Raw genomic sequence first — 72089 nt, 5'->3', positions numbered from 1 at the left:
GGACTCCATAGAGAAGAGCAGGGACTCCTTACAGTGTCCTAGCTGGCCCCTCAAGCCCCATACCAACTGTGTGATCTGCATCCATTGATGACATGCCACTGGTTTGGCAAACCCTCTATGCACTTGAATGTGCATATGTACATAACTGCTTATTGGCAAATCGAATAAAAGTAATTTTTCCATTCCGCAAAATTGCCATTCATTTCAATTGGGCCGTACTTCTGTTCTATGGTCCCACAAAAAAGATAGAGTAGAAATGCCTATTAGGACATGCTGTATCATAGGGCTGGCAAAATGTGCAACGCACATGGCCGGTATCCATGTTTTGTGGTCCGCAAACTGTGGACCACAAAACATACGGTCGCCTGAATGAGCCCTTACTGTGGGACAGGAAGAACATTTTCCTCTACTTTGCGTGTGTGCAGTGGATAGCAGCTGGTCTCTGAGGAAAGCACAGAGGAAAACTGCTAAAAAAAAAAAAATTGCAGATACAGCTGATATACTGGCAATGGCCACACACTCTATTATTGATTAATGCAAAGTTTGTTGAAAGCTCAGCACCGCCAAATCTGAATGCTTTGAAGGAGACCCTTGCAGGACCAATATCTAACCAAATTTTCAATATAGACTTTAAAGGGCATTGATTACATTGGACAATCACTTTTGATTTTGTAACATGACAGAGTGTCCTCGATCCTGAAGATCATCCGTACTCAGGAAACTTAGCAGTGAATGTTTAATTCCCCTCTAGTGCCCCCACGGGGGAAATAAAGTATTACAACTGCTTCTGAAATCACCAGCCTTTCCATATGGGCAAGAATGGTCCTCCAGACTGAGAGACATTTTATGTAGCCTGTTTTCTCCCTGGCTAACAGATAAGGATCCTGACCAGACCTCTGTGATTTAACTCCCAATTCCATAATTCAGTATTTGAAAATGGGGTTTCTATGTACTTGAAGCGCAATCATTTTTGTGATTTTGCCTCTTTGAGAATCTTTGCGTGTCAATTTGCTCTTGTCTGAGGGAACATCCATAAATCCAACCTGACCTTTGATCTTTGTGGTTGGTGACACTTCCCAGTGACACAGATCAGAAGAGACAAGATCTGTGCACGCAGTATATAACCAGAGGTGCATATCCTCAAGCGTTAACCTGAGATCACAATCTTTGCTGTATAGTACCTTCCAGCCGGTTCTGCTGAGTGATTTTGAGATGATTTCTGCACTGTTAAATTAATTCTGCAGCTGTTGCACTGACTACTGAGCCTGTCACTAACTAATGTTGTCAGATACAGTCTGGTTATTGTACACTGAGCAGCTGGTATATGCAAAGTATCCACTCATTTCAGCACTGAAAGCAAATGATACGAAAACTCAAGGAAAAAAAGAATTCTTCCTTATTCTACTTCTTCCCACACTTTGCTAAATTCTTATATTGTATGTTTGCAATTAGCCTTAATTCACAACTAGAGATGAGCAAATTGATTTTTAAATGAATTGAATTTGCTATGAATTTCCTGAAAAATTTTGGACCAGTTTTCCATTTGAAAAATACATAAGGACATGTTAAAAAAAATAGGCAGTTTCTTACCACCATCTCCCACTTGTTTACTCAAAGCCATATATGTCGCTGTCACTTTGATGTCGTCTTAACGTTAATGTTAGCTTGAAAGGGGTTGGATACAGTCCTAAGAGACACCAGAGTGTCATTCATGAGTTTTCAGGTAATCCCATCACATTTGATTCAGGTCGAATTCATACCCAGATTAAATCAGCTGACCAATTTGTTCTGCCCCAAAGTGAATTTCAGGAAATTTGCTCATCTCTAGTCCCCACTCACCTTGTCCCTCCAAGTTGATGTAGCTTTAAAATCATTATACCCCATAATTACATGATTTCACGAGGATGTTACATCACTGCTGGCCATGGATAAGGTCCTTTGTTTTGTTTTCCCATTTTAGGCATAGTAGTCTGTCCCTCTAATTGAATACTTTAACTAAACTTAAAACCTGAGGTGGAGAGATGCAGGTATAATGCATAACTGTACAGCACCAAATAATCTTGTGAATTCTATCAATTCAGGGGCAGATTGGCCATAGAACCTACAGGGAAATTTCCCGGTGGGCCGATGCCCCAGGGGCCACCTAAGGCCTCTTTCACACTTGCGTTGTCCGGATCCGGCATGTACTCCACTTGCCGGAATTACACGCCGGATCCGGAAAAACGCAAGTGTACTGAAAGCATTTGAAGACGGATCAGTCTTCAAAATGCTTTCAGTGTTACTATGGCACCCAGGACGCTATTAAAGTCCTGGTTGCCATAGTAGGAGCGGGAAGCGGGGGAGCGGTATACTTACCAGTCCGTGCGGCTCCCGGGGTGCTCCAGAATTACATCAGAGCGCCCCATGCGTATGGATGACGTGCCATGCGATCACGTGATCCATGCGCTTGGGGCGCCCTGACATCACTCCCCCGCTCCCCACTACACTTTACCATGGCTGCCAGGACTTTAGCGTCCCGGCAGCCATGGTAACCATTCAGAAAAAGCTAAACGTCGTATCCGGCAATGCGCCGAAACAACGTTTAGCTTAAGGCCGGATCCGGATCAATGCCTTTCAGTGGGCATTAATTCCGGATCCGGCCTTGCGGCAAGTCTTCAGGATTTTTGGCCGTAGCAAAAAACGTTCCGTTCCGGAACTGAAGACATCCTGATGCATCCTGAACGGATTTCACTCCATTCAGAATGCATTAGGATAAAACTGATCAGGATTCTTCCGGCATAGAGCCCCGACGACGGAACTCTATGCCGGAAGAAAAGAACGCAGGTGTGAAAGAGCCCTAAGTCCTCCTCTCTGCCGCTGACTGGGTACATAATGAGCTCTCAACGGTAATTAATGCTGTGAGAATTAGGTGCTCATGTACCCACCCAGCGACCACACATGCCCTCCTGAATTAAACTGCTGTGGCCCGCACCTCACCTCCTAAGCCCCTGCTCCATAGATAACTGAAGGAGGAGAACAGACGATTGTAGCTATTAATGGCCACCACAGAGGGCCAGCTTTTGGGGCAGTATATTGTGCTACATTGTGCTATTTGGTTCTGCTGCAAGGGCGGATTGGTCATAGACCTTACAAGGAAATTTCCCGGTGGGCCAATGCCCAGGGGGCCGGTCAGTGGATGTTTTTGAGGATGTATTTTGTGCTGCTGGCGGTATATTATGATGGACTGTGGTATTTGGCTCTGTTGGGGTGGTATAATGTGTCACAATATGTTGCTAGTCTGAAATAAATCTAGCAAAGCATTTGGAGCAATGAATGAGGAGATCTCTGGATCCATGTGAGGTACATGGCTGATTTCCATTTTGTACATTAATCATGGGATAACCCCTTTATGTCAGTGTAGGGGAAAACAGGACAAGTTTACACTGCAGATTTTGCAAAAGCCAAATACGCTGTGTATTTTGTGGTAGAAACTGACATGTTTTCTGCTGTAATTTTTGTCATTGAATGGAACTAACCTGTGAGTGGACATCCGCCGCAGTTTCTAGAATTTTTTATATATGATGAACTGAGTGTACCTTTATGAGAACTAATAATACGTAACTTTTATTATTCCCGTTAAAATAAATGATACAAAGTTAGTAAAATTTCTTCTGAACGCACTGCTGTGCATTTTGCTTTTGAAAGGAGAAGGGAATTAAATGGTCTATTGCCCTACTAGGATATTGATGGTTTACGGTGGGGGTAGCTTCTCCAGGCAAGTATTGGGTAGTGTGCTCCCTACTTACTTCTCAGCTAAGCCTAATTGTTTCTGACCCTCATCCTCTAGTCTAGAATGGGGAAATTGGCTAACTGGCTGTAGTCGGAGCACAGCTCTCGCCTTAAAAAGAGCGACCCCCAGCCGCAGGAACCTCAGGCCTGACCTAGTCGTCCCTCTCCTTCAGCTGTCTACAAGCACCATCCGACGCGTTACACCATAATACAATGGCCTTATCAGGGAGCGATCTGTGCCTTGCAGAGTGTAACAACCCCAGAGTTGTGTTACTAAACTCTTTTACCCCGCTACAATCTGTTAACCTCTTCAGGACACATGACGTACTGGTACGGCATGTTGTCCTGGTAATTAAGGACACATGACGTACCAGTACGTCATGTGTATTTCCAATAACTGCCGCCCGGCGGTCGGTGATCGGAACAAGATGCCTGCTCAAATCATTGAGCAGGCACCTTGGCTAAATGCGCGGGTGGGTCCTGTGACCCCCCCCCCCCCCCCGTGTCGGTTTGCGGCTTTTATGTGCGGTTGCGGAGGCGGCGGGCGGTGCCATCGGGTCCCCATGCGGCTGTAGGGGGGAACCGATGGCATGGAAGTCAGTATTACTCATACAGCCAATGCATTCAGTATTGGAATGCATTGTAAAGGGATTAGACCCCCAAAAGTTCAAGTCCCAAAGTGGTACAAAAACATTTCCCCCCCCCCCAAAAAAAATTAAAAGTTTCAAGTAAAAATAAACAAAAACGTCATTTTCCCAAAATAAAGTTAAAAAATATTGGAAAAAAATAGGGGGGAAAAAAAAAAGTATACATATTATGTATTTTCGCATCCGTATCGACCGGCTCTATAACGTTAACACATAACCTAACCACTCAGATGAACACCATAAAAAATAAATAAATAAAAACGGTGCTAAATAAACCATTTTTTTGTCACCTTACATCACAAAAAGGCAAGTGATCAAAAAGGCGTTTGCCCACAAAAATAGTACCAATCTAACCGTCACCTCATCCCGCAAAAAACGAGCCCCTACCTGATGCAATCGCCCAAAAATAAAAAATAAATATGGCTCAGAATATGGAGACACTAAAACATTATTTTTTTTTGTTTTAAAAAAGCTGTTATGGTGTAAAACTTACATAAATAAATAAAGTAAACATACTAGGTATTGCCGTGTCCGTATTGACCGGCTCTATAAAAATATCACATGACCTAACCTCTCAGATGAACACCGTAAAAAATAAAAAATAAAAACTGTGCTAAATAAACCATTTTTTGTCACCTTACATCACAAAAAGTTTAATAGCAAGCGATAAAAAAGTCATATGCACCCTAAAATAGTGCCAATCAAAAAATGAGACCCTACCTAAGATAATAGCCCAAAAAATTAAAACGCTATGATCTAACCTGTCATAAGAATGTTGTAAATAGCAAAAAATAAAAACTGTGCCAAAACAGCTTTTTCTTGTTACCTTGCCGCACAAAAAGTGTAATATAGATCAACCAAAAATCATATGTACCCTAAACTAGTACCAACAAAACTGCCATATAAGAGCTTGTTTTTGTTGGACAAGTTTTTTTAACAGCACCAGGTAATGTACTATATCTTATATTGAAAAATGAGAAAGCATTCTTTATGGAGTGAAATTAAAAAATGTATGCAATGCTTTTTGCCATTGTTTTTGAGGTTAGTTTATATGATGTTCACTGTCAGACAAAAATTAAATGACAACCTTATTCTGTGGGTCAGTACGATTATGGCGATATCAAATTCATTTATTTTTTAATGTTTTACTAGTTTTACAATAAGAACACTTACAAAAAAAAATTTGTGTAGCCATATTGTGAGATGCATAACCTTTTTATTTTTTCATCAATGAAGTTGTACTGTCTGAGGGCTTATTTGTTTCCATTGGGCCTATGAATGCAACTGCAAATAGGGTCTATATGGGTGTAACCAGTTGGGGGGGGGGGGTGTCCCTGCACAGTCTGCCACTGGCAGCACTGATTGGGTAATGTGAGACTATGCAGGGACACACACCCCAACTGGTAACATACAAATGGACCTTTTTTTGCAGACTGCTGGCAAATCATAAACATTTCGAAGGAATGATAATAAATAGCACATTAGAGTGTAGAGTTAGATTTAAAAAATGCTCAGATTGATATATATAGTTTTGTAAGAAAAGAATCAGTTTAACTGGTATTTTAGTCATTAAAAGTCCTGCTCCTTTGGGGCTTTGAGGTCCAGGAGGCAGTCCTATCAGTGATTGACAGCTGCCTGTGTATACACAGTTATAGAGGGCACGCTGTCAATTACTGATAGCACCGCCTCCTAGGCTTCAAAGCAATGGATGAGCAGAAATTTAAATGAATAAAACACATTTTCCTACAAAACTATATATCAATCTGATCAGCTCCTCCTGCTCTATGACATGGTGCCTGTAGCCTACATTGCATATTCTTGGTGACGGGTTCCCTTTAAAACATGAGCTGGCTATACAGCCTGAGATAAAACAGGTTGAAGTAGCCGCCTTTGAACAGGCTATGCTATTAGGAATCCTAGAGGAGGGAGATCAGTGAGGGAGGTACTGACAAGCTGCAGAAAGAGATGGAGAGGCTCGCCTGAGCATGTTGTATTGAGGCACAACAGCCTGCTGAGACTTGTGAGAAGGTGCCGCTCCCAATCCCCACCAGACACAACGCTGGATAGTTGCAGAGGTTCGGAAGAGTAGAACGGAGACTTCAGTTTGCGGTGCTACTTCCAAGATACAGTTAGGATACAATGCAGATGCAGAGCATACTTTTATTGGTTAATTTGCAACAGACCCTTTGTCTGGCATTAACATGCTCACGGGGGTCCGGCTAACTGCTAGAGCTGCTGTGTCTTAGCTCAACAGCCTTGTTGAAACCACCTGGGGCTGGGCTAATATGTTAGGAAAAAATAAAATAATGTTATTATAATGTATGACCTTATGGGGGGCAGAAAGTATAAAATAAAGACATGTTAAAAGACAAAATGAAAAATAAATGAATTAAAATAATAATAATATTTAATAATAAAAAGATTCCACAATTACCCCACACTGCAGCTTCTAGCCCTGCACCCATCAACTGTAACCCAAACAAGCCCACTTCTTCCCAAAAGGGGGGAGAATGGAATAGTAAGTTCCATTCTATCTAAAGATCTCTCTCTGCCGGAAACACTGCCATCTGCTTGACAACTTGGCACACTACATGTAATACAATACATAAGTTACATAGCAATGTTATTAAGGCACATTATAAGAGGACCTGGAATAAATACACAGATGATATTATTGGTTAGCCATTAGAGACAGTAGGTGTAGGAATGGTAGTGCCCACTCTGGGGTACTACACATTCACGCCTGAATTTCAGCAGTGAATTTCGGCAGTTTGTTTCCCCAACGGAATAGACTGCTGGTATTAAGGATGCAAATGCGAACACAGCCTCACTCCTGGTTTTGCCTTCCAAAACTGAATCATGAAAGCTGACTGTCTGGCCGTACCCTTACACAGTAGCAGTGCACAAGGACTGGGCAGCACAAAGCTATATAATTGGCTTTCTAAGAAGCCACTCAGCAATCAGGCTGTAAACACTTTGCCTGTGTGCTGATAATGATGACGATTATAAAGGCTGCCCAGGGATTATGTCTCTGGAAAGTGCATAACCTCTTAAGAATCCTGCTGCTGGGTCCAGTGCCTCTGCTTCGTCCTGCAATCGCTCCGAGTCCTCTCTCTTGCTGTTTTGGATGGGGAAAGAAGAGAAGTAGATAAAAAGGGAAGGTGTGTGGGAGGGGGGTTTAAAGGAAGAGGGTTGTAGTGTAACTTGTATGTGTCAATGAATAAGGCTAGTGTATGTGTGTACTGTATGCCTGTGTGTGCCACAAGTACAGTGTATATACATACGTGTGTTAACATGTGCTATCAGTACACAATACAACAGATTTATCAACACTAAATACATTGGCGAAATTAGTTTTTTTAAATTATTTTTTGCACCCGACATAGAATCTTTTTCCCCTTGTTCAGTGTAAGATAGAGTGAACTAAATGGTGATTGTGCTGCAAAAAAGAAGCCGGCATAAAGCTGTGTGAAAGCAAAAAAGTTATGGGTATTGAAAGGCTGGGGGGGGGAATGATAAAAGTGGAAATTGGCCATCAAGTCAAATAGGAGGAGTTCCCACCTCTGAGACCCACACATATCTCTAAAACAGGCCTCCAAAAGTGAAGGAGAGTGGACCGAGCATGTGCGGCGTGCTCTCCATTCATTTCTATGGGAGTTCTGAAAAGTGCAGAGCGAGCCCCAGCACAGCCTTTGTTCTCAACCATCAATAAATGGACAGTACTCTTTTCCTCATTGAGTACTCTTTGAGTACAGTTGCAATAAAAATTTCACTACAAAAATTTGCATTACGAAAATTTGCAAACAACACTACTCCTAAAGTCAAATATACTGCAGCCTTCTCATTGGCCCACAAGCTAGAAGCAGGGAGGGATCATGTGTACTGATAAAAAAAAAAAAATCGAATATTCGAAATTACGAATATATATCACTATATTCGAAATATTCGCGAATTTTCAAAGTACCTATATTCGCTATAAAAATTCGAATATTCGTGATCAACACTGTATACAACCATTGGGGAGACAAAGTGCATAAGGAAAGAATACTTTAACCATGATAAACATTTTAAAAGTGATTTACCGCCATATTGCCCATTTAGCAGTGATCGGCTGGGTCACTACATGTAGTATCATCAAATTCTGTAGCACTTTATATAGCTCCGTATTATTGTAATTGCAGTACAGGCAAATTAAACAGTGTTTCCTAGAAAAGTCCTTTCTGTACGATCCTACACTGTATAAGGAATAAGGAAAGGAGTAAGTAGCTCTAACCATGTCAGGTTGATGCAGTACTGGAACTGTTCAAACACTCTATGGGCCAGGTTATATGCTTGGCGGAGGACCTAAAGCCTTGTTCACATCTGTGCTGGTCTCTCAGATTCCATCCAAAAAGGTGAACAAAATAATGCAGACACTATGGGATAACCATAATAATGATCCAACATTACAGATAGGGCTTATGCACACGGACCCCGGGCGTGTGCTTTCCGCATTTTGCCGTACGGAACGGCCAGCCTATAATAGAACAGTCCTATTCTTGTCCACATTAGTATATAATAGGACATGTTTTATTTATCTGTGAAACAGACATGCAGACATTGTTCTAGTTGTTCTGCCCCTACTGTATGATGCAGTTGTGAACCCAATGATTGTAGAAAAGTTTTAAAGGTTTAAGAGTGTTGGATAGAATGCAGGAGGGGATGGGGAGAATAGCACCTGTGAATTAGAGAAGTAGATTGGATGGCACGTTGTAAAGTAAAGCGAAGATTTTGACTTTCAGGACAGTTTTTTTTTTTAATGGCACCATGTTGGAGTACATAGAACTATTGATGAACTTTTATTAACTCTATATGGGATAATGGATAAAACAACAATAATGGCATGGTTTTTATGTTTCAAATTTTGCACCAGGGCAAACTGGGACAAAAAATCAGCCCTGGTACAAAAATCCAAATAGCCCACAAATATTCCCCCCTTCCTCCTCTATTACAGAAACATAGCAGCACACTATGTACACTGTGGAGAATATTTACTTGGTTATAACCGTTGAAAACACATATTTACTGTTCAGTTCAATACAGTACTGTACACATTCCTTATCACTTCCCCTACACATCAGAAAAAAATATATATGTTTAGGCATACAGTTGCTAAAGAGGCAAAAAAAGAGCACACCATAGGGTAGTATGTTCCAGTATAGTGGAGCTGGTTGATAGAACAAAAAATGGAGGCTTACATTAGGGAGTTGTGCTATGAATAGGCACAACTCTACTCTAGACTTGTAGGAATTATATGTCCAATTGTCGGGTGTGCAGCCATGGCATCCAGAACTTCAGGAGATGAAGCCTAATCTTCTCCAAAGGTACTGTAGTAGGAATGTAGCAGGATCGCAATGTGGCGCAAAAAACACCAGCCAGGAAACTTGTGTAGAGGATGAGAATCTTCTTCTTCGTTGAGTAATTTTATATCAAGTAAAACTACACGTTTAAGGGATACTTAAGTCCTCTTCATCAGGTTAAAAAACTAAATGTTTAGATGAGAAGGCTTCAGACGAGGGGTTAGATGTGAGGTTAAAGAAGGGGTTAGATGAGAAGTTAGAGGAGGGGTTAGATGAGAGGTTAGATAAGGAGTTAGATGTGAGGTTGGAGAAGGGGATAGATGTGAGGTTGGAGAAGGGGTTAGATGCGAGGTTAGAGGAGGGGTTAGATATGAGGTTAGTGGAGGGTTAGATGTGAGGTTAGAGGAGGGGTTAGATGTGAGGTTAGAGGAGGGATTAGAGGAGGGGTTAGATGTGAGGTTAGAGGAGGGGTTACATGTAAGTTTAGAGGAGGGGTAAGATGTAAGTTTAGAGGATGGGTACGATGTAAGTTTAGAGGATGGGTAAGATGTAAGTTTAGAGGATGGGTAAGATGTAAGTTTAGAGGATGGGTAAGAGTAAGATGTGATGTTGGAAAAAGGGTTAGATGTGAGGTTGGAGAAGGGGTTAGATGTGAGGTTGGAGAAGGGGTTAGATGAGAGGTTGGAGAAGAGGTTAGATGAGAGGTTGGAGAAGGGGTTAGATGAGAGGTTGGAGAAGGGGTTGGATACATTACATGAGAGGTTGGAGAAGGGATTAGATGAGAGGTTAGATGGGGAGTTGGATGAGATGTTAGAGGAGGGGTTAGATCAGGGGTCAGCAACCTTCAGCACTTCAGCTGTTGTGAAACAACAATTCCCAGCATGCTCCATTTATTCATTTCTATGGTAGTCCTGAGAAGAGCAGAGCAAGTATGCATACTGGAAATTGTAGTTTCACGACTGGAGTGCCAAAGATTGCCTACCCCTGTGTTATATGTACATTTAGAGGAGGGTTTAGATGAAAGGTTAGAGGAGGGTTGTCATGGAACCATGAACCAGACGTACAACAAGAGATAAGTGGAAATAAGAAGGCTTTATTGAAAATCAAGCTGTGAGGCAAAAGTCCAAACGGATGGCTAAACCGAAGCAGGGTCTTGCGAAGCCAGAGGTCAGGAACCAGAAGGGTAGTCAGACGAAGCCTGGATCAGGAACCAGCAGGGTAGTCAGACGAAGCCTGGATCAGGAACCAGCAGGGTAGTCAGACGAAGCCAGGATCAGGAACCAGAAGCAGCAGCAGTCTTAGAAGCATGTGAACACAGGAGGACCAAGCAAGGAACTGAAGCCACAGACCTCCTATATATATGAGCTGGGCATCCAGCTCCTCCCAGTGGGAAGGAGAAGCCGCAGGGTGGGAGGCTACAAGAAACCCAGAAACCAAGATGGCCGCTAGCACATGTCAAACGAAGGAGAACAGCAAGAAGGTAAGACCATGACAGTACCTCCCCCTCAAGGGCCCCTCCTCCGCGGAGTAAAGAACGGTTTCTGAGGGAAGCGTGCGTGGAAAGCTCGGAGCAAGGCAGGAGCATGGACATCTGCGGAGGGAACCCAGGAACGCTCCTCTGGACCATAACCACGCCAATGGACCAAAAACTGCACCCGACCGCGGACCAGGCGTGAGTCCAGGATATTGCTCACCTCATACTCCTCACGATTGCCCACTTGGACCGGACGAGGCCAAGGAACCGAGGAAGTGAAACGATTACACACCAGTGGCTTCAACAAGGAGACATGAAACACGTTGGAGATCCGCATGCCAGGAGGAAGCGCAAGGGCATAGGCTACCGGGTTTACCCTGCGAAGCACTCGGAAGGGACCAACAAAGCGAGGCGCCGGTTGGGAGTGGGCACTCGAAGGTTGAGGTTGCGGGTGGACAACCATACGCGGTCTCCGACCTGGTAGGAAGGAGCGGGCGCTCATCTGCGATCAGCCTGGAGTCTCTGGCGCTGCGCAGAGACCTCAAGGGACCTCTGGATCTGTACCCAAGAAGCACGTAGGACGGAAAGGTGATCCTCCACAGCCGGAATATCCTGGGGAGAGAATACCTCCGGTAACACGGCAGGTTGGAACCCATAATTGGCCTTGAAGGGAGACGTCCCAGAGGAAGAGTTCACCGCCGTGTTCCTGGCAAACTCAGCCCAAGGCAGGAGGTCAACCCAATTGTCTTGGTGATCGGAGACATAGCAACGAAGGAATTGCTCCAAGGCCTGATTGGATCGTTCTGCGGCCCCATTGGACTGAGGGTGGTAGGCCGAGGAGAAAGAGAGATGAATCCCCAACTGGGAGCAAAAGGCGCGCCAGAACCTGGACACAAACTGACTCCCCCGATCCGACACAATCTCCTTGGGCAAACCGTGCAACCGGAAGACCTCCCTGGCAAAAATCGAGGCCAACTCTTGTGCAGAGGGTAACTTCTTGAGAGGAACACAGTGGCACATTTTGGAAAACCGATCCACAATCATGAGAATGACCGTATGGCCTCGGGATGCAGGGAGGTCCACAATGAAATCCATCCCCAGGTGTGACCATGGACGCTCCCCGGTGGCTATGGGTTGCAAAAGGCCCAACGGAAGGTGCCGAGGGGACTTACTCTGGGCACAAACGGAGCATGCCGCTACATATGCGGCGATGTCGGAACGTAGAGAAGGCCACCAGAACAGACGTGAAACAGCCCAGGACAGCTGATTCTTTCCAGGATGCCCCGCGGCCTTGGAGTTATGGTAGGTTCGCAAAAACCGAGTGCGCAACTCCTCAGGCACAAAACATCTGCCGTTGGGTCTCCCAGAGGGAGCACCAGATTGAGCCGCCAAAATCTGCTCACCCAGGGGAGAGGTCAGGCTGGTGCGAATGGCGGCCAGGATCTGATTCGGAGGTATGACCGAAGTCGGAATCGACTCCTCCCCGGACAGCTCGGAGTACTGCCGTGATAAGGCATCCGCTCTGATGTTCTTGGAACCGGGTAGGTAGGAGACCACGTAATTAAAACGTGACAAGAACAGAGCCCATCTGGCCTGACGTGGTGTCAATCTCTTGGCCTCAGAGAGGTAGGTCAGATTCTTGTGGTCCGTCAGGATGAGAACCGGAACCACCGAGCCCTCGAGCAAGTGCCTCCATTCTTTAAGGGCCTGCACGATGGCCAATAACTCCCTGTCACCAATCTGATAGTTGCACTCCGCGGAAGACAGTTTCCGGGAGTAAAACCCACAAGGAAGCAGAGGACCCTCTGGTGTTCTACGCTGAGACAGAAGGGCGCCTACTCCCGTCTCAGACGTGTCCACCTCGAGGACAAAAGGCAACCCAGGGTTGGGATGCGACAGAATCGGAGCCGACACAAAGGCGGATTTTAGAGCCTCAAAAGCTCGGATGGCCTCGGGCGGCCAGACCTGGGGATTACTGCCCTTCCTGGTCAGATCCGTGAGAGGCTTGGCTAGCATGGAAAAGTCCCTGATGAACTTCCGATAATAATTGGCGAAGCCCAAAAAGCGCTGCAGGGCACGAAGACCACTGGGCTGGGGCCACTGTAAGACAGCCGAAACCTTCTCAGGATCCACGGAGAACCCCTCAGCGGAAATGATGTAACCTAAGAAGGTTACCTGGGGTCGGTGAAATTCGCATTTCTCAAGCTTACCGAACAGCTTGTTCTCTCGTAACCGTTGCAACACTCGTCTGACATCCAGAATGTGGGCCTCCATGGATTCAGAATATACCAAGATGTCATCCAAATAGACCACCACACACTGCTGCAACAGGTCACGGAAAACATCGTTGATGAATTCCTGGAAGACTGCGGGCGCATTGCACAACCCAAAGGGCATAACCAAGGATTCATAATGACCGGTCCTGGTGTTAAACGCGGTCTTCCACTCATCGCCCGCCTTGATCCTTACCAGGTTATATGCCGCCCTCAGGTCGAGTTTGGTAAAGACCGTGGCCCCTTTGAGGCGATCGAACAGCTCGGAAATCAAGGGTATCGGGTAAGCGTTCTTGATCGTGATGCGATTGAGACCCCTGTAATCGATGCAAGGCCTCAACTCACCGCCCTTCTTTTTCACAAAGAAAAATCCAGCCCCTGCCGGGGACGAGGATTTGCGAATGTGTCCGCGTGAAAGCGCCTCCCTCACGTACTCCTCCATGGCCTCATTCTCCGCTACCGACAGTGGATAGACTTTGCCACGAGGAGGAACGGCACCAGATTGTAACTCTATGGCACAATCGTATGGGCGGTGCGGAGGTAGGGCAACCGCACGCACCTTATCGAATGCATCCCGGTACTCCTCGTATTCAGGAGGCAACAGAGAGTCCGAGGAAGTACACAGCAACTTGACAGGCCCATGGATGCAACTAGCCCCACACTGCGGTGACCACGAGAGGATCTCGGCCGATCTCCAATCGAAAGTCGGATTATGCTTCTGGAGCCAGGGGTACCCCAAGACCACCGAGTAGTGTGGAGACGAAATAACCTGGAGACAGACCGACTCTCTGTGAACGGCACCAATGGCCATCCCCACTGGAAGGGTCTCATGAGTCACGTGTGGCGGCAGAAGGGGTCTGCCGTCTATCGCCTCAAGAGCCAGTGGGGAACCTCGAGGCTGCAGAGGAATGGAATTGGCGGCAGCGAACACACTATCAATGAACAAACCACCAGCACCAGAGTCCACCAACGCCTGGGTCGTCACCGAGCCCCCGACCCAGGAGAGGACAACAGTAATCAGTGGTTTGTCAACACGGGAAACCGGGGACGAGGAGACTCCACCCAAGATCTGCCCCCGACAGGATCTCAGGTGCGAGCGTTTCCCGGACGGTTCGGGCATGCCAACCGAAAATGCCCACCGAGACCACAGTACATGCATCGGCCCTTGTGTCTCCGGAGTACCCTCTCCCCCTCGGACAGGCGAGCAAACCCCAGCTGCATGGGTTCACCCCCAGACAAGTCATCCCCAGGAGGCGTGGGAGGAGAGGGAGGCACGGGTGGGACAGCAAACGTAGGCGCCAATCTGTTAGAAGACCTCCGCAGGCTCTCCTTAAAGGAAGGTCTCTCCCTGAGTCTGGTGTCAATCAAAATCAGGAAAGAAATAAGAGACTCGAGCTCCACTGGTAGGTCCTTAGCTGCAACCTCATCCTTCAAGGCATCCGAGAGACCATGAGAGAAAGCAGCGACCAGAGCCTCATTATTCCAGCCTACCTCTGCTGCCAGGGTACGAAACTCAATGGCGTATTCAGCTACGGATCGTGAACCCTGTCTGATGGACATAAGGAGCTTCGCAGCAGAGGCAGCACGAGCCGGCACATCGAATACCTTCCTAAGAGAAGCAACAAAACCGGAAAACTCGGCAACCACCGGATTGTTGTTCTCCCATAAAGGGCTGGCCCAGGCCAAGGCCTTGTCCGAGAGCAGCGAGATCAAGAAGCCCACCTTTGATCTCTCAGTAGGAAAGGCATGTGGCAGCAACTCGAAATAAATGCCCACCTGGTTAAGGAAACCTCGGCACTGAGTTGGCTCTCCCCCAAAGCGCTGTGGAAGGGGGGCAGAACCGGTCATACCCCGAAACACCGCAGGCGCAGCAACAGGTGTCGGGGTAGACTCTGGCGCAACAACCGGAGCGGCATTAGGAGCGGGCCCAGGAGCGACAACCGACCCATCGGCAACGGAAGCTAAATGAGCCGTGCGTTCAAGCAGGGTTTGCAACGCCACAGCGAACCGACCCAACAGGTGATCCTGCTGATCAAGTCTGGCAACCAGCGTAGGTAGCGAGGATGGCCCTGTACCGTCAGAATTCATGGCTTGGTCCTAATGTCATGGAACCATGAACCAGACGTACAACAAGAGATAAGTGGAAATAAGAAGGCTTTATTGAAAATCAAGCTGTGAGGCAAAAGTCCAAACGGATGGCTAAACCGAAGCAGGGTCTTGCAAAGCCAGAGGTCAGGAACCAGAAGGGTAGTCAGACGAAGCCTGGATCAGGAACCAGCAGGGTAGTCAGACGAAGCCTGGATCAGGAACCAGCAGGGTAGTCAGACGAAGCCAGGATCAGGAACCAGAAGCAGCAGCAGTCTTAGAAGCATGTGAACACAGGAGGACCAAGCAAGGAACTGAAGCCACAGACCTCCTATATATATGAGCTGGGCATCCAGCTCCTCCCAGTGGGAAGGAGAAGCCGCAGGGTGGGAGGCTACAAGAAACCCAGAAACCAAGATGGCCGCCAGCACATGTCAAACGAAGGAGAACAGCAAGAAGGTAAGACCATGACAAGGGTTTAGATGAGAGTTTGGAGAAGGGGTTAGATGAAAGGCTGGAGAAGGGGTTAGATGAGAGCTTAGAAGATGGGTTAGATATGACGTTAGAGAAAGGGATCAGATGAGAGGTCAGAGAAGAGGTTAGATGAGGAGTTATAGGAGGGGTTAGATGTAAGGTCAGAGGAAGGGTTAGATAAGAGGTTAGAGGAAGGGTTAGATGAAGGGTTAGATGTGAGGTTAAAGGAAGGATTCGATGAGAGGTTAGAGGAGTGATTAGATGAGAGGTTAGAGGGTAAGAGGGGCAAGAGGGAGAAATTCACACAACAGTAAGAATTTAAAGGGGTTGTGCAGGGGTTTTATATTGATGACCTATTGATGCCAGTGCCCCTTTCCTCTACATTACACCGTGCCGGTCTACCATGCAGCAGTGGCGTAGTGTAAGTACAAGTACTCGCTCCATTCAAGTGAATGGAGCGAGTACTTATAATTACATTCGCTTACTAGACAATGGGCAGTGTAATAAAGAGGAAGTAGCTTCCTCTTCAAACAGCTGATCAGCGGGGGTCTGACACCCGTCACCATGCAGATAGGTCATCAATATGAAACCACTGCACAACCCCTTTAAATGTATTGAATGGTTTAGAATAACAGAATTGAGAGACTATGAGAGAAGAAGAAACTTGTATGAGCCAAGTTTTGGGGAAAATATACAGTCAATATTCTGCTGCACAGTGATGATCATTGCGCTGTGTGACATAGTGTGTATGTGTAATATCGTAACAGGATATAACTTGGATGTTATGATGTTAAAAAACCTCAGTTTTTCCATTTATATTTTGTCTTTATGACAAAGCCCCTAGATACATTTTAATTGCTAGTGCAAATCAGTTCATGCATTTTACATGAAGCCTTAACTAGCCTGTAATAAAAATCGTATGTATTATGTATGTGTGCTCAGAGTCACAGCTAATTTCACAGAGCTATTAAATGTTTGTACAGTATTAGTATATTGTAGCTAAAATGGATAAAAAGTTCTGTCATTTTAGTTAACATGCTGTTTAGTCCATTTTCAGCATTAACTTATACTGAGTCATATAAATTACATTACGGTCCATTTTTGAGCTTGTAAAATTTTTATTTACGGTATTAATGTACAGTGTAGAGTGTACCCAGGTTACTGGGTGGTAAGTAAAACTCTGGATAAAATATAAAAAATCTATTTTAGTACTTTTCCCACCCCACCACCCCCAGCATGAGCTGACTGCATACATATTTATATACACCGACGAGCAAAAGGGTAACAATGTTTTGAACTTTTGACTTTCAGGCTCCATATCTCATATAAGCAGTTTATGGTGGACAGGACTCCTCTGTGTGTGAAGGGCTTTTCTTCCTTGCTAATTTGGAAGGAGAATGTGTCTGCCATTAAATCCCAGAGCAAACCAAGGCTCCGCTGCATATGAAGGGAGTCGGTGCCAAGATCCAAGTCCTTTAAATCACTTGAATAGTCTTGGGGAGAGAAGGCTTCCATTAACTCATGGCTGTTGAAGGTGATTTTGTGCAACCTCATATTAGATAAAGAGAGCATCTCTTGAGCCCTTTTCAGGAGTCTGATTGCGGTCTCGTTCGTGGGTGTGGATTTCAAACAGTCGTCCATGTAGAAATCTTTCTCCAGAAAGGATCTGACATCTGACACATACTTTGCTTCATCCTCTCGGGCTGAATGTCTGAGACCGTAGATGGCGACTGCATTGGAAGGACTGTTTCCGAAGATGTGCACTCTTATTCGGTACTCTACAATGTCTTCATTGGGGTCGTTGTTGCGGTACCAGATGAACCTCAAGTAATTTCTGTGTTCTTCCTTGACGAGGAAGCAGTGGAACATCTATGGTATGTCGGTCATAAATGCTACGGAATCTCTGCGGAAGCGTAGAAGTACCTCTAGAAGTCTGTTGTTGAGGTATGGACCAGACAGTAAGACATAATTTAGAGAAACGCCTTCGCAACTGGCGCTTGAGTCGAATACTATTCTTAACTGCCCAGGCTTTTTAGGATGATACATGCCAAATATGGGTAAGTACCAACACTCCTCGGAGTCTTGGAGCGCAGGTGCCATTTCTGCATGGTTGTTCTGGAATATTCTTTCCATGAAAGTAAATAAATGTTCTTTCGTCTCTGGTGTCCTCTAAAGTTTGTGCTTGAGGGAGATAAATCGACTGTAGACAAGTTCTTTGTTGTTAGGTAAGCGTTGTCTCCGGGGTTTAAATGGTAAAGGTGTAACCCTAGATTTTTGACTGGTCTTTTACTATTCCTTGTTCCATAATATCCAAGAACAGCCTGTCTGCTATAGACATTGCGATCCTGTTGTCTTTTCTTGTCCTGTGGAAAACTGTGCACCCTAAGTGATCTTGCTCACCATCGCAGGCGTGGTCTTCACAGGAGGGATCTGCAAAAGGACAAGGCACAGGAGCACTGTATGGCAGTTCTTTTATCAGGAAACTGCTGTGACATGGCTGGAATAGAGAAGGACGTCCATTTTCAAGTGTGTTGGTGAGCATAATGTTGACTGAGGTTGGCTTGTGTGCTCCTCCTAGACAGACGTCTCTTATGATGACCCATCCTAGGTCAAGTCTCTGGGCGTATGGAGCATTTTGGGGACCATTAATCTGTCCTCTAGCCTTGCGAACTCATAGTATGTCTTTTCCAAGGAGAAAGACTATCGGGGCTTCTGGGTCCAGTTCTGGTATCAGGTGAGCTATACGCCTTCTGGTGTAGGTATTTCAGACCGGTTGTCAGGTATATTATTGCACTCCAGTATGGTCGGCAGTGACAAGCATGTCTGACCATCTATGGACTCCACCTTGGACCCAGTTGCTTGCCTCTCCGCTGTCTCAATGGTAACTGCATATGTCCTTAAGGAGTAGAGAGAACTGGGCCCTACGATGTTGAAGGTGTCTAAGAAGGTGAATTTAGCTAAAGCCCTATTGCTTTGATCATCTAAGATTGCGTATACCTTGATCGCCTTATCTCGATGACTGACCGGGTACAAGACTTCCCTTCTGCAAGTCCTTTACAGATCTCCGTACAGTGAGAAGTGACTACTGCAGTGTCTATGTCAGTGTCTATTTGCTTCCCATCATGCTCCTCTGCTTGGGTTGATACCTGAGAGAATGGTCCAGGGTGTAAAGCTGTGTTGTGTACTGTGCTACTACTTTCTGTGCATCTCACACTGACTTTACACTTCCTGGCAAAGTGTGATGTTGTAGTTGTTTTCTTTGAGGAATTATTTGCGGTATTCTAAAGACTTCTCCCTGAAGGCTCTGCATTTTAGTAGAGGATGTGGTTTCTTGTGCAGGGGGCATTCTTTGGTAAGATCTTTGAGTTTGTTCTCTTCTTGAGAAGACTTAAACGACCTGTAAGGAGAACCTGTCGAGGCAACGTTAGTTTTGTGGACTGCCACTGGTGTTTTATGAGGTTTGATATCAGGGGTAGTGGGACATGACAATGTAAAGTCAAAACTGGGATAGTTTCTGATCCTTGCCTGTTGAGTAACAAAGTCTACAAACACCACAAAGGGGGGAAATGGTACATTATGACCAGAAAATAAGGATCGATGGGACTATAATTCTAAAATATGTAATAATCTTTTTCTATCAGAATATATATTTTAACAAATTTAAATACAATAATGAGAAGAAAGAGGCACGATGTAAAATGATCCAGAAAAATGACACGGAGTATATAAATCAGAACCTGCACTTATTTCACAGATGTAGTATAGGGAAACTGGCCCAAAGCACTTACTGGTATATCAGACTACATAATAAAGCTAGGTACATGGAAGCCCCAGATATTTCACTCCACCAGGGCAACAATTTATAGAAGCCCCAGATGAATATAATGGGCTAGACAGATCGAGCACTGCCACCAGGGCACTCAAAAGTGGAAACCCAAAGTGGTATATCAGACTAGATATATAAGTCTGAGTACATGCAGGAACCAATAAGATCCTAAAGCTGAGTACATAATTATTGTACAAAGCGGCAGAAAATCTACTTAGCCTCTGGCTGAATATATAGTGCTAAATACATACAAAATGCAATAAGCCCTAACGCTGAGTACATCTAAGAGCTAATAATACCTAAAGCTGAGTACATAGGTATTGCACAGAGCTATAGATGCAATACTGAGCTATTAGCTGAATAGATAATGCTAGATACAAGAAAAATACACAGGACCCCGGGTGCTATATAGCCAAAATAGAGATTCTGGTACCGTGCTAAATACACAAAGATCTTCAGACATAATAATCAAGTAAATTGTGGCACACATGTATACATGCAAAGAATGACAACCTGCTAAAAAAAACAACCACATAAGGAAGTGGAAGACCCCCTGTTTATGGGGAAATGGGAAGATACTCTCACTAAATGCTCACAAACTCTGAGCTATTAATTGGAGTAGATCGAAAAGCCTTGGAAAGTGTGGAGAAAGATATAGATAATTTTAAAACAAAGATACAAGTACTATCGAAGGAGGAGATTGAAAACTTTGATAAGACCCTAGAGGAGAATTTGACGAAGTGGGAAAAAGATATACAAGCAATCAAATCTAGCAAATTTCAGAAAGATTTGTGTTATTACAAACAGAACAAGGTATTTAAGTGGCAAAGAAGCAATATAAGATCAAACTCTCAATCGATTACCTCTATTACATCAGAGGGAGAATGTGGAGCTTCTTTTTTAGGCGGACACCTGGAATCTGGACGAGACTCAGGTTCAGACAAACAAAACTACAATTTACGCACTCCAGTTCAGAAAAGAAAGTGCAAAAGTATACACAACAAGGAGAAGAGACCCAGGAATTTGTCATGGTCTTACCTTCTTGCTGTTCTCCTTCGTTTGACATGTGCTGGCGGCCATCTTGGTTTCTGGGTTTCTTGTAGCCTCCCACCCTGCGGCTTCTCCTTCCCACTGGGAGGAGCTGGCTGCCTAGCTCATATATATAGGAGGTCTGTGGCTTCAGTTCCTTGCTTGGTCCTCCTGTGTTCACATGCTTCTAAGACTGCTGCTGCTTCTGGTTCCTGATCCTGGCTTCGTCTGACTACTCTGCTGGTTCCTGATCCAGGCTTCATCTGACTACCCTGCTGGTTCCTGATCCAGGCTTCGTCTGACTACCCTTCTGGTTCCTGACCTCTGGCTTCACAAGACCCTGCTTCGGTTTAGCCATCCGTTTGGACTTTTGCCTGACAGCTTGATTTTCAATAAAGCCTTCTTATTTCCACTTATCTCTTGTTGTACGTCTGGTTCATGGTTCCATGACATTAGGACCAAGCCATGAATTCTGACGGTACAGGGCCATCCTCGCTACCTACGCTGGTTGCCAGACTTGATCAGCAGGATCACCTGTTGGGTCGGTTCGCTGTGGCGTTGCAAACCCTGCTTGAACGCACGGCTCATTTAGCTTCCGTTGCCGATGGGTCGGTTGTCGCTCCTGGGCCCGCTCCTACTGCCGCTCCGGTTGTTGCGCCAGAGTCTACCCCGACACCTGTTGCTGCGCCTGCGGTGTTTCGGGGTATGACCGGTTCTGCCCCCCTTCCACAGCGCTTTGGGGGAGAGCCAACTCAGTGCCGAGGTTTCCTTAACCAGGTGGGCATTTATTTCCGAGTTGCTGCCACATGCCTTTCCTACTGAGAGATCAAAGGTGGGCTTCTTGATCTCGCTGCTCTCGGACAAGGCCTTGGCCTGGGCCAGCCCTTTATGGGAGAACAACAATCCGGTGGTTGCCGAGTTTTCCGGTTTTGTTGCTTCTCTTCGGAAGGTATTCGATGTGCCGGCTCGTGCTGCCTCTGCTGCGAAGCTCCTTATGTCCATCAGACAGGGTTCACGATCCGTAGCTGAATACGCCATTGAGTTTCGTACCCTGGCAGCAGAGGTGGGCTGGAATAATGAGGCTCTGGTCGCTGCTTTCTCTCATGGTCTCTCGGATGCCTTGAAGGATGAGGTTGCAGCTAAGGACCTACCAGTGGAGCTCGAGTCTCTTATTTCTTTCCTGATTTTGATTGACACCAGACTCAGGGAGAGACCTTCCTTTAAGGAGAGCCTGCGGAGGTCTTCTAACAGATTGGCGCCTACGTTTGCTGTCCCACCCGTGCCTCCCTCTCCTCCCATGCCTCCTGGGGATGACTTGTCTGGGGGTGAACCCATGCAGCTGGGGTTTGCTCGCCTGTCCGAGGGGGAGAGGGTACTCCGGAGACGCGAGGGCCGATGCATGTACTGTGGTCTCGGTGGGCATTTTCGGTTGGCATGCCCGAACCGTCCGGGAAACGCTCGCACCTGAGATCCTGTCGGGGGCAGATCTTGGGTGGAGTCTCCTCGTCCCCGGTTTCCCGTGTTGACAAACCACTGATTACTGTTGTCCTCTCCTGGGTCGGGGGCTCGGTGACGACCCAGGCGTTGGTGGACTCTGGTGCTGGTGGTTTGTTCATTGATAGTGTGTTCGCTGCCGCCAATTCCATTCCTCTGCAGCCTCGAGGTTCCCCACTGGCTCTTGAGGCGATAGACGGCAGACCCCTTCTGCCGCCACACGTGACTCATGAGACCCTTCCAGTGGGGATGGCCATTGGTGCCGTTCACAGAGAGTCGGTCTGTCTCCAGGTTATTTCGTCTCCACACTACTCGGTGGTCTTGGGGTACCCCTGGCTCCAGAAGCATAATCCGACTTTCGATTGGAGATCGGCCGAGATCCTCTCGTGGTCACCGCAGTGTGGGGCTAGTTGCATCCATGGGCCTGTCAAGTTGCTGTGTACTTCCTCGGACTCTCTGTTGCCTCCTGAATACGAGGAGTACCGGGATGCATTCGATAAGGTGCGTGCGGTTGCCCTACCTCCGCACCGCCCATACGATTGTGCCATAGAGTTACAATCTGGTGCCGTTCCTCCTCGTGGCAAAGTCTATCCACTGTCGGTAGCGGAGAATGAGGCCATGGAGGAGTACGTGAGGGAGGCGCTTTCACGCGGACACATTCGCAAATCCTCGTCCCCGGCAGGGGCTGGATTTTTCTTTGTGAAAAAGAAGGGCGGTGAGTTGAGGCCTTGCATCGATTACAGGGGTCTCAATCGCATCACGATCAAGAACGCTTACCCGATACCCTTGATTTCCGAGCTGTTCGATCGCCTCAAAGGGGCCACGGTCTTTACCAAACTCGACCTGAGGGCGGCATATAACCTGGTAAGGATCAAGGCGGGCGATGAGTGGAAGACCGCGTTTAACACCAGGACCGGTCATTATGAATCCTTGGTTATGCCCTTTGGGTTGTGCAATGCGCCCGCAGTCTTCCAGGAATTCATCAACGATGTTTTCCGTGACCTGTTGCAGCAGTGTGTGGTGGTCTATTTGGATGACATCTTGGTATATTCTGAATCCATGGAGGCCCACATTCTGGATGTCAGACGAGTGTTGCAACGGTTACGAGAGAACAAGCTGTTCGGTAAGCTTGAGAAATGCGAATTTCACCGATCCCAGGTAACCTTCTTAGGTTACATCATTTCCGCTGAGGGGTTCTCCATGGATCCTGAGAAGGTTTCGGCTGTCTTACAGTGGCCCCAGCCCAGTGGTCTTCGTGCCCTGCAGCGCTTTTTGGGCTTCGCCAATTATTATAGGAAGTTCATCAGGGACTTTTCCATGCTAGCCAAGCCTCTCACGGATCTGACCAGGAAGGGCAGTAATCCCCAGGTCTGGCCGCTCGAGGCCATCTGAGCTTTTGAGGCTCTAAAGTCCGCCTTTGTGTCGGCTCCGATTCTGTCGCATCCCAACCCTGGGTTGCCTTTTGTCCTCGAGGTGGACGCGTCTGAGACGGGAGTAGGCGCCCTTCTGTCTCAGCGTAGAACACCAGAGGGTCCTCTGCTTCCTTGTGGGTTTTACTCCCGGAAACTGTCTTCCGCGGAGTGCAACTATCAGATTGGTGACAGGGAGTTATTGGCCATCGTGCAGGCCCTTAAAGAATGGAGGCACTTGCTCGAGGGCTCGGTGGTTCCGGTTCTCATCCTGACGGACCACAAGAATCTGACCTACCTCTCTGAGGCCAAGAGATTGACACCACGTCAGGCCAGATGGGCTCTGTTCTTGTCACGTTTTAATTACGTGGTCTCCTACCTACCCGGTTCCAAGAACATCAGAGCGGATGCCTTATCACGGCAGTACTCCGAGCGGTCCGGGGAGGAGTCGATACCGACTTCGGTCATACCTCCGAATCAGATCCTGGCCGCCATTCGCACCAGCCTGACCTCTCCCCTGGGTGAGCAGATTTTGGCGGCTCAATCTGGTGCTCCCTCTGGGAGACCCAACGGCAGATGTTTTGTGCCTGAGGAGTTGCGCACTCAGTTGTTGCGAACCTACCATAACTCCAAGGCCGCGGGGCATCCTGGAAAGAATCAGCTGTCCTGGGCTGTTTCACGTCTGTTCTGGTGGCCTTCTCTACGTTCCGACATCGCCGCATATGTAGCGGCATGCTCCGTTTGTGCCCAGAGTAAGTCCCCTCGGCACCTTCCGTTGGGCCTTTTGCAACCCATAGCCACCGGGGAGCGTCCATGGTCACACCTGGGGATGGATTTCATTGTGGACCTCCCTGCATCCCGAGGCCATACGGTCATTCTCATGATTGTGGATCAGTTTTCCAAAATGTGCCACTGTGTTCCTCTCAAGAAGTTACCCTCTGCACAAGAGTTGGCCACGATTTTTGCCAGGGAGGTCTTCCGGTTGCACGGTTTGCCCAAGGAGATTGTGTCGGATCGGGGGAGTCAGTTTGTGTCCAGGTTCTGGCGCGCCTTTTGCTCCCAGTTGGGGATTCATCTCTCTTTCTCCTCGGCCTACCACCCTCAGTCCAATGGGGCCGCAGAACGATCCAATCAGGCCTTGGAGCAATTCCTTCGTTGCTATGTCTCCGATCACCAAGACAATTGGGTTGACCTCCTGCCTTGGGCTGAGTTTGCCAGGAACACGGCGGTGAACTCTTCCTCTGGGACGTCTCCCTTCATGGCCAATTATGGGTTCCAACCTGCCGTGTTACCGGAGGTATTCTCTCCCCAGGATATTCCGGCTGTGGAGGATCACCTTTCCGTCCTACGTGCTTCTTGGGGACAGATCCAGAGGTCCCTTGAGGTCTCTGCACAGCGCCAGAGAGTCCAGGCTGATCGCAGACGAGCGCCCGCTCCTTCCTACCAGGTCGGAGACCGCGTATGGTTGTCCACCCGCAACCTCAACCTTCGAGTGCCCACTCCCAAGCTGGCGCCTCGCTTTGTTGGTCCCTTCCGAGTGCTTCGCAGGGTAAACCCGGTAGCCTATGCCCTTGCGCTTCCTCCTGGCATGCGGATCTCCAACGTGTTTCATGTCTCCCTGTTGAAGCCACTGGTGTGTAATCATTTCACTTCCTCGGTTCCTCGGCCTCGTCCGGTCCAAGTGGGCAATCGTGAGGAGTATGAGGTGAGCAATATCCTGGACTCACGCCTGGTCCGCGGTCGGGTGCAGTTTTTGGTCCATTGGAGTGGTTATGGTCCAGAGGAGCGTTCCTGGGTTCCCTCCGCAGATGTCCATGCTCCTGCCTTGCTCCGAGCCTTCCACGCACGCTTCCCTCAGAAACCGTTCTTTACTCCGCGGAGGAGGGGCCCTTGAGGGGGAGGTACTGTCATGGTCTTACCTTCTTGCTGTTCTCCTTCGTTTGACATGTGCTGGCGGCCATCTTGGTTTCTGGGTTTCTTGTAGCCTCCCACCCTGCGGCTTCTCCTTCCCACTGGGAGGAGCTGGCTGCCTAGCTCATATATATAGGAGGTCTGTGGCTTCAGTTCCTTGCTTGGTCCTCCTGTGTTCACATGCTTCTAAGACTGCTGCTGCTTCTGGTTCCTGATCCTGGCTTCGTCTGACTACCCTGCTGGTTCCTGATCCAGGCTTCGTCTGACTACCCTGCTGGTTCCTGATCCAGGCTTCGTCTGACTACCCTTCTGGTTCCTGACCTCTGGCTTCGCAAGACCCTGCTTCGGTTTAGCCATCCGTTTGGACTTTTGCCTCACAGCTTGATTTTCAATAAAGCCTTCTTATTTCCACTTATCTCTTGTTGTACGTCTGGTTCATGGTTCCATGACAGAATTAAAGGTAATTAATTTGTCATCAATTAGTTTAACTATTCCTCAACCGCAGGTTTTACAAAAAGGATTGTCCTTTTCTCCTACAGGTAAATTTGATTTATTTGAAGTAACAAAGGATCTAGAATTGTTTTCACGTACTTAAACACTATAACAGAGGACAGATGTTATCTCTCTTATCCTCTCCTTTTGAACAATAAGCTGTGCATGATTTGGAGGCATTGTTGGCTTAACAATGAGATTCTGATCGTGGTAGATATCCGGTACACCTGCATCGGCGATCACAGTGGTCCCCCGTCCCCCCCCCCCCCAAGTCATTATGTCCTGCAGTGGACATCTTTGTCAAGTTAGTCAAAAAAGATCTTGAAAAGATAGTTCCAGATAAGAAAAGAGCTAACTTGACTAGATCACAAAGACAAGCTGTAATGGAATAAAAAAAATCTAAAAGATACTGTAATAAAACCTGCAGACAAGGGGGGCAACGTTGCGATCTGGCCGGTGTAGATGTATGAAAGGGAAGCGTTTAGACAGCTTAATAACACTGTCTGCTATAGAAAGTTAGATAAAGATCCCACAGATGGGTTTAAATGTGAATTGGACTTGATATTACATTATAGTTTTGACAACAATATTATAAACCTGAAGATGATGGAGGGACTGAATGTAGATTATCTAGTCAAACCCACATTGTATCTTCCCCAGATTCACAAAAACCCTACCAATCCTCCATGACGTCCTATCGTCTCGGGGATCGGAAGTCTGTGCACGAACATTGGGAGATTTATTGACTTTTACCTTCAAAAATGTGTTGAAACACTTCCTTCGTTTGTGAAGGATACAACAGATATGCTAAGACATCTAAATGATATTTATTTGGAGAAGGTGTCATACCTTACTTGTTATGTCGAGTCCCTATACACGTCCATATGCAACGACCAGAGAGTACAGGCATCAAGGCTTTTTCTGTCCATGACAGATCTTGACAGTGAATTAATTGAGTTGATTTTGGCATTGTTGGAGTTTATGCTAACACATGACTATTTTTTATTCAAAGATCGTTCCTTCCTACAGCTCCAGGGAACTGCAATGGGTGAGTATTGTGCGCCCTCATATGCAAATTTGTTCCTGGGGCTGTGGGAGAGAGAAATAGTTCATAATACTCATGGATACAATGCCGTACTCCTTTAGTCGAGGTATATAGACAATGGGCCAGATTTATCATTACTCTGACAGCTCACTCCACTTTCACATATGGCTAAAGTCAGTTTTAGCTGAGTCCGATTTATGAACGGCCCTTTAAGACTGTAATAAATGTGGTTTGACGATAGCAGTTTATCCGTCAATAAGCAGCTTTACAAAAGTCGCACATCTTTACGAAATTGCGCATTTTTTTGTGACTTTTTTGCGACTTTTTAAATAGTCGCAATAGTAAATCTGTCTAGAGATTCATTTACATAAGAAAACACGTATACTTTCAGAAAACTGGCAAGCGTAATGCAGAGCAGAAAAAAGTCGAAAATTTTTGCCCAGTTTTAGTGATTGCGCTAAAATTTGCGACTTTGTCACTCCATTATTCTGATGAGCTAATGATAAATCCAATGTGTTTTTCATTTGGCAAGGTTCGACCTCACTTTTGGAAAACTTCCTCAGGCACCTCAATGAAAATAATCTGAACATTAAGCTGACCTGGAAATATAGTTTAGTGGGGGTAGAATTTTTGGACATCTTGATTAGGAAGAAACCTAATGGGGTCATAGCAACTGATGTTTATAGGAAGACTACAGCTGTTAACTCCCTCTTACATGCCACATCATTTCATTATCCAAAGGTGATTCAGGCGATCCCTGTGGGTCAATTTCTGAGAATGAGACGCATTTGTTCTCAATTTGAACAGCAATCCTCCAATTTAACGAAACGGTTTCTTTAAAGAGTCTACCATTCAAAAACAATAAATTAAGCATATGAGAGAGCGAAAAAACTATCTAGGGATATGCTTTTGGTCAATAAAAGAAGACAAAGAAGGGTTGAGGACTCTACAGTGAGATGTATCACCCCCTTCAATAGTGAGTGGTGCACTATTCAGAATATCCTCCGCAAACATTGGGCAATACTTCAAACGGACAGAGATCTCTCCATGACTCTGCCATCGTATCCTCAAATTACCTATTGACAAGTAGCCACTATACAGCGGATACAAAGAGAGGGGTCTTTGGGAGTGGGGGTCCAAAATGGGTATCTTTCTCATGTGGATCATATGCGGCCTGTAAATATATGATGCGTTCTACCACCTTTTGGGATGCCTCCAAAGAAAAAGAATATAAAATTTTACACTATCACCTGTAACACGGAAGCTGTGATTTATTTGATCACCTGCCCCAGCCACTTAATGTATATTGGGATGACCAAAAGACCACTTAAAGTACGCATTTTTGAACATGTCAATAAAATTTAAGCTGCCTTTGATGTCTCTGAAAAAGATGTTGATGGTCTACAATCTATCCCTCGCCATTTCCGCAAGTATCATGCTTGTAACCCAAGAGGCTTGAAAGTGAGGGGTATGGATAGAATAAGACTTGGATCCAGGGGTGGTGACATTAAGCAAGCACTGCTACGTAAAGAAAGTAAATGGATGGTATTGTTGAACACAGTAACTCCAAAGGGCCTCAATGAATTTAGTAGCTTCAAATCTTTTGTGTAAAAGCGTGAATTTTAATATATGGGGGATATAATGTTTTTATGATTTTCTGCAATTTTTTTATTTTTTATTCTTTTGGAAAAATACAACATCGAAGCAAGAAAGAAAAATGTGTGATATGGCATGTGACATTAATGGATAACAAATTTATTTAGTACTCCATGATCTACTTGAAAATGTATTTTTTTTAGCATGTGGAAGTGCGCACATTTGTATTGTCCTTGGTGGGTAAACCCCACTCTTAAACATGCTGTCACAGGGCGCCGGCGACGTGATCTTCCTGCACTGCGCCGCCGGCTTTCTGCCTCTCTCCCTGAGCGGTGCCGCACACGGCGTCCCAGTCTCCCAGGTAACAGGGGGAAGAGTGGACCCGACCGCACTCCTGCTGTCTGTGTGTTCGGCGTCCTCCGTTCCACTGGCAACAGTATCAGGCTGAGCACCGAGATGGCCACTCAGTGCTCGGCCTCTGTGTCTGAGCGGGTCATGTGACGCTGGCCACGTCACATGACCTTAGCCTTTCACTATTTATACAGGCAGCCTGCTGGCCACAGGTTGCCTGCGATTTTGGTCCTGTGCCTACTGCTACTACTTAGTGCTTCTGATACTCTGGATTTTGACCCTTGGCTTTTGTTCCTGACCAGACCTCACCTGCCCTTGTGTACTGATGTGACCTCCAGGTTTGACCCTCTGCTTGTACTCTGACCCATCCTTGCTATTCCTTGTGTACTGACGTGACATCCTGGTTTGACCTTAGGCGTGTTTGTTTACCGTCATTGTTACCCCTGTTCACCTACGTTAGTGTTTATCTCTGGCATTTCAGTATTGCTCCTGACACTTTACGCGACTTCGGATCCATCTGCAGGGTTCTGCCTGGCTATATTCTGTCTCTGTCCGCTCTGCCTCTCTGCACTTAGAGAGGTTAGTGACCGTCGCCTAGGACGGGTAGAGTAAGTAGGCAGGGAAAGAGGCGTGGGTGGCAGCTAGTGGATGCACTTCCTCTTCCCCTCTCCCTAGTGCATGACACATGCACTGTATTAGTATGTGAGAGTATGCTCCATCTGTCTGGTTTCCGGACGGGTGGACCCCACTTCCACAATACTTTTACTTAACTTTTACTCATTTTTTCACTTGTTTCTTCCCTTTTTTTTATCATATACTTTTTATGTATTTTATGTATTTATACACTATAATCCTTTTTTTAAGGGTTCTGTATATACAGTGGATATAAAAAGTCTACACACCCCTGTTAAAATTTCAGGTTTCTGTGATGTAAAAAAATTAGACAAAGATAAATAATTTCAGAACTTTTTCCACCTTTAATGTGACCTATAAACTGTACAACTCAATTGAAAAACAAACTGAAATCTTTTAGGTGGAGGGAAAAGAAAAAAAAAAGAAAAAATTATGTGGTGCACACCCTCTTATAACTAGGGATGTAGCTGTGTTCAGAATTAAGCAATCACATTCAAAATCATGTTAAATAGGAGTCAGCATACACCTGTCATCATTTAAAGTGCCTCTGATTAACCCCAAATAAAGTTCAGCTGCTCTAGTTGGTCTTTCCTGAAATTTTCTTAGTCGCATCCCACAGCAAAAGCCATGGTCCACAGAGAGCTTCCAAAGCATCAGAGGGATCTCATTGTTAAAAGGTATCAGTCAGGAAAAGGGTACAAAAGAATTTCCAAGGCATTAGATATACCATGGAACACAGTGAAGACAATCATCAAGTGGAGAAAATATGGCACAACAGTGACATTACCAAGAACTGGACGTCCCTCCAAAGTTGATGAAAAGAGGAGAAGAAAACTGGTCTGGGAGGCTACCAAGAGGCCTACAGCAACATTAAAGGCTTTGTGGTACATGTGACAGCAATCTCCTGTGTTCTTCATATGTCTGGGCTATAGGGTAGTGTGGCAAGACGAAAGCCTTTTCTTACGAAGAAAAACATCCAAGCCAGGCTACATTTTGCAAAAACACATCTGAAGTCTCCCAAAAGCATATGGGAAAAGGTGTATAGGTCTGATGAAACCAAGGTTGAACTTTTTGGCCATAATTGCAAAAGATATGTTTGGCCCAAAAACAACACTGCACATCACCAAAAGAACACCATACCCACAGTGAAGCATGGTGGTGGCAGCATCATGCCAAGGGGCTGTTTTTCTTCAGCTGGAACTAGGGCCTTAGTTAAGCTAGAGGGAATATTGAACAGTTCCAAATACCAGTTAATATTGGAACAAAACCTTCAGGCTTCTGCTAGAAAGCTTAAAGGGAACCTATCACAGGGATTTTGTGTATAGAGCTGAGGACATGGGCTGCTAGATGGCCGCTAGCACATCCGCAATACCCAGTCCTCATAGCTCTGTGTGCTATTATTGTGTAAAAAAAACGATTTGATACATATGCAAATTACCCTGAGATGAGTCCTGTCCCTGACTCATCTCACGTACAGGACTCATCTCTGGTTAATTTGCATATGTATCAAATAGTTTTTTTTCCACAATAAAAGCACACAGAGCTATGGGGACTGGGTATTGCAGATGTGCTAGCGGCGATCTAGCAACCCATGTCCTCAGCTCTATACACAAAATCCCGGTGACAGGTTCCCTTTAACATGAAGAAGAAATTCATCTTTCAGCATTACAACGGCCCAAAGCACACATCCAAATCAACAAAGGAATGGCTTCACCAGAAGCAGATTAAAGTTTTGGAATGGCCCAGCCAGAGCCCAGACCTGAATCCGATTGAAAATCTGTGGGGTGATCTGAAGAGGGCTGTGCACAGGAGATGCCCTCGCAATCTGACAGATTTGGAGTGTTTTTATAAGAAGAATATGCAAATCTTGCCAAGTCAAAATGTGCCATGCTGATAGACTCATACCCAAAACGACTGAGTGCTGTAATAAAATCGAAAGGTGCTTCAACAAAGTATTAGTTTAAGGGTGTGCACACTTATGCAACCATATTATTTTAATTTTATATTTTTTCTTCCATCTACCTAAAAGATTTCAGTTTGTTTTTCAATTGAAACCACTTGCTATGTCACATACCCCCACCCCCTTGTTCAACCCTGAGGGGGTGAACACATGCCAGACAGTGTACCCGGGACAGGACATCCGCGTTTCCCTGTAACCGGCCTGCCCTGTGTTCTACTGTAAACGTAAAGTTTTGCAAGGACAAGAACCATATAGTGACCCGCTCAAATGGCACCTCGATTATAGGGAGAGGTACCAAGGGACTGCGGAAAATGTCCTGGGGGCTAGTTGCCTGGCGGGTCGGCAAGACTTACAGAATTTTGTCACCTCCCTAAACACATTGGGCCAGTAAAACAATTGTAGTATCCTGTCCTGTGTCTTCTGCATTCCCAGATGACCCCCAAGAACATGCTGGTGGGCTAACTCTAACACGAGTTTGCGATAAGCCTAGGGCACCACCAACTGTTCAATGGATTCATCGCGCAGCTGGTTTACCCGGTACAACATACCCTGATGAACCACAAAACGGGGGAAAACCGACTCTGCCCCTGGTTGTTGTGGTTCACCATCTACTATTAATACATTTTCCCAGGCTCGGGATAGGGTTGAGTCTCGCTGTTGGGCGGTACCAAAATTATTACTGGAGACATTGAGGTCTGCCAGCTCAGGACCCGGTGGCAAGTCCTCCATATCTCCCACCATCACACTTAGCGGGGTTGTCTCCCCCTCTTCTATCAAAGTGGTGGTTACCCCTACCGCTGGCCCTTTGGACTTAGGTTCCCAGGGTTCTGGTCTCCCCCCTGAGCTGGGCCACTCTGCTAGGGTTACTCCTGTCTCATGGGTATCAGTCACTCTCATAGCAGGCCACAGTGCTGGGGAGCCCGGGAAGTCTCTCCCTATTATAAGTTCGTAGTGTAGATTGATAGCAACAGCCACCTCGTGGGCCACCTGCTGGCAACCGTGGATAGAGACACCATAGCAGTGGGGTAGTCTTTTAAGTCTCCATGAATACACATGACCCAACTTTCTGGCCAGCATACTCAGTGGACCGTACAAGGGGAGCCCTTACCAGGGTCACCAGACTCCATAAGTCCAACAGAGCCTCCGCTGGAGTGTCTCCCACCTCCACCTGGCACAGGTGATTCAGAGTCTCCAGGGGGATCCGCTTCACCCAGCTTCCTAGCATATAACGACTGATGGAAGCAATAGTTTGTGTCCATGGGTTCCACCTGATGTGGACAGTCATGGTCAGGCTCACGACACCGCAAACAGACTATCAGAGCTGGGTCCACAGGGGGTACATCGCCGGCGGGTTTGGTGGGCACAAACTCCCGAGTCTGGGGTGGAGAGTTACGGGATTCCAGGTAGTCTCATAGTGCTCCACCAGGTCGACCATCTTGAGAGCATTACCTGGAGAGACCTGGCCGATCCATTGCTGGAGAGGGGGTGGCAAAAAAAACCTCCAGAACATAGCCAACAAAAGGTCCAGCATAGCAGTGGGGTTCAGCACGTCAGGCTGTAGCCACTTTTGCAAGAGGTTAAGTAAGTTATAATACTGGAGTCTCACGGGCTCAGCCAGCTTAAATCCCCACTGATGCACCCGCTGGGCCCAGACCAACACAATTCAACCCCAGTCTTGCCATAATCTAACCCTTGACTTTCTTGTAGTCGGCCGCTTGATCGTCCGGCAAGTCGAAATACACCTGCTGGGAATCAGATGTCAGGAATGGAGCGACCACCTCAGCCCACTGATCTCAGCGTAAATTCTCCCTTGTGGCCACCTTCTCGTACATTGCCAGGTAGGTTTCGACGTCATCTGATGGTGTCATCTTGGGGATCCCTGGATGGACCACTTTCCGGACATCATGGACACTCTGGGATGCTCCTGCTGTCTGTAAAGCCATCACGTGATGCAACAGCAGCTGGTTTGTTTCTTGCTGGTGTTGGTTAGCCTCCACGAGAGCTTTTTGATTACAGCCTCCATTTCTTCACATGACACAGGTATGACACAGGTTTAAACTTAGCTGGTTTAATCCAGGACATCAAGCCGTACCCAAAAACAAAAATATTTCGGCGTTTACACCAGCCTCACTGCGTGTGCCCGCTCCAAGCCACCAATTGTGAGGATTTGCTCTGGTAGGCAGGGTAAGCAGTACAGAGGCAAAACAAGTTCATAAATTAAAATGTCAGTGTTTATTCACACAAAAGGAAAAATAAAAACAACTTGTTACAGTCTTTGTGTTAAGTCACAACTAGCAAGTATTAGTTGCTAGTTATAAGCTGTCCTGACTGTTATATGTAAGGACTTGTTTTATCTGGCTTAGTTATCTGCTTATGTAGTGTCCCACTATGTAAATGTGGGCACTATTCAAGGGTTAATTGGCCAAGTTACTCTCCACCTCCTGTGGAACATGGTCATTGTATTTTATATTGCATTTTAATGTATGTTGTCATATTATCTCCTGTGTACCAGGCCTGTTAGGGGTGTAGTTCCTCCTCCTAGGCAGTAGAGGGAGCTAGGGAACCCCCTAGTATATATAGTTAGGCCCAGACAGGAAAGAGTCAGTGCAGTATAGTCCAGGAGGCTAGTTATTGCAGTCTAGTCTGCCTGAGTTTGCTGATCAAAGAAGCTCAGAAGCTGCCATCCAGGGGAAGAGTTTGCCTCCTGAGAAACTAAGTTCCTATACAAAGTACAGTGCAGAGCCAAGTTCTATTCCAGCCAAACAGAGAGCAGAAGGGCAGAAAGATATTATACAGCTAGGAGACATAAACCAGAGGAAGTTTTCCCTACCCAAGGATAAAGCCAGCAATAGGGCGTACGGGCCTTGGAGAAAGACAGACAGGATTCTGAGGAAAAGTGCAGCCTGATCTGTAAGTGTTATTCCCTCTGAGTATCTTGCAAGGACATTACCTGCCGTTTTTATATAAAGCCTGCCTGTTACAACCTTTTACATGTGGAACTGACCAAAGACTGTAAATAGTTGAACTGTTCAGTAAAAGGAAGTTTTGGTTTACTACAACTTGTGTTCCTCAATTATTACTACAATAAATCAGTGTGCCACCGTTACCGGCACTGGCGTCACGAAACTTTAAAGGGATCTTGCCACCGGCACATTAAACCTGCAACACCCAGGGCACCTCACCTACCACCTGGCCTAGTCCCTATACACAGAGAGTGCCCCAGAGGATCCATGTGCCAGCCTCTCCATCACTGCTGTACGCCTGCCCAGGGTATATGAAAAACTGTGAGTACCAAAGATACCCTCGGTTAGTAACTACCCCTGTGTCCTCACCATCGATCACCCTGCATGGCTGCGTACTGCACTTATTTTTCTAAATCTTCATTTTCTCTTATCTTGGATGACATTTTGGGGCTTTGGAACCGATTTCTCAACTTACAATGGTTTCAACATACAATGGTCGTCATGGAACCAATTAATATTGTAACTTGAGAGACCACTGTATACAGATGGAGCAGGGTTAGCACTCCAGCTCTTAACTCAAATTTCTTAACTCATCGTGTTATCTTGAGACAAAAGCCATTGAAAAGCAATTGAAAGTGTTTGCTTAGATTAGATAACACGACTCTCATAAATCTGAGAAAACAGGAGTGTTAACTGTACTCCATCTGTATATAGTAACATAGTACATAAGGCCAAAAAAAGACATTTGTCCATCCAGTTCGGCCTGTCATCCTGCAAGTTGATCCAGAGGAAGGCAAAAAAAAAAACTGAGGTAGAAGCCAATTTTCCTCACTTTAGGGGAAAAAAAATTCCCTCCCGACTCCAATCAGGCAATCAGAATAACTCCCTGGATTAACGAACCCTCTCTATTAGCTATAGCCTGTAATATTATTGCGCTCCAGAAATACATTCAGGCCCCTCTTGAATTCCTTTATTGTACTCACCACCACCACCTCCTCGGGCAGAGAGCTCCATAGTCTCACTGCTCTTACCGTAAAGAATCCTCTTCTATGTTTGTGTGCAAACCTTCTTTCCTCCAGAATCAGAGGATGTCCCCGTCACAGTCACAGTCCTGGGGATAAATAGATGATGGGATAGATTTCTGTACTGACCCCTGATATATTTATACATATTAATTAGATCTTCCCTCAGTTGTCTTTTTTCTAAAGTGAATAACCCTAATTTCGATAATCTTTCAGGGTACTGTAGTTGCCCCATTCCAGTTATTACTTTAGTTGCCCTCGTCTGGACCCTCTCCAGCTCTGCTATGTCTGCCTTGTTTACAGGAGCCCAGAACTGTACACAGTACTTGATGTGTGGTCTGACTAGCGATTTGTAAAGTGGTAGGACTATGTTCTTATCACAGGCATCTATGTCCCTTTAGATGTAACCCATTATCTTATTGGCCTTGGCAGCAGCTGCCTGACACTAGTTTTTGCAGCTTAGTTTGCTGTTTATTAAAATTCCTAGATCCTTTTCCATGTCAGTGTTACCGAGTCTATTACCATTTAGTATGTACGGGTGACTTGCATTATTCCTTCCCATGTGCATAACTTTACATTTGTCAGTGTTAAACCTCATCTACCACTTATCTGCCCAAGCATCCAATCTATCCAGATCCCTCTGTAGTAGTATACTGTCGTCTTCAGTGTTAATTACTTTACACAGTTTAGTGTCATCTGCAAAAATTTATACTTTACTATGCAAGCCTTCTACAAGATCATTAATAAATATATTGAAGAGAATAGGGCCCAATACTGACCCCTGAGGTACCCCACTAGTGACAGTGACCCAATCTGAGTGTGTACCGTTAATAACCACCCTCTGTTTTCTATCATTGAGCCAGTTACTTACCCACATACAGACGTTTTCGCCCAGTGCGAGCATTCTCATTTTATATACTAACCTTTTATGTGGTACAGTGTCAAATGCTTTGGAGAAGTCCAGATATACGACATCCATTGATTCGCCGCCGTCAAGTCTAGAACTTACCTCCTCATAGAATCCCGATCCCTCATAAAGCCATGATGATATGGCGTTATTTGCTTATTTCCGTTGAGATGCTCTAAGATGTTAAACTTACCGGCCTATAGTTTCCAGGCTCTGTTTTTGGACCCTTTTTGAATATTGGCACCACATTTGCCATGCGCCAATCCTGTGGGACATTCCCTGTCAGTACAGTAAAGAAATATCAGAAATAAGGGTCTGGCTATGATATTACTTGATTTCCTTAGAATACGGGGGTGTATGTCATCCGGTCCTGGCGATTTGTCTATTTTAATCTTTTTAAGTCGCTGATGTACTTCTTCCTGGGTCAGACAGGACACTTAATAGGGAACTTATTTTTACATTCTGCATGTCATCTGACAGTTTATTTTCCTCAGTGAATACACTGAAGAAAAAAATATTTAACAGCTTTGCTTTCTCCTCATCGCTCTCTGCGACTCCCCCCTCATAACTCTTTATAGGGCCGACACCTTCAGATTTATACTTTTTAATATTTATATAATTGAAGACATTTTAGGGTTAGTTTTACTCCCTTTGGCAATTAATCTCTCGGTCTCTAGTTTGGTTGCTTTTATTTGTTTTTTACATATTTTATTTTTTTCCTTATAGTTTTTCAGTGCTTTTGTGCTACCCTCCTGTTTTAGTGATTTATATGCTTTCTTTTTGTCATTTATTGCTTTCTTTACAGTTCTATTTATCCACATTGGTTTCTTTTTGTTCCTTAACCTTTTATTACCATACGGTATGTACCTCTCACAATGAGTTTTTAGGATGCTTTTAAAGATATACCATTTTGTGGCTGTATTTTTTTGAGGACTTTGTCCCAGTTAGTTAGGCCTATGGCCTCTCTTAGTTGGCTAAATTTAGTTTTTTTAAGTTAGGTATTTTTGCTCCTCCCTGTAGAAACACTCTTTTGAATGATAATTGAAAGGTTAATACTTTATGGTCACTATTTCCCAGGTGTCCCCCAACCTGCACATCTGTTGTTCTGTCAGGCCTATTGGTAAATACTAAGTCCAGTATGGCTGTCCCTCTAGTCGGGTCCTGAACCAGTTGGGAGAGGTAATTGTCTTTGGTTATTGCCAAGAACCTGTTTCCTTTAGGAGATATACAAGTTTCAGTTTCCCAGTCTATATCTGGGTAGTTGAAGTCCCCCATAATAACCACCTCATTATGATTTACCGCCTTGTCAATCTCATTTAGTAGTAGATTTTCTGTGGACTCTGGTATATTAGGTGGTTTATAATAAACTCCTATTAGTAATTTATTATTGTTTTTAGCTCCATGAATCTCTACCCACAGTGACTCCACATGTTCATGTCCCTCACTTATATCTTCACGGAGTGTGGGCTTTAGACAAGACTTTATGTAAAGGCAGACCCCTCCCCCTCTCTGGTTTTGATGATCCTTCTAAACAGACTGTAACCCTGTACATTAACTGCCCAGTCATAGCTATCATCCAGCCATGTCTCAGTTATTCCCACTATGTCATATTTCTCCTCACACATCACTAATTCCAGCTCCCCAGTTTTATTAGTCAGGCTTCTGGCATTAGTATACATACATTTGAGAGGTTTATGTATATATTTTACCCTACACCTTTCCTTCTGAGCTGTTCTAGTCCCTCCTTCCATTCCTCCCCCAGTCCCACTACCTTGCCCCCGGTCTCTATCTGCACTATCTTCCCCTCCTATAGTGTAATTTCCCTCCCCCTAGTCCCTAGTTTAAACGCTCCTCCAACCTTCTAGCCATCTTTCTCCCCAGCACAGCTGCCCTTCCCCATTGAGGTGCAGCCCGTCCCTACGATAGAGCCTGTATCCACTAGAGAAGTCGTCCCAGTTCTCCAGGAACCCAAACCCCTCCTTTCTACACCAGTTCTTGAGCCACTTGTTAATCTCCCTAATCTTTCTTGTGTGGCCCGTGGTACAGGCAGAAAATACTACCTTTGAGGTCCTTGCACTAAGCTTTTGACCTAAATGCCTGAAATCATTTTTAAGGACTCTCCACCTACCTCTAACTTTGTAATTTATTCCGATATGGACCATGACCGCTGGATCTTCTCCAGCCCCTCCCAGTAATCTGTCAACCCGATCAACGATGTGTCGAACTCTAGCGCCAGGAAGACAGCACACTGTTCGGCGATCACGGTCTTTGTGACAGATTTCCCTATCTGTTCCCCTAATAATGCAGTCTCCCACTACAAGCACCTGTCTGCATTGCCCTGCTCTCCTGGTCCCCTGCTTACCAGAGCTGACATTCCCCTGACTGGCAGAGGAAGTGTCCGGCTGCGGCGGTGCCGTCGCTTTTCTTATTGGGAAAAGCATACTCTGAAATATACCTCAGAACTGTGCCTATTGCTGCTATAGGTACTGCAATCCCAATCATCTATTCAGTAGAGAGAGACTTTATTATAACCAAACCACCATCATCCGCTGGCCCTCCATCTACTTCCACTCTCCTGCCTTGCACCCTGCCAACCATCCACCATCAATGTCACCCCAGCCACCACAGACAGGACTCAACATTGGTCCCAGGGAGTTCCAGGGTGAGGATTGCCACTGTCAGAGCAATTACCACACCACTCCTCCTCTTAATCTCTCCTCCTGGGCTTGCTGTATAAGCTGTGACCATTTTTTAATCCGGACAACCCAAAATTTGCTGGGTCTCTGAAAATTTGGGACAGTCCCTAAAGTGTGCTCACATACCTGTAAGGTTTACCTGGGCATATATACTGTATGCTTCTTTCTCACCTCCAATCATACTTGCCATATGTTGGGATACATTAAAATCATAGTTGCTTACAGTCTTGAATTTGCAGGGATTCTGCCTAATTTTAAGATACATTCCCAACAAATTCAGGCTCTCCCTAGTTGAAAATGGGCAGGGCTTTTGTAAACCCCACCCATAAGAGGTGGTACCATTGGGATTGGATCGTTTTCAGGTTGCAGGGCTTCCCCGATTTTACCAACTCCTGTGTCGGTAAGTAGGTAAGATCCAGTTTATTCATAGAAAAAAAAAGACACATTTCAGTACAACTGGATCTCACCATCTTACAAGAAGGCAGCCCATGTCCGTTTATGGGAGCAATCTTTGCAGTACACATGGAAATCTGCACCTCATGCGCTGACCTAAGATGTACTGCTTGTTTTAATGATTTCTATCTGTTCTGCTAATATGAACTCGACCAGCATCTCTAAACTGACACAAATCACTGGGTGCATTTTTAGATTGGATGACACAGGCTTGCAGACCTATCAAGAAGAATTTGACAGATGGCTTCATATTTGTCATCCTGAAGAACGTAAAATCGCTTTTTTTATTTCTTCAGTCTGCAGCTGTTGCTTTTATCTATTGCTCCTAGTATCTGGGCAGTATCTCTCACAAAGACACCTTGAAATGGAATCAATCCTCTCCTAGAAGATATATAACTAATCTGATGGGATCATATATTAGTACCATAGCATGTGTTAGCTGAGGATTACACCTTATATTCACTTTTGATGGATCAACAATGAAGAGAAGCCGTCAGCTCTCTTATTTATATGTAGGGCTCATTCTGACGAGAGATGTTCACGTCCGTGAGCTGCCCAAACTCTGACACATTATAGTCAATGGGACAAATCACATGTGCGATTTTCTGCTCGGACCAGAGCAGAGAAAATTGCTGCACGTGCTACTCTGGTCCGATTTCAACCCAAGATTCATCCATTCAAGTGAATAGGTCCAGGAGGAAAACATAGGCCAGATTACTAATCCTACAGATGGCATAGATGATAGATGTGGTGCAGGGATCTATACCAACTATTGGTTGGTTTACTCTGAGATAGAATTTTATGCCAGCTTTTTAGAACAATTTTGGTGCAAAACAGTGTATCTTGCCCCTTCTCCACAAAGCCCCAGGCCTTCCTTTAAAGCTACACCCTTTTTAAGCAAGTCAGGAACAGGTGTAGAAACCTTAATTGTGCCATTTTTAGCAGCCATAATATGGAGTTGCTAAAAAAAATGTACAAAATAATTTGCCAAGCATCTCTAATTTATAAGTATAGCACTAGCAATTAATATGCATTTTTGTACTTTATTTGGTTTGCAGAGAGCTGTTGCATTGCACGTTTTGTTTTACAGTGTTGTTCTCAGCCACAGCAACGTGCCCCTGCGCATTGGGATGTGCTGACTGATCCCCTTTATCTTTGCAGCTTGTACTGGATCTGTGGCTGACACGTCGGCCGTGCACTCCTGAGCAGCTCTTCTGCCCCATAGGCTGATTTTAATTAGTGTGAGTGTATAGCTTGGCCTGCTCTCCCTCATTCACTGGAAGCCATTTGGCACCAGGAGAGATATAGTGTGGACTCTCATTGCATTTTTTGGTGGCCATTTGGCACTAGGAGTGGTGTGGAGCGGCCCGGCATGCATGTTGGTACCTGCATTCCTTAGACATAATGGATGCCATTTTGGCACCAAAAATGACTGAAATTAAAGCAGGCCCAGCATGCATGTGGAACCGACACTCCCTGAATTGTATGGTAGCCGTCATGGCACATGGAACAGGCAGAATTTAGTGTTAGGAACCCGTCTAACTAGAGATCGTCTTGACGTGCGGCAGATGGGCTCAAATAATTTTGTACAAAATGATTTGCCAAGCATCTCTAATTTGTAAGTATAGCACTAGCTATTATTATGCATTTTTGTACTTTATTTGGTTTGCAGAGAGCTGTTGCATTCAGTGTCGGACTGGGGTACCTAGGGCCCACCAGTAAAATGTATTTTGGGGGCCCACCATACAGATACATTCAAGTATAATAAATAATCTAACAAGTTTTTTATATGAACATAAGCTGGTTGATGTGCTGTACATGGAATATATGTATGTAGTGCAGTAAATCTAAAGTGTTATGTACTACTTGTGCAGGGGGTGGGAGACTAGGGGCCCACCTTACTCAGGGGCCCACCAGGGGATTCCCCTGTACCCCTGTGGGCCAGTCCGAGCCTGGTTGCATTGCATGTTTTGTTTTACATTGCTCGACTGAATATGGCCTTACATTCCCTACAAAAATAAGTCCTTTGTTTAAACTCTCTGTCATGTCGTTTCTCTAGTATTCCTCCTGAAAATGTATTTTATTGTACCATTCAGTTGGTTCAGTTATTATTGCTGACTACATTTTTTAACTCAAGCATTCATGTATTGTCACTTTAAACACCACAGTATAGGATATTTAGGAATTTACCATATACTTCTATATTAGGAACATAAGGGCGCTTTTATTCTTAACTAGCAGAAGGACCCGGCTTCGCACGGGTATATTTAATCTATTTCATTTTATGTTTCCGTGTGTCGTAAAAAGATATCGACAGTCTCCCCCATAACAGTGACCTCTACAGTACCCGCCCCTTTAACAATGACCTTCACAGTGCCCGCCCCTTTAACAGTGACTTCCACAGTGACCACCCCTTTAACAGTGACCACCCCTTTCACAGTGACCGCCCCTTTACAGTGACTTTCACAGTAACCACCCCTTTAACAATGACTTCCACAGTGCCTGTCCCTTTAATAGAGACCTCCATAGTGCCCGCCCCTTTAAAAGTTACTTTCACAGTGACCGCCCCTTTAACAGTGACCTCACCTTCAACAGTGACTTTCAGTGACCGCCCCTTTAACAGCGACCACCCCTTTAACTGTGACTTTCACAGTGACCGACCCTTTAACTGTGACTTTCACAGTGACTGCCCCTTTAACTGTGACTTTCACAGTGACCGCTCCTTTAACAGTGACTTTCACAGTGACCTCCCCTTTAACAGTGACTTTCAAAGTGACTGCCTCTTTACAGTGACTTTCACAGTGACCGCCCCTTTAACAGTGACTTCCACAGTGCCCGCCCCTTTAACAGAGACCTCCACAATGCTCGTCCCTTTAAAAGTGACTTTCACAGTGACCGCCCCTTTAACAGTGACTTTCACAGTGATCGCCCCTTTAACAGTGATTTTCACAATGACCTCCCTTTTAACAGTGACTTTCACAGTGACCGCCCCTTTAACAGTGACCATCCCTTTAACAGTGACTTTCACAGTGACCGCCCCTTTACAGCGAACTCCCCTTTAACAGTGACTTCCACAGTGCCCGCCCCTTTAACAGAGACCTCCACAGCGCCCGCCCCTTTAAAACTGACTTTCACAGTGCCCAACCCTTTAACAGTGACTTTTACAGTGACCGCCCCTTTAACAATGACTTTCACAGTGCCTGCCCCTTTAACAGTGACTTTCACAGTGACCTCCCCTTTAACAGTGACTTTCACAGTGACTGCTCCCCTTTAACAGTGACTTTCACAGTGACTGCTCCCCTTTAACAGTGACTTTCACAGTGACCGCTCCTTTAACAGTGACTTTGACAGTGACCGCCCCTTTAACAGTGACTTTCACAGTGACCTCCCCTTTAACAGTGACTTTCACAGTGACTGCTCCCCTTTAACAGTGACTTTCACAGTGACTGCTCCCCTTTAACAGTGACTTTCACAGTGACCGCTCCTTTAACAGTGACTTTGACAGTGACCGCCCCTTTAACAGTGACTTTCACAGTGACCTCCCCTTTAACAGTGACTTTCACAGTGACTGCTCTCCTTTAACAGTGACTTTCACAGTGACTGCTCCCCTTTAACAGTGACTTTCAAAGTGACCGACCCTTTACAGTGACTTTCACAGTGTTGCCCCTTTAACAGTGACTTCAACAGTGCCCGCCCCTTTAACAGAGACATCGACAGTGCCCGCCCATTTAAAAGTGACTTTCACAGTGACCGCCCCTTTAACAGTGACTTTAACAGTGACCGCCCCTTTAACAGTGACTTTAGTCAGAGGTAAGGTTTATTAGATGACCAGCACAAAGTAAAAGTACCAGTCACACAGCTAGAAAAAACAGTTTACCCTTTGTGACAGAACAGCTCAATACTTTTAATAAAGGCCAACTGAAAAAAAGATTTTTAGCCAAAAATGAGTAACATGTAATCATAAAAAAAATTGCCTCCTAAGGTGTACATAGTCTTTTAACTTTTCAGTGCCTGTGAAATACATCTTGTATTGCAAAACCTTTCAACTTAAGTAAAAGGACTGTTGTCTGTTTCAACTGGACCTGGTCATTGCCTCCACCATCCACCAGCCCCTGCTCCTAACCTCCTGCCTTGCACCCTGTCATACATCCACCATCAAGGGCACCCAACCTAACACCAGGCAGGAGCACCCAAAGAGCCCAGGGAGTGACCTGAAGGAAGAAAGGGTGAGCTCTACTTTCACTGTATGGCCCAGGTATAGCCAGGGTGAGGACTGCCACCATGAACTGTGAATACTACTACTACCATCATATCCACCACTACTACTCCAGTTGCTGCATATACTTCTATGTAACATATTTCTATATAATAATTACATTAAACTATTACGTGAAGCCCCAGATGTCCACGGAGGAAATTATTTGGGAATCGGGCTAATGTGGGGATTAGCTATAAAAAAATTGTACATTCCGTAAATGCCACTCTGCCCCTTTTTCAGCATTTCTCATTTACAGAAATGAAAGCAATGGATTTTCATAACCTGCTGGAAAGCCAAACCCTTGAACAAAGCAAAGTGTATGCTAGAAGGCAGAGCCATAAATCAAGATGTCAATATTAGCGCGTACAAAGGGAGAAGTCGTAGTGTTTAACATCAGTCAGTCACAGCCATTAAGGCATGTCATACATTTACCACTTCTGGGTTTATTAACAAGTAATGCTGCATTATCAGCCTGTCCACATGAGTCATTTTATAGCATTTACATTATAACTTGCAAGTTAAGTAGAGGTTAAATGCATAGGTGTTGCATATTCAATGTACAGCACGCTGCTAAGGGTGTTACACCTTGCAGGGACAAAGTTATGGTCAATTACAGCATGGGAAGGAGAATATTCATCTTGCATGCAAACTGTGAGACGTAAATACTGTATGTGAAGTGAGTCGGAATTTTCTACACGATGGCCCACATTTACTAATGTGATTTGCCTAGAATGTCAATTAAAATGGATAGAAATTTGGTGCATTTCTGGGGCAAAATGTTGTGTCAAGTTTTAAACATATCCATGAAGTAGATGCACCAAAAATAATAATCCACTGCATTTTGCACGTTGAAGAGGTGTGGTTCAACCGGAAATAGGCATGAATCGACAACCAATACTTGGTATAAAGACAAAAGGAGGGAAATATCAATAAAAAAAAAAAAAAATCTACAGCTAGAAAATAATAACATTGGAAAGAAAGAATATGTGATATATTTCTATTAGCACAGTATACTGATGACACACAATAGTAACAATTGCCATAGTCACTAGAATGACATGTATTAGGGTATATTCACATGACGTTTTTTTCATCGGCTATCAAATTTTTTTAACTTTTGAACCATTGAAGTCTATGGGTCTGTTCACATGGCCATTTTTTTAACAGGCCGTAAATAAATAGAACATGTCCTATTTTTGGCTGTATTGACAGTCAGACAGACCCCATAGAAGTCAATGGACCCTTTTTCGAAGGTCACTAGACAGAAGTGTATCCGCCAACATGCCCAGACACATGGATACTGAGCGCCGGATTGTCATGGTCCAGGAGCATCCTGGAATTTGGAACATCACCAGGAACCTCTACAATGACTGCCAAAGGAAGGATGCCTCCTCAGAAGAAATTGTCAAGAGGTGTTCTGAGCAGATTGGGCCAAGGGTGGACAGTCACGAGAGCTTGTTGGTAAATCTAACCATTCCTAACTTTTGCACTAATGTTCTAGTTTTCCTAATATCATTTTCCCCTATTTTCCAGTATTCCCATACCCTATTTTATAAAGCCCTCCCATTACATATTTACTCCTAAACCCATTTGTCATCTCATTACCTGCGATACTTGTGTTTTTTTTATATTAAATTGTATTTTTTATTCAGTTGAAGATCTGAAGTCAAGGTGGGTGTCCTGTAATTATCAATACAAAAAGTACCTTTGTGAACATGACTGGAGCAGTGATAGTGCCTCCAAGAAGTTTTTTTGTGGTGGCGTTAAAATGGGCATAATGGTAGCCCCAAAATCCCTTTAGGACATACCATAGTGTCAGTTTACCATACTGGTTAGGAAGGGAACAGGCACTATGGTAGCCTCAAAGGTCCATTTGGGGCATACCAAAGTGCCAGTGTTCCATAGTAGTGGGGGAGGTGAGGACAGGCATCATAGAATTGCGAGTAATCTTTATTTTTAAGAAAAAAAGGAGATTTCAGCTCACCCACCGTCCTCCTTTGCCGTGCACGGATCCCAGACCAGAAATCAATGAAAACTGTAGGAAAAAATCCAGCAGCAGGCTCAGGATAAAATCCAATTTCTTTATTTCTTCATCATAAAATTCATAGGCTGACCAGACAGGCAAGGACTACGCGTTTCGACTGTGCGTTGTAATCATGAAACGCGTAGACCTTGTGTCACGGACGGTGTACAGGAAACAAGACAAAGCAACATGCATATATGACTCACTGGATCCAAAGCTAAGGAACCAAAAGGGAGACCCCTGCACAAGACCTAGCACTTTCCCTGGCTGCTCAGCCTATGCAAAGATCCCAAAGGTGGATGGTTGCATATCCACGTACCTCGACTATATAACCCCTGAACACCCTACAATAGTGAGGGGACACGACCACCGTCTCCCTACACCAGACACGGAGGGAGTCAGGGTCACCTGGGATCCAGCAAACAGAAAATAACAGATAAATGTACAGCACTTAACTTTGTAGCAGACTGGGAAACAGGATAAGCATGCACACACACTCCAGGAAGAAGTATAAGCCGCCCAGTAAAGCATTATGGGGAGGAATTTAAAGGGAAGCAATCAGTCCAACTACATGACAGCTGAGAGAGGCTAACGAGATGAGGAACTGAATACCACAACAAAGAAAACTCAAGGAGGAGGTTCTGAAAGGCCTCTGTCAGAGCTTCTCAGCTGTCTGGTTGTGACAGTACCCCTCCCTCTACGAGTGGACTCCGGACACTCAGAACCCACCTTCTCAGGATGGGACCTATGGAAAGCCCTGATGAGACGAGAGGCCTTAATGTCCGTCACTGGGACCCACATCCTCTCCTCAGGACCATAACCCTCCCAATGAACAAGGTACTGAAGAGAACCGCGGACAAGACGAGAATCCACAATCCAAGAGACCTGAAATTCAAGATTCCCATCAACCATAATCGGAGGAGGAGGCAAAGGCGAGGGTACAATGGGTTGAACATAAGGTTTCAATAAGGACTTATGAAAAACATTATGGATCTTCCAAGTCTGAGGAAGATCAAGACGGTAGGCAACAGGATTGATGACAGACAGGATTTTGTAAGGCCCAATAAACCTAGGACCCAACTTCCAGGAGGGAACCTTCAATTTGATATTCTTGGTAGACAACCACACCAGATCACCAACATTCAGGTCCGGACCAAGCACACGTCTCTTATCTGCCACACGCTTATATCTCTCACTCATGCTCTTTCGATTATACTAAATCTTTTGCCAAATAGATGACAAAGACGAGGAGAGAATCTGTCCTCATCAGGTAAACCAGAAGACCCCTCTCCCAAGAAAGTCCCAAACTGCGGATGAAACCCATATGCACCAAAAAATGGTGACTTATCAGAGGACTCCTGACGACGGTTATTTAAAGCAAACTCAGCAAGGGACAAAAAAGAACACTAATCCTCTTGATTCTCCGCCACAAAACAGCGCAGATATGTCTCCAGATTCTGATTGACGCGCTCTGTCTGGCCATTCGACTGCGGGTGGAAAGCAGAAGAGAATGACAACTGAACCCCCAAGCGAGAACAGAAAGCCTTCCAGAATCTGGAAACAAACTGCGTGCCCCTATCAGAGACTATGTCTGAAGGAATACCGTGCAATTTGACAATGTGATCAATAAATGCCTGCGCCAGCGTCTTAGCATTGAGCAAACCAGGAAAAGGGATGAAATGCACCATTTTGCTAAAACGGTCCACCACCACCAGAATCACAGTCTTCCCCGAGGAACGAGGCAGGTCCGTTATGAAGTCCATGGACAGATGTGTCCAATGACGGGAAGGAATGGGTAAGGGAAGGAGAGGACCTGATGGCCGTGAATGAGGGACTTTGGCACGAGCGCAAGTCTCGCAGGCTGCCACAAAACCCTCAACCGACTTACGAAGCGCAGGCCACCAGAATCTCCGAGCGATGAGATCCAGTGTGGCTCTTGCCCCCGGGTGCCCAGCAAGGATCGTATCGTGGTGTTCCTTAAAAATCTTGTGTCTTAAAGCGAGAGGCACAAACAACCTCCCAGGAGGACAAAGATCAGGAGCCTCTGACTGGGCTGCCTGCACCTCTGCCTCCAATTCAGAAAAAAGAGCAGAGACCACCACACCTTCAGCCAAAATGGGACCCGGGTCTTCAAAATTCCTGCCTCCCGGAAAACAACGTGACAGGGCATCTGCCTTCACATTCTTAGCTCCAGGGCGGAATGTGACAACAAAATTAAATCTTGAAAAGAACAAAGACCATCTGGCCTGTCTCGGGTTCAGACGCTTGGCTGACTCCAAGTAGGCCAGATTTTTATGGTCAGTAAACACGGTAATAGGGTGTCTGGCTCCCTCCAGCCAATGGCGCCATTCCTCAAAAGCCAACTTGATGGCCAACAATTCCCTATCTCCCACATCGTATTTTCTCTCTGCGGAGGAGAGTTTTTTCGAGAAAAAGGCACACTGTCGCCATTTGGCAGGAGAGGAACCCTGAGACAAGACCGCACCCACACCCACCTCAGAAGCATCAACCTCAACTATGAAGGGTAAAGAAATATCAGGTTGCACCAAGATGGGAGCGGAAGCAAAACTCTCCTTGAAATTAGAAAAAGCCTTACGCGCCACTACTGACCAAGAAGAAAAATCTACCCCCTTTCTGGTCATATCAGTGAGTGGTTTAACAATAGAGGAATAATTCAACATAAACTTCCTGTAATAATTGGCAAAGCCCAAAAAACGCATCAGCGCCTTCTGATTCTCAGGAAGCTCCCACTCAAGCACAGTGCGGACCTTCTCGGGGTCCATGCGAAAACCAGAAGCGGAGAGAAGAAACCCCAGAAATTGAATTTCTGGAACCGCAAACACACATTTTTTCCAGTTTCGCATATAATTTATTCTCCCGCAGAATGAGCAAGACCTGACGTAAATGTTCCTTATGAGTTTTGAAATCAGGAGAAAAAAAATCAAAATGTCATCCAAATACACTAATACAAATTTTCCCATCAAATGATAAAAAATGCTGTTCACGAAATGCTGAAAAACGGCTGGGGCATTCATCAAACCAAAAGGCATAACCAAATTCTCAAAATGGCCCTCAGGGGTATTGAAGGCCGTCTTCCATTCGTCTCCTTCTCTGACCAGGTTGTATGCCCCTCTTAGATCTAATTTGGAAAAGACTTTAGCCCCAACAACCTGGTTAAACAGGTCCGGGATTAGAGGAAGCGGATAAGGGTCACGAATAGTGATACTGTTCAGCTCCCTGAAATCCAGACAAGGTCTTAAAGAACCATCTTTTTTGTTAACAAAGAAAAAACCAGCGGCAACAGGTGACTTCGAGGGTCGTATGTGTCCTTTTCTCAGACTCTCAGAGATATAAGCACGCATAGCGACCCTTTCAGGTTGGGAAAGATTGTATAAACGAGATTTAGGCAGCTTGGCGCCTGGGATGAGATTAATAGGGCAATCGTACTCCCTGTGCGGGGGCAAATCCTTTTTTTTTTTTTTTTTTTTTTTTTTTGCAACCACTGAGTTTTTATGTTATACATTTTGCAGCATTCATTTTTAAATAACATGAAAACTTTATTCTCTGGGTCATTTATGATTACAAAAATATCAAATAATATAAAAAAATTTTTTTTTTACATTTTGCTACTTTTGCACAAGAAAAAAGAAAATATTTTTGCATCGGCACATCCCAAGATTCATAACTTTTTAATTTTTTTTGTTCTACAGAGCTGTGTGAGGGCTTCATTTTTGAGGGACAACTTGTAGTTTTTATTTGTATTATTGATCGCTTTTTATTCCTTATTTTGGTGGCAGATAACGAAAAAAAAGCAATTCTGGCAGTCCTTTTTAAGTTGTTCAACATACGGTGGGTGCGTAATGAGTATGTAGTGCAGATCATTACAGATTCGGGTATACCAAATATGGGGAGGGAATTTTATTTCTGCAATTTTTTTCTTTAAAGCTTTTTTTTTCCAGTGGAAATTTTTTTTTTTTTTACTTGGAAGTATTTTTTTTATTTAATATTTAACTTTTTATATTTTAATATTTAACCACAAGGGGACTTTACCAGGCAATCTTTTGATCACTTCTCCAATACCTTGTACTGCAGTACACAGTATGATACTATCTGTGATCTCTTAACAGTCACTAGCAGAGAGCCAGAGAGGCACAGCCAGATGCACTGCCAAGACATCAGCACCCTGGGATCTCATTAGGAGACAGTGGGAGATCCTTCCCTCTAAACCTCTAACATGCCGCTGTTGCTATTGAACATTGCATGATCTAAGGGGTTAAAGGATGGAATGGTGCTTCTTAGAGCAGGAGTCTGGCCATCATATGACAGCCGAGCCCTTGCTCTCCACTGCAAAGAGACCCTAAAAAGGCAGCGGCCTATCCTAAGACTCATAAGTGACCGTCTTAAAAAGGCGTCTAGGTGGTCACTAATGGGTTATTCAAAGAAAGTTGCTTCAAATTAAAGAAAGCAAAGCTGAAGTAACTAGTAGATTGCAATAATAACTCATTGATTCAAAAATGATGTAGTAAGTTTGGATATGCCATTCGTTTTACAAAATTACATCAATGTCACAATATCATCAAGGTCCCTTTACGGTATTTGGCCGGGGAAAATACCGCAGCATGCTGCAGTATTTTCTCTGGCCAAAATTGCGGGGGCAAATCCTGAACTCCACTCTCAGAGAAGACATCCGAAAATTCTGAGAGAAAAGATGGTACAGTCTTAGTAGCAACCTCAGAAACAGATGTCGTGAGGCAATTCTCTCTGCAAAAGTCACTCCAACCATTTATTTGCCTCGCTTGCCAATCAATGGTGGGATTATGTTTAGTGAGCCAGGGTAGCCCCAACACTAGAGGAGTAGGAAAACCGCTAAGGACGAAACATGACACATCCTCAACATGAGCATCACTCACAATTAAACGGATATTGTGAACTATGCCCTTTAATGATTTCTGAGAAAGTGGAGCGGAATCAATAGCAAAAACAGGAATATCCTTTCCCAAAGTGCACACCTGGAAACCATGAGTTATTGCAAATTGACTATCAATGAGATTGACCGCTGCTCCACTATCCACAAAAATCTCACAAAAAATGCTCTTGCTCTCTAGCGCCACCCTAGCAGGCAGGACAAAACGGGAACTACAAGCAAACGGAAAACCTTCAATTTCCGCCTCAACCCTGCCAATAGTAACAGACGGAACATTTTTAAAAGATTTTTTCCTCTTTGTTTCTTTATTACTCCCAGAGAACTGCCTGAATCTCCTAGAGGGACAAACATTTGCCAAATGATTTATACCTCCACAACAAAAACAAACCCTCCCATGCGGGCTGAATCTTCTATTGTCAGAAGAAATCAACCCCAGCTGCATGGGCTCCTGCTCAGAAGGGGCTGACAGCGACTGAGACCCCTGCGCACAGAATGGGACCGCTGCACTGTCCTGGGACTGAGTATGACAGGAAGGAGAGATCTCTCCTCTCTCTCTAAGACGTCTGTCAATACGAACGGCCTGAGACATAGCAGAGTCCAAGGAAATAGGCCTTTCATGAAAGGCAAATGCATCTTTCAATCCCTCTGAAAGACCATGGCAAAATTGACTTCGGAGTGCAGCATCATTCCAACCAGTATCAGCTGCCCATCTCCGAAATTCTGAGCAGTATATCTCTGCGGATTGTTTACCCTGGCATAATAGACGTAGTCTAGACTCAGCCAGAGCAATACGATCCGGATCATCATATATCTGACCCAGGGCTAAAAATAATTCATCCACTGAACGGAGGGGCCGTGCCCCCTCCGGCAGCGAAAAGGCCCAAGACTGAGCGTTACCCCTGAGCAGCGATATAATGATCCCCACCCTCCGTTCCTCATCACCAGAGGAATGGGGAAGAAGGCGAAAATGGCGTTTGCAAGCCTCTCTAAAACGCACAAAATTCTCACTACCCCCGGAAAACGTATCCGGGAGCGAGATCTTAGGCTCAGAACAAACTCCATGAACGCCAGCTGAACCGGTCACTTGAAGCTGAGAAAAAGTCCTGCGGAGATCAGCTACCTCCAATGAAAGATCCTGAAGGCGTTCAGCCAAAAGTGAAACCGGATCCATGCTTGAGACGGTTTTGGCGGCTTATAATGTCACGGACGGTGTACAGGAAACAAGACAAAGCAACATGCATATATGACTCACTGGATCCAAAGCTAAGGAACCAAAAGGGAGACCCCTGCACAAGACCTAGCACTTTCCCTGGCTGCTCAGCCTATGCAAAGATCCCAAAGGTGGATGGTTGCATATCCACGTACCTCGACTATATAACCCCTGAACACCCTACAATAGTGAGGGGATACGACCACCGGCTCCCTACACCAGACACGGAGGGAGTCAGGGTCACCTGGGATCCAGCAAACAGAAAATAACAGATAAATGTACAGCACTTAACTTTATAGCAGACTGGGAAACAGGATAAGCATGCACACACACTCCAGGAAGAAGTATAAGCCGCCCAGTAAAGCATTATGGGGAGGAATTTAAAGGGAAGCAATCAGTCCAACTACATGACAGCTGAGAGAGGCTAACGAGATGAGGAACTGAATACCACAACAAAGAAAACTCAAGGAGGAGGTTCTGAAAGGCCTCTGTCAGAGCTTCTCAGCTGTCTGGTTGTGACACCTTGCCTGTCTGGTCAGCCTATGAATTTTATGATGAAGAAATAAAGAAATTGGAATTTATCCTGAGCCTCCTGCTGGATTATCTTCTACTGTTTTGAATATTTTTATATCACTTTTCAAACATAGATCATCTGATAATTTGATGTTAGACACACTTTCTGAACAGATAGAGGAGAAGGAGGTGGAGGATGTGCGGGAGGTTGATTCAGAGTCCAGTCCAATGAATCGTCTGGAGGTTCCAGGCCCACAGACCAGCAAGATTGAGGAATCTTTGACTCCGTCGACTGTGATCCCCATCCATCTACCTGTCCCTTGCAGGATGTGCACCTTTCCACCTACAGCGTCCTCCAAGAATGTGACCACAGCCAAAAGAGAACAATAACAACTGAACAGCACTTCATTGGGTACAAATTGCTATATGGGTGCATGTTTTGTGATGTTGGGTCCAAAGTACCTCAAATCAAATACCATGCAATGTTCAAGAATAAAGACAGCACTCCAATGCTTGAGTATGGAATTACAGCCAAAACTTCGCTTTTGCATTAAAAAGAACACTTTGTTTTCATATTCCAATGGAGTGCTGCCTTTATTCTTGAACATTGTGTAGCATCATTTCAGATCCCATAGTATCAAACCCAAGCTGAGGACCCCTTTTTTCCACAGAACGATCCATCCTCCATACTGTGTGCTGTAAATGTGCGGTGGGATGAGGTCCATTTCCACTCGACTTATCCGCTCCACACATGCAGTATTGGGGGATGGAATTCTCCTATTCCCGCCCGACTCATGGAATTGTCTACCCTCTATTACAGTCAGGAACCCCAGTTCCAGCCCCATACTGCATTCCCTTTTCCAGGGACATCCTTATGGGCCCTACAGACCAGCACCCAGACTGCATGCTCCCATTGCTTCTCCAAGTGCATATTACAGCCATCGCCTCCTACAACTTCAACTGTGGCCTGAGCACAACCAACACCAGTCCATTTGGTCACACACCTTCCATATCCCTTCCATTCTATTAGGGGAGAGTTTGGGAACAATTTCCCCAAATACTTTGTTAATATTTATGTTTAATTAATTTATTTTTTTGCCTGTGCATCACGTGGTATTTTTTCTTTCTGTAATAAAAAAGTATTATAATGCTTGTCATGTCTTCGTATTGGGGAGTTTGGGGTGATGTTATGGTGAGAGGTGGGGATGATTTGAGAAAGAAACCTTTCTTTTATGGCTTAAAAAGAGATTGAATGGCATTTGCTTTTTGCACCTCCAAGAAAGGATGGCCTGAACATAATTGTTGATGTATACAAACTGAATTTTGTCCATTTGTATATATCAGGGATGCTCAACCTGCGGCCCTCCAGCTGTTGTAAAACTACAACCCCCACCATGCCCTTCTGTAGGCTGATAGCTGTGGGCTGTCCGGAAATGATGGGAGTTGTAGTTTTGCAACAGCTGGAGGGCCGCAGGTTGAGCATGCCTGGTATATATAATTGCGGTATAGCAGACCAGGGGGTGGGGAAGGGGGGGAAGTGTCCGCCGTGTATTGTCCTTCCTCCTTTGGTTTAAAAATTTGTAACACAATACGGTTCCACAGCCATCTCAGGCAGTGGTTTGTAATTAGTCCACATGCCTGGCACTAAGCGGTTTTCGTTGCTCCCAAAATAAATGTTTGGAAGTTATGGAAACAGTGTAGCCAAATAAGCCATAGCTCCATATGTTGCACATATGCTGAAAGTATGGTCAATAATTCCAATGTGCAAAGGGAGCGGGCTGGGTGAAACCAGAAGTGTTTTAAGTTAACATTTTCCTGCAATAACAAACACATAGGCAGAATAGCTATACTTACAGGCGGTGACAAGCCTTATACAGACAGAGACTAGAGAAATGGTGTTGACAAGGTGCGATATATTTATTGATGCGCTGATGGTGCTTAGTTGGCGGCAACCATTCAGCGCATCGCGTTCCATAGGACATAGAAAAAAACTTGGGAGTTTCGCCGCCGTATTGGGGAACACTTGAACGATGTCCGGAACAAAAGGGACACATCTGTGGCAAGACATGTGAACGAATGCCACCAGGGCCTGACGAGTGTCCTTAAATTCAAGGGCATTGAAGTAACCACCAGACCCCCTAGGGGAGGGGACTGGGACAAACGTATCCTCCAGAGGGAGACCTGGTGGATATACTAGTTGAATACCCCCTGCCAAAACGGACTTAATGAACAGTTGAGTTTTGGCTGTTTCATTTAATTGCCACATCTATTGTATCTGTGTTTTACCTATAGCACAGTTTGGAATCATTATCTCTTTAGTTCCATTATTTGTGTTCACCGCCGCCTACGAAGTAGAGCCGGCGACCCCAAGTTTTTTTCTATGTTCTATGGAACGCGATGCGCTGAATGGTTGCCGCTAACTAAGCACCATCAGCGCATCAATAACTATATCGCACCTTGTCAACACCATTTTTCTAGTCTCTGTCTGTATAAGGCTTGTCGCCGCCTGTAAGTATAGCCGGCCTCTCTAAGTCTCCTCCATGCCCTATGGGATGCGCACACTCCTGTTGGAGTAACCGCCCCTTCATCTAGTGACGCGCTGATTAGCCGCCTTTAACACGGCTTTACTAGCGCGTCACCGATAGCCGCACCCCCACACACGCCCTCTCCGGCTGTCTGTGACGGGCTAATGACATCACTATAACTCACGCCCCGGGGAGCAGGGCGCGCGCGCGTCAGTATGCACATTTAAATTGTGGACGGCGAAACAAGCTGACTGCCGCCACACGTGCATAGGGAAGCGCCATACGTTGCCCCTTCTTGCAGTCACCAGGACCAATGGACCCCCATTACCAGGGATTAGGGCCTGTTTCTTATTAGCCATACGCTGTTTAACAGCCCTTATTAGGTCCCCTCTTGGTCCTTGGGTACTGCTGCAATATTTTGTTTATTAGAATGGGGATTGTGTGTATGTGACACCAATCAATGAGGACACACTCCCTCCCATACATTTCTAGCCCTTGATCCCCTGATGAGTCTGGGGCTTTATTTTGGTGACGAAACGCGTAGGGTTCTATCGCACCACAGGGAAGTTATTCTGTGTGTACCCCCAGGTAGGGTTGTTTAGGGCGCCCAACATTGTAGAATTAGCTCCTGGACGTGCGCCCCCTAGACGGGCCATAGGGCTCTATAGGCCTGGTAGGGATTTTTAGGGACAGTAAGTCTCACCTGGACCCTACAAGTAACACTGGCTTCTGGGACTGCTCTACTACACCCAGATGTCCGTCACCCACCGGTAAGACTGTTCCCATTTATTCTTCACTATGGAATTTATACCTGTGTTGGGATATTGTGTTACCTTGTTTATATGGGTGTAACCATACTACTGTGGTTTCCCATGGCGATTGCTTATGTTTTGTAATTATGTTGTTTGTGACACGTTTGTGGTGTTCACACTTTTTGGCATTTTGTGTTATGTCCGTACTTTTTATCTGAGTATTTATTAAACGTTAAGTCTTAAAATACGCTACCTCTTCTTTCTGCATACATCCATTACTGTGATAGCTGGCAAGTGGTATCCATTACCTCTCGCTGGTTGGGAAACTTTATTTACTGGTAGGATATTGTTGCATATAGCCAACTATTAAGAAACCTTTAACACAGGTTTGTGTATGTTATTGTGAAGACCAGAGTTTATGGAGAATTAGGGTACACTTTATTACTTCTGTCCCTTTTTAAAAAAAAAATAAGATGAAATACCCATGGTACAGCATAACCACCTATTATTCTTTACTTTTTGTTTTTGTCGGCTGACTTTCTTTTCTACCTAGTTCCATCACTTGAAGCTAATTTACCTGGAATGTCTGAGTAAGAGTGCAAGAAATTTCCTTTTGTTGACCACAAAACATAACATCTAACATCTAGACATTAATAAACAATAGAAATATAGGCATAGATACATCCCTGGATCCGATGGAAGCTGTAGTGGCACCGGACGGGGTTAAAGGCAGAGTGTGCTTGGCGTGCATGCTGTACCTGCGCTCCCTGGACTTTGTGTGGCTGTCGTGGCCCATGACAGGTAGGAACTAGTGTTGGGGACCACTCATGGGGGTCCTCAGCAAAACAGTCTGGACTTAGGTACCAGCTAGGGGAAACAGGTGGTGTATCAACACAGTCTATGACCTGTACTGCTGCATTCCTGGCAACACTACTGGGTTGACCCAAAGTGTCGTAAGTCAGAACTTTCGGCGGTCTCCTGTTCCTGCTGGGCTGTCTCCTGCATAGCGGAAAGGCATCCGAAGTGTCTTCAAACTCGCCTTCGTCACTGTCAACTGTCTCTGTTGGTTTTTTTGGTGAAGAATTTTCTTCTTCTGTGTTTCCTGATGGACCTTTAGTGTGTTCAGATTGAATCACAGACTCGTCCTCAGTAGGTTCCAGTGTAACTTCTCTGTAATTTCCTGTATAGCTTCCTCTGTACTTTCCTCACTTGTTTCCAACTGGCAATGGTAGAACTCTGCTGCTTCAAGATTCAGTTCTATGTTTTCACTTATGTGATCTCTTTGGGTTACAGGGATGAATGATCTCCATTGTTCTTGTTCAAGATCCGATTCATCTTCTGATATTCCCTCAGATGTCTGTGTCGCTGATTGAGGAGTCTTTGAAACTTGGCCTCGCCTCCTGGTACTGGGTCTGTCAGGTATCTGCTGACCTTGGTCGATGGGTAAGTAATCGCAAGGCAATAACAAATTGTGGTGCAGAATTCTTGTTTGGCCTTTTCCAGTTTCTGGCTTTACCTCATGCACTGGGCTATCTTCACACTTTCTCTTTCATAGTGCTCTTTTCCTCTTTGTGCAGCTTGGGTAGCTACCTTTGGAGCAACTTGATAGGCTTCAGTCATCCTATCTGTCCACATTTTTACATACTCAGAGTGATTCTTATATTTTTTCATTACTGGCGTGTTAAACATGCTGTCTATTGGTAGTCTTGGAGATCTCCCGAACAGTAGAAAAAATGGAGAATACCCCGTTGCTCCCCTTTTGGTGCAGTTGTAGGCATGTATTAACCAGGCAAGTGAGTTCTTCCAGTCTTTCTTGGAATCTGGCGACAGAGTCCGAAGCATAGACAACAGAGTATGATTAAATATTTTGCATTGTCTGTTACCTTCTGGATGGACTCGTGTGGGAGTTCTGAATGTGGCAGTGTTTTCCTAATGCCAAGAATAACTGGTTTTCAAATTATTTTCCCATGTCATGTTGGATTCTGGTAGGAAATCCAAATTTCAAAACAAAGTCACTGAATATCTTATCGGCAACAGTCTTTGCTGACTTGTTTTTGGTCGCGTAGGCCTAAGTAATCCTGGTAAAGTGGTCTATTACTACTAGTATGTACTCATAACCTCCTTTGCATGTTTCCAAATGGAGGAAGTCGATGGAGATCATCTCAAAGAGATAAGTGGTGACAATATTGTTCAATGGAGCTCTGGTAGGCTTATTAGGGCGTTTGTCTTTCAGACAGGTGCACTGGTGGTTAATTTATTGCTTGGCATCTCTCTGCATGTGTGGCCAAAATAATCTTTTGCTGATCAAATTTACAGTCCTTTTAACTCCTAGATGACCCATTTCTTCATGCCATTATTTCAAGACAAATTAATGATGCAGCTTGGGTAACAATACAGAACCTGAGGGTGTTTTCCGTCTCAAGATTCCATCTTCGTCGAGGTGTAATTTGGTCCACTGCTTCATTAGTATGAAGAGATCAAGCTGTCCACTTTGTCGTTCCCGTTTTGATGGGTACCTGTTTTGGTTTTTGTACTTCCACACTGGATCGATTACTAAGTCTTGTTTTTGTGCTGTCCTGATGGTCTATTTAGGTATTTGAGCTACCTTTTTTGGGTATCATCTATTGTTGACGTTGTATTGGCGATGGTTATTGGACACAGCCAAGGCGTTACTTCTTTCTGTCATACTTGAAGTGCTTGGGTTATGCAACTGATGACTTTGGGGTCGACATCTTGCGAACGCTGTTGCATGTATTATTCGGGACTTAGTGGCATATGGGAGAGTACATCCGCATCCGCACTTGTCTTTCCTGGATGATACTTGATAGTAAAATTAAAGTCAGCTAGTTCTGCAACCCATCGGTGGCCTGTTGCATTTAGTTTAGCTGTGGATAGGACATAAGTTAGTGGATTGTTGTCAGTATAGACTACGAAGGATGGACAGTAGTATAGGTAGTCTCGGAACCTTTCACATATGGCCCACTTCATCGCTAGGAATTCTAGTTTTCCTGAATGCATGTGATAGTTCTTCTAGGCAGGTGTGAGAGTCCTAGAACCGTAAGCAATTACTTTTAACTTTTCCTCCTGCTCTTGGTACAACACAGCTCCTAGTCCTTCTTACAAGGCATCACAGTGCAGAACAAAAGATTTGCTGTAGTCCGGGTAACCCATAACTTGAGGATGAGTTAAGGCCTCAATAAGTCGGTCCAGTACTACCTGGTGGTGGTCAGTCCAGACTATAGACTGATGAGAAGGTTGTTGACCTTTTAGTTTTGGTGATGGCTTCTTCTTCTTCTTCCTGGGTTGGTGAGCCGGTACTGATGTTCTGGTAGGTGTTGTATCCGCTGATAGTAATTCATACAGGGGCTTTGCAATCCTGGAAAAGTTTTGGATGTAAGGACGATAGTAGGAAATTAATCCTAATAACTTCCTGAGTTCTCCAACGGTCTTTGGCTGGTTGTTCCTCAAGGCCAGCACAGGTGCAATGTCTGCTGTATCCATGGAATGGCCATCTTTGGACACGATCTTACCCAAGAATCTGACTTTGTTTCGGAAGAGTTCACATTTCCCTGCTGTTAACTTGACTCCATGTTTCTGATACCGTTTCAGTACCAACCAGACATGTTCCACATATTCTTGGAATGATCTGCTGTGAACCAGGTTGTCATAGAAACATAGAAACATAGAATGTGTCGGCAGATAAGAACCATTTGGCCCATCTAGTCTGCCCAATATATCTGAATCCTATGAATAGTCCCTGGCCCTATCTTATATGAAGGATAGCCTTATGCCTATCCCATGCATGCTTAAACTCCTTCACTGTATTTGCAGCTACCACTTCTGCAGGAAGGCTATTCCATGCATCCACTACTCTCTCAGTAAAGTAATACTTCCTTATATTACTTTTAAACCTTTGCCCCTCTAATTTAAAACTGTGTCCTCTTGTGGTAGTTTTTCTTCTTTTAAATATGCTCTCCTCCTTTACCGAGTTGATTCCCTTTATGTATTTAAAAGTTTCTATCATATCCCCTCTGTCTCTTCTTTCTTCCAAGCTATACATATTAACCTCCCTGGCGGTATGATTATGTCAGGAATTTTGTACCAAAAGTGGTACAATTTTTTGCATGAAATTTGGCGTTATGTATTGTAGGCTTGCAATTCTTAGTAATTACTTACTTAAACCTGACCAAACAAGACTTTAGTAGACATCCCAGATGTGATAAAGTTTCAAACACAAAATCATGAATTATAATCTAATAAATAATATAATTTTATTTAATAATGTAATAAAAATAATGAAATTTGTTTTATGGGCACAAATTACAGTAAAATTGCAGGCAAGGGGCACTGTACAGTAATAAAATGTCAGCTCTGAGGTTATACAGTGTAATCCTCACAGATTACACTGTATAACCTATTTTATGTGTGTGTGTCACTGTTTGTGTTTATATTTTTTTTGAATCTCCCGCCCAGTTCCGCCCCCATGCGCAGCTGCTGCGCAGGGAACGGAACCAGGAAGTGATATGCCGGCCGGCGCTCGCAGCACAGGACATCGCCGGATCGCCGGCAGAAGGTGAGGGGGGACTGCAATGTTACCCCGAGCGTGACTCAGGGTTACCGCTCCTGGCAGCGAAAATTAACCCCGAGTCATGCTCGGGAATACCGGCAAGGAGGTTAAGGTCTTTTAACCTTTCCTGGTAAGTTTTATCCTGCAATCCATGTACTAGTTTAGTAGCTCTTCTCTGAACTCTCTCTAGAGTATCTATAGCCTTCTGGAGATATGGCCTCCAGTACTGCGCACAATACTCCAAGTGAGGTCTCACCAGTGTTCTGTACAGCGACATAAGCACTTCACTCTTTCTACTGCTTATACCTCTCCCTATACATCCAAGCATTCTGCTGGCATTTCGTGCTGCTCTATTACATTGTCTTCCCACCTTTAAGTCTTCTGAAATAATTACTCCTAAATCCCTTTCCTCAGATACTGAGGTCAGGACTGTGTCAAATATTCTATATTCTGCCCTTGGGTTTTTACACCCCAGGTGCATTATCTTGCACTTATCCACATTAAATTTCAGTTGCCAGAGTTCTGACCATTCTTCTAGTTTTCCTAAATCCTTTTCCATTTGGCGTTTCCCTCCAGGAACATCAACCCTGTTACATATCTTTGTGTCATCAGCAAAAAGACAAACCTTACCATCGAGGCCTTTTGCAATATCACTTATGAAGATATTAAACAAAATTGGTCCCAGTACAGATCCCTGTGGAACCCCACTGGTAACATGACCTTGTTTTGAATGTTCTCCATTGACTACAACCCTCTGTTGTCTGTCACTCAGCCACTGCCTAATCCACTCAACAATATGGGAGTCCATGCTCAATGACTGCAGTTTATTGATAAGTCTTCTATGTGGGACAGCGTCAAAAGCCTTACTAAAATCTAGATATGCGATGTCTACTGCACCTCCACCGTCTATTATTTTAGTCACCCAGTCAAAAAAATCTATAAGATTTGTTTGACATGATCTCCCTGAAGTAAACCCATGTTGTTTTTCATCTTGCAATCCATGGGATTTTAGATGTTCCACAATCCTATCCTTTAATAGGGTTTCCATTAATTTGCCTACTATTGATGTCAGACTCACTGGTCTATAGTTGCTCGATTCCTCCCTACTACCTTTCTTGTGAATGGGCACGACATTTGCCAATTTCCAATCTTCCGGGACGACTCCTGTTACTAATGATTGGTTAAATAAATCTGTTAACGGTTTTGCCAGCTCACCACTAAGCTCTTTTAATAATTTTGGGTGTATCTCATCAGGCCCCTGTGACTTATTTGTCTTCACTTTAGACAGCAAACTTCCTCTGTAAAGACCCATGCATCAAACGATTTATTAGTCATCCTTTCTAGTGGAGGTCCTTCTCCTTCTTTTGTAAAAACTGAACTGAAGTATTCATTAAGGCAGTCGGCTAGCCCTTTTTTCATTTATATATCTGAAGAATGTCTTATCCCCTTTTTTCATAGACTGAGCTAGTTTTTCTTCTGCCTGAGCTTTAGAAGTTCTTATAACTTGCTTGGCCTCTTTCTGCCTGATCTTGTAGATTTCCTTATCTTCATTGCTCTGGGTTTTTTTTATAATTACAAAATGCTAGCTTTTTATTTTTAATTATTTGGGCCACTTCTGCTGAGTACCACAGTGGTCTCTTCCTTTTTTTGCTTTTACTGACAAGTCTAATGCAATTTTCTGTTGCCTTCAATAATGCACCTTTTATGTAGTCCCATTTCTCCTGGACTCCATGTAATCCCTTCCAGTCTGATAAGGACTCATTTATGACTAATTTCATTTTTGAAAAGTCTGTTTTTCTAAAATCTAAAACTTTTGTTTTTGTGTGGTGGGACTCTTTCACAGTTCTTATATTAAACCACACTGACTGGTGATCACTAGATCCCAAGGTTTCGCCTACAATGACATCATATACCGAATCCCCATTTGTGAATACCAAATCCAAAATGGCCTCCCTCCGGGTTGGCTCCTAAACCATTTGTTGTAGGGATAACCCCAGTAGGGAATTTAGAATATCTGTACTCCGGGTAGAACTTGCTATTTTGGTTTTCCAGTTTATATCTGGAAGATTGAAATCTCCCATAATGATAACTTCTCCTTTCATTGTCATTTTAGCTATTTCTTCAACTAGTAGATCATCTAGTCATCTAGGTACGGCAGACAGACCTCATCCCTCAGTCCCATTAGACAAGTTTCCATGCTGAGTTGAAATTCAGCTTCCACAGAGCTAAGGCCAAAGGGGATTCTGATCCACTCATACAGACCCCACGGTGTGATGAAGGCAGTCAATGGTCGACTGGATTCTTCTACAAATCCTTGATGGTGGGCTTTCCCTTGGTCTAGCACCGAAAACCATGAACTTCCTCCTAGGCTGTCCAGCATGTCTTGGATCCTAGGGATTAGATGGCGATCCGGGATGGACTTCTGGTTTAACTCCCTGTAGTCGCAACACAGTCTTAAACTACCGTCCTTCTTTCTCACACATATAATGGGTGAAGAGTATGATGATTATGACTCTGCAATCCATCCGCAGTTCAGCAAATCCTGCAGATATTCTTTCACCTCCTGGTGTAGTGGCCTAGGCACGGACATGTAAGTTCTTCTAACCGGTGTATTGTCTTTGAGGCGCAGTTGTAATTGTAGAGAAGGGATGCATCCGACGTCAGAATCTTCTTTAGCGAAGAAGTGACATTCCTCCCTTAGCATTGTCTTGACTATCTGTTGATCTTCCTCCTGTAGGTGTTTTTATATAGGCACTGGTGGAGGATCCCAGTGTTCTCGATGAGCATAGCTTACCGGTGACTGACTCGTGTTTAAATTATCAACACTATTGTATAATCATAAACCTCCTAGCACATGTACGACGATTACTTTATTGGTATACACATAGCGGTCCCTTTGGACCAATCAGCGTCTTTTTTCATGTGCTACTGATATCTAAAACTTCTAAGACTACAGCTTTAGTCTATTGCCACTTTGATCAGTTGCCTGTATTCCTGCATTCACTGTATCGCTGTGCTAGCTAATATTTTCTCCTAATATGATATGCAGTCAAATGCATATAGCTAATAATTTGACTTCATATCAAGAGGTCCTTGGTTCAAAAAGGGTGGCAGGAGATCTATGTGTGTGTGTTTTTAGAACAGTGATTAAGCAGAAAAGGGACTCCTTGAGAGGAGGAAATATTAGCTAGCACAGTGATACAGTGAATGCAGGAATACAGGCAACTGATCAAAGTGGCAATAGACCAAAGCTGTAGTGACTAGCTAGCATGCTGCTGTCAAAGACTAAAACAACAGCAGGCTACCAAGTTAAGGAGGTGATCTGCAATCACTGGGAAATTTAACCCTTTCCAGTATATTGTTAAAGTATTTTAATAAAAAGATCTGAATAAAAGTGAAGTTTTAGATATCAGTAGCACATGAAAAAAGACGCTAATTGGTCCAAATGGACCGCTATGTGTATACCAATAGTGTTTAAATTATCCACTCGACCTTCCAGCTCTGATCTGTATGACTGTTGACTATGAGTCACCGAGTGAGTTGCCACACTCACTGATTCTTTTGGTTTCACCTGAGCTGGGTATGTTGTCTTGATGGTCTCGAGGCACCCAATCCTAGTCTGACTTGGTAAGATAACGTCTCACTTGGTGGTGTTCCAAACCGGAATGGATAGTTTGGAGAATTGTCCCTTTTTGAGTGACACTAACGTCTCCCCGATATACAGTCCTTCTGGCAAGTCATGAGCCTCATCGGGTGTAAACAAGACCGTCTTATCTTGCAAGGCTGGTTTGGCGTGAGCCCTGCATCTGAGAAACGTCACAGTGTTTGCCGGAATTCTTTGGCTCTTGGTACCAGTCTTTAGCGCAGTACCACTTGTTTTTTTCAGGCTGGCTTGTAGCTGACTCACCAGGACTTCTGCTTTGGGGGTTGGCAATTCCAAGGCGGTTCCTAGTAAATCCACGAACCCTGCAATGGTTCTCCTTCCCTTTACCGCTATCTCCTTGAAGAGTTCTTCTATGACATTATACCCGATGATTGGCGTCTCTGCGACTTTCTCATCTGCCGATAACACAAATGGCACTACTATCTGTTTGGTGTTGTTACTTCCCGCTGTTAGTTGAATAACCACCTCAATCCACCCGGAGAAAGAAATTTCAATATTGTTGTCTGCCTTCCCAAGGAGGACGCCTGGCCCCAGCAATTCTTCAAAAGATCGGAGCACTGTATGTGTCAGAACCCGCTGTCTCCAGTTCTCATTGATAATGCTCACCTGAGAGCCGGTGTCCGATAGGGCTTGGACAGGAGTATTGTCTATTTGACAGTTCACAAGGCACCTTTTTCCAACGAGACTTAGTACCTTGCTATTTGGTCTCATGGTAACACCGTCCATGTGAGTTGGTACTTGCTCAGCCGTCTGAAGGGATCTTTGGTTATAGCTGTTGAGAACTCTTTGAAAGGAGTTTGGATTTCCCCTACCAGCCGTGGCACTGATGGTGGTTTTGGAGCTTTCTGATTTGCTACCGACAAGAGTAGCACTTTGGGACACAGGGTTGGTTCAAGGACAGGTTACTGTCGGTCCCTTGACAGCAACCCTCTCCCGTTTAACTGGCTTAGTCAATTTAGGCATTTGTCAATCCCTTGCTCTATGTCTAGATCATCCACAGTTGAAGCAATGATCACAGGCACTTCTCTGACCGGTCCTCTTACAGGATTGACAACATCCTTTGCTCGTACCCCCTGTTACCTGAGTCAATTGGAATTCACGGTCTCGTCGGGTTCTCGATTCTTGGATAAGTGTCTTTATCTCTATCATTTCTTTTTGCATCTGTAGCATCAGCTTTTCCAGTTCAGAGTTGCTCTTAGACAGCTGTTGAATCGTTAGGCTACTTGCCTGTGATGGAGACTAAGGTGTTGTGACGACAGTTGTCATCTGGACACTTGGTCCCTAAGGACACTGTAAGGCGTTGAACTGCTGTACTGAGATTTCTTTTGTTTCTGTTCCCTTTCCATCTCCATTCGTTTTCTCTATGAGCACCTCATCTGGAATGGAAGGGTCATCTAAATACTGCTTTAATTGGAATTTGATGTGATCATTTCTCAGTCCCGTACCCACTGATCTTAGAAATTTCTTCTGTATCAGCTCAGTCCCGAAATGTTCATCCAAGCCTTCCCCTTGGGAGACAAATAGCAACGGATCTTTCAATTCAATCGCTCTGAACAGGAAATTCTGGGGATTTTTATTGCTCTTTTGGGAAATGTTGAGGAGTTGCTGGAGACATTCTCCTCCTTGTAGTGACTTTTCAAGATTCGTCTAAGTTGCACTAATGAATGGCGAATATTCAGATAAAATATCTATTGGTAGGGGGGGTAGGAAGGGCTTCCCCCTATCTCCGTTGCTATTTGCTATAGCTATGGAACCACTAGCTGATATAATTAGACAAGATAAACCAATTGTAGGCTTTAGATTTGGAGCTTATGCAGAAAACATTTCTCTGTATGCAGATGATATTATACTGTTTGTGGGAACTCATGGTTCACTTAGGAAGATATTTCGGGTATTTGAAGATTATAGTAAATATTCTGGACTGAATATAAACTAGTCCAAGTCGGCCTGCATCCCGATTGATCCTTTGAATGGTTTTGTACCAGGATTATTAGAAGTTAAAGAGAGTCGAGAACCGGTTAAATATCTAGGTATTCAGATAACAACTAGTCCCGAGAATTATATACAGTTGAATGTGCTCCCTAAATTACAGGAGTTGCGAAAGAAAATAGAAGTTGGAAAAAAAATACATATTTCGATGGCAGGACGTATCTCACTGGTTAAAATGACTATATTACCCTCTTTAAATTACTTATTTTGGAATCCCCCGATAATAATCCCCAGAAGTAACTTTAAAACAATAGCCACTCTAATAACAGACTTGATTTGGCGAGGTAAAAAACCGAGGATAAGGGGACAGATATTATATATCCATGAGAGAAAGGGTGGACTATCAGTTCCAGATTTGGAACTCTATTTTGTTGCTGGACAGATTAGAAATATGCTAATATGGAGTAAGACAAGTAGGTATAAGAATATGGTGACACAGATTAATAAAAAGGTTAGAAAATTTTTATATTTTCCAATTAGTAGAAGCAGATATATTGTCAAATCAACAAACTGATAAAATATCTATATTTGACCTATGGAATAAATCTTGGAACATGATAAAAAAAAACTGTGCTCTCAAAAGGAAATACATTCAGATACTTTGTTATAGGACAATATTCACTTAAAGGTACTTAAATTAATTGAACAAAAGATCTGGTTGAAATATGGAATATTTAAATTGGGTCAGATATGGAGAGAGGGGGATATAATAACCTATCAAGATCTTAAAAATGAATACAGTATGGGAAATAAAGATCTGACTCTCTTTTATCTTCAGTTGAAACAAGCTCTGCGTGCGGCGCTCGGAAAAGGTACACAAATGCGGTTCCAAGGCGGTTCCTAGTAAATCCACGAACCCTGCAATGGTTCTCCTTCCCTTTACCGCTATCTCCTTGAAGAGTTCTTCTATGACATTATACCCGATGATTGGCGTCTCTGCGACTTTCTCATCTGCCGATAACACAAATGGCACTACTATCTGTTTGGTGTTGTTACTTCCCGCTGTTAGTTGAATAACCACCTCAATCCACCCGGAGAAAGAAATTTCAATATTGTTGTCTGCCTTCCCAAGGAGGACTCCTGGCCCCAGCAATTCTTCAAAAGATCGGAGCACTGTATGTGTCAGAACCCGCTGTCTCCAGTTCTCATTGATAATGCTCACCTGAGAGCCGGTGTCTGATAGGGCTTGGACAGGAGTATTGTCTATTTGACAGTTCACAAGGCACCTTTTTCCAACGAGACTTAGTACCTTGCTATTTGGTCTCATGGTAACACCGTCCATGTGAGTTGGTACTTGCTCAGCCGTCTGAAGGGATCTTTGGTTATAGCTGTTGAGAACTCTTTGAAAGGAGTTTGGATTTCCCCTACCAGCCGTGGCACTGATGGTGGTTTTGGAGCTTTCTGATTTGCTACCGACAAGAGTAGCACTTTGGGACACAGGGTTGGTTCAAGGACAGGTTACTGTCGGTCCCTTGACAGCAACCCTCTCCCGTTTAACTGGCTTAGTCAATTTAGCCATTTGTCAATCCCTTGCTCTATGTCTAGATCATCCACAGTTGAAGCAATGATCACAGGCACTTCTCTGACCGGTCCTCTTACAGGATTGACAACATCCTTTGCTCGTACCCCCTGTTACCTGAGTCAATTGGAATTCACGGTCTCGTCGGGTTCTCGATTCTTGGATAAGTGTCTTTATCTCTATCATTTCTTTTTGCATCTGTAGCATCAGCTTTTCCAGTTCAGAGTTGCTCTTAGACAGCTGTTGAATCGTTGGGCTACTTGCCTGTGATGGAGACTAAGGTGTTGTGACGACAGTTGTCATCTGGACACTTGGTCCCTAAGGACACTGTAAGGCGTTGAACTGCTGTACTGAGATTTCTTTTGTTTCTGTTCCCTTTCCATCTCCATTCGTTTTCTCTATGAGCACCTCATCTGGAATGGAAGGGTCATCTAAATACTGCTTTAATTGGAATTTGATGTGATCATTTCTCAGTCCCGTACCCACTGATCTTAGAAATTTCTTCTGTATCAGCTCAGTCCCGAAATGTTCATCCAAGCCTTCCCCTTGGGAGACAAATAGCAACGGATCTTTCAATTCAATCGCTCTGAACAGGAAATTCTGGGGATTTTTATTGCTCTTTTGGGAAATGTTGAGGAGTTGCTGGAGACATTCTCCTCCTTGTAGTGACTTTTCAAGATTCGTCTAAGTTGCACTAATGAATGGCGAATATTCAGATAAAATATCTATTGGTAGGGGGGGTAGGAAGGGCTTCCCCCTATCTCCGTTGCTATTTGCTATAGCTATGGAACCACTAGCTGATATAATTAGACAAGATAAACCAATTGTAGGCTTTAGATTTGGAGCTTATGCAGAAAACATTTCTCTGTATGCAGATGATATTATACTGTTTGTGGGAACTCATGGTTCACTTAGGAAGATATTTCGGGTATTTGAAGATTATAGTAAATATTCTGGACTGAATATAAACTAGTCCAAGTCGGCCTGCATCCCGATTGATCCTTTGAATGGTTTTGTACCAGGATTATTAGAAGTTAAAGAGAGTCGAGAACCGGTTAAATATCTAGGTATTCAGATAACAACTAGTCCCGAGAATTATATACAGTTGAATGTGCTCCCTAAATTACAGGAGTTGCGAAAGAAAATAGAAGTTGGAAAAAAAAATACATATTTCGATGGCAGGACGTATCTCACTGGTTAAAATGACTATATTACCCTCTTTAAATTACTTATTTTGGAATCCCCCGATAATAATCCCCAGAAGTAACTTTAAAACAATAGCCACTCTAATAACAGACTTGATTTGGCGAGGTAAAAAACCGAGGATAAGGGGACAGATATTATATATCCATGAGAGAAAGGGTGGACTATCAGTTCCAGATTTGGAACTCTATTTTGTTGCTGGACAGATTAGAAATATGCTAATATGGAGTAAGACAAGTAGGTATAAGAATATGGTGACACAGATTAATAAAAAGGTTAGAAAATTTTTATATTTTCCAATTAGTAGAAGCAGATATATTGTCAAATCAACAAACTGATAAAATATCTATATTTGACCTATGGAATAAATCTTGGAACATGATAAAAAAAAACTGTGCTCTCAAAAGGAAATACATTCAGATACTTTGTTATAGGACAATATTCACTTAAAGGTACTTAAATTAATTGAACAAAAGATCTGGTTGAAATATGGAATATTTAAATTGGGTCAGATATGGAGAGAGGGGGATATAATAACCTATCAAGATCTTAAAAATGAATACAGTATTGGAAATAAAGATCTGACTCTCTTTTATCTTCAGTTGAAACAAGCTCTGCGTGCGGCGCTCGGAAAAGGTACACAAATAACCCCCCCCCCCACGACCGTTAGAGGATATTTTTACCTAGTGCCAGGGAGGAGACTGATTTCCAAAGTATATGGAAATCTGTTACAGCATAAGACAAATAAAAAAGCTATAACTACTCTAAATTATAGATGGCAAGAGGATTTTAACTTGCAACGGGAAGAATTTGGGGAAAAGGATATACAATCTAAAAATAAACTTTTAAACAACTTCTCATATAGAATTATGCAATTTAACAAATTTACCGATTATATTACTCCCCGAAGTTGTTAATAAAATGTTATGAATCTAAACAATTTGGCTGTAAAAAATGCAGTGAAGTAGGAGCAGATGACATTCATATACTTTAGACATGTTTAAAGATTCAGCAATTCTGGAGGAATGTGAAGGAAAAAATAGAGGACTATCATTTGTTTAAACTTCCTTTCAGTTTTGAGACATGCATTCTGGGGGTGATGGATAGAATGGTCACCTCCAAAGATCAAGAAGTAGCCTCTAAACTGTTATTCTATGCTAGGAAATGTATTGTGGCACATTGGTGAGATGGGGCGGTCCCTACGGTAAAGGAATAGGAGAATCTGACTAGATTTTCGCTGGTTTGAGAAGAATTTCATCTGGTGTTAATTAGGAAGAAGGATAAGTTTGTTAGAAGGTGGCAGAGATGGCTGGACTAAGAACTGGCGTCAGTGACAGACCCGGGGAGTGGATGGGGGTTTGGGATGGCATTGTGGGGAATAGGTAGGAGAATAGGAGAAGTGCACTAAGCAGGAGTGCACTAAGCAGCAGGAGGGATGATATCAATTGTATTATTGTTTATATTGAAAAGAGATGTAGCAAACTAAAATGGAGTTACTGAATATTTGTAAATTATAAGCATTTAAAATATAAAGAGAAAAAAAAAAAAGTTGCACTAGAGTCAGTCCATTTTTCATCTCCAGCATACCTCTCAGTCTCAGGATACCCTTTCTGGAGTCCCAGGTCGATTTGGTGCATCAGATTGGTGTAAGACAGCTTATCCTTCTGCTCCTTTTCTCCAATCTGGCCTGTGATCTTGAAGTCTTTTCTGATTGGCAAGCTAACCATGGTGTAGTCTCTGAGTAAGCGGAGCTGGCTCTGGTTTTGGCTGACTGTCATTTGAATCTTTACTTTTGGTACTCAGTTCCTTAATCTGTTTCTCAATTATTCTGGATGTTTCCTGGAACTTCTCCTGCATAGTGTTATACTGTTGTTTAAAGTTGGCTAATTGCTGTTCTGGTTGGGGGTCTTTCTCATTGAAGCTTTGGACTTCCGCACTGTCCCTCTTCTTCTCTAGCTCGCTAATGAATCTTTTCGTTGCTTGCAGAAATTGTGTCACTGTCTCCTCACTTTCAGTTTCGACTAGTTCATCCATTACCCCATTAACGATCCGCATATAATGGCGCTGGGTTTTTCCCTTCGCCATGCTGGTGTCGGAGGCCTTAATTAATTGGCAAACCCCGATGAGATCACCCACTGACAAGAGGATCAGGAGTCCACTGATTTCATCCTGTATCTGCAGCAAGCCGGATTGGGGTTATGCACACTGACGCTATAATATGCAATGACTGGGTCAGGTGTAAATTATAGTTAATAGTTTTTGTTTGTGACGCCAATTGCAGCGTGCGCAAGTCCCAGCAGGTATTGGCAATGTATGGCAGGAATCTATCTTCTGCTTCTATCATGTGCCTGAAGCTCTCTTGCAGGATAAGTTGTCTGCTTGTGGCTCTGTAATGTGGCAGAAATCTATATATCTGTCTTCTACTGTGTTAGGAACTGTCTAGCTGAGGAGGAATTTGGCTTCTCCTGGTCTCTTGACGGTACTCACAGTTGTGCTCACAGGGTATGGTTCTTCCTGGAATACTGGAGATGGCTGCTTGCTTGTCACCAGCTGAGGCTGAAGGACTCAGGCTTGGAATGATGATCTTTGGTCTCAGCCAAGACAAGATCCTGGGTTGGGATCCCTAGAACTGGGAGCTCCTCCCGGCACAGCCTTCCCCAAGCAGGGGTGGCTGGCACACTAACTGAACTTCCTTCCCTCCTCATGAGGCAGGACATGGGAGAGCCCACTGTGCTCAAAGAGGGGCAGCTAAACTGGATTGTACTTTTCCAGTCTAGATAGGCTAAACTGTTATTAGGGCCCTGCTAAACACATTGCTGCCACCTGCTGGTGTACATGGAAATTACAGCAACTTACATTTACAAGGGTTTCAATGCACATTCATGAGGATGTAATGTTAAATTACACAGGATGACAATGCAGATACACTTAACAGGTTGTAGCGGGGCAAGAGTTTCGTAACATAACTCTGGGATGTTACATTCCCCCTTACTTTGAGTTAAGCCGCCCTCGGCTTATGCTTAGGAGGGAGAGGAATAACCATCTTTGGCAAAAGTTAGTGCAGTTTCACAAACAGTGCATAAATTCACATTGCG

Source organism: Bufo gargarizans, chromosome 3 (genome assembly GCF_014858855.1).
Source record: "Bufo gargarizans isolate SCDJY-AF-19 chromosome 3, ASM1485885v1, whole genome shotgun sequence".
Lineage (NCBI taxonomy): Eukaryota > Metazoa > Chordata > Amphibia > Anura > Bufonidae > Bufo > Bufo gargarizans.
The sequence above is the reverse complement of the archived record's forward strand: the minus strand, read 5'-3'. Positions refer to the sequence as shown.